The sequence below is a fragment of the Phoca vitulina genome, unplaced genomic scaffold (assembly GCF_004348235.1).
Source record: "Phoca vitulina isolate PV1807 unplaced genomic scaffold, GSC_HSeal_1.0 scaffold12, whole genome shotgun sequence".
Classification (NCBI taxonomy): Eukaryota; Metazoa; Chordata; class Mammalia; order Carnivora; family Phocidae; genus Phoca; species Phoca vitulina.
The window spans coordinates 27,737,908-27,797,783 of record NW_022589715.1 but is presented as its reverse complement, the minus strand read 5'-3'; the positions used below and the strand labels follow the sequence as shown (position 1 = coordinate 27,797,783).

At 37.1% G+C, this 59,876-nt stretch overlaps 1 protein-coding gene across 1 annotated transcript; it reads right to left on the bottom strand.

Moving 5' to 3' along the window:
- Positions 1–23,666: 23,666 nt before the first annotated feature.
- On the bottom strand, positions 23,667–47,733 carry C1D (C1D nuclear receptor corepressor). Its single transcript, XM_032410826.1, has 5 exons — positions 47,656–47,733; positions 33,951–34,097; positions 33,132–33,198; positions 32,761–32,816; positions 23,667–30,097 (listed from the first exon to the last, which is right to left on the bottom strand). The coding sequence occupies exons 2-5, from the start codon at positions 34,086–34,088 to the stop codon at positions 29,933–29,935; spliced, it is 426 nt and encodes a 141-aa protein (XP_032266717.1). The 5' UTR covers positions 34,089–34,097; positions 47,656–47,733; the 3' UTR covers positions 23,667–29,932.
- Positions 47,734–59,876: the final 12,143 nt, after the last annotated feature.

Below are 59,876 nucleotides of genomic sequence, written 5' to 3'. Positions count from 1 at the left end.
GAACGTGCCCTCCTCAATACCCATCACCAGGCTAACCCATCCTCCCACCCCCCTCCCCTCTAGAACCCTCAGTTTGTTTTTCAGAGTCCATCGTCTCTCATGGTTCTTCTCCCCCTCCGATTTCCCCCCCTTCATTCTTCCCCTCCTGCTACATTCTTCTTCTTCTTTTTTTCTTTCTTAACATATATTGCATTATTTGTTTCAGAGGTACAGATCTGAGATTCAACAGTCTTGCACAATTCACAGCGCTTACCAGAGCACATACCCTCCCCAGTGTCCATCACCCAGTCACCCCATCCCTCCCACCCACCCCCCACTCCAGCAACCCTCAGTTTGTTTCCTGAGATTAAGAATTCCTCATATCAGTGAGGTCATATGATACATGTCTTTCTCTGTTTGACTTATTTCGCTCAGCATAATACCCTCCAGTTCCATCCACGTCGTTGCAAATGGCAAGATCTCATTCCTTTTGATGGCTGCATAATATTCCATTGTATATATATACCACTAGTTCTTTATCCATTCATCTGTTGATGGACATCTTGGCTCTTTCCACAGTTTGGCTATTGTGGACATTGCTGCTATAAACATCGGGGTGCACGTACCCTTTCGGGTCCCTACTTTTGTATCTTTGGGGTAAATACCCAGTAGTGCAATTGCTGGATCCTACGGTAGCTCTATTTTCAACTTTTTGAGGAACCTCCATACTGTTTTCCAGAGTGGCTGCACCAGCTTGCATTCCTACCAACAGTGTAGGAGGGTTCCCCTTTCTCCGCATCCCCGCCAACATCTGTCATTTCCTGGCTTGTTAATTTTAGCCATTCTGACTGGTGTGAGGTGGTATCTCATTGAGGTTTTGATTTGGATTTCCCTGATGCCGAGCGATATTGAACACTTTTTCATGTGTCTGTTGGCCATTTGGATGTCTTCTTTGGAAAAATGTCTGTTCATGTCTCCTGCCCATTTCTTGATTGGATTCTTTGTTCTTTGGGTGTTGAGTTTGATGAGTTCTTTATAGATTTTGGATACTAGCCCTTTATCTGATATGTCATTTGCAAATATCTTCTCCCATTCTGTCAGTTGTCTTTTGGTTTTGTTGACTGTTTCCTTTGCTTTGCAAAAGCTTTTTATCTTGATGAAGTCCCAATAGTTCATTTTTGCCCTTGCTTCCCTTGCCTTTGGCGATGTTTCTAGGAAGAAGTTGCTGCGGCTGAGGTCGAAGAGGTTGCTGCCTGTGTTCTCCTTTAGGATTTTGATGGACTCCTGTCTCACATTGAGGTCTTTCAACCATTTAATACTCCTCCTTTTCTAACTACATACTTCTACAAGTTGGATTTTCTTCACCCACTTCAACTAAAGCAACATACCACAACAGATTAAATGCAGAGGCAGATGAGAATCCAGCAGCTCCTATTAAGCCAGACATCAAAGAAATTTGCAAAAGTATAGAACAATGCCATTCTCAGTCTCACTAAGAAAATATTTTTTGTTTTGTTTGTTTTGGAAAGTATAGACATTTTTTCAATTAAAAAATGTAATCTTTTTTCTTGTAATGGTTTTATTATTGATATTTTAAAATGAATTAATAAATAAATATTTTAGGGCACCAGGGGGGCTCAGTCATTGGGCGTCTGCCTTTGGCTCAGGTCATGATTCCGGGGTCCTGGGATCGGGCCACGTCAGGCTCCCTGCTTGGCGGGGAGCCTGCTTCTCCCTCCCCCACTCCCCCTGCTTGTGTTCCCTCTCTCGCTGTGTCTCTCTCTATCAAATAAATAAATAAAATCTTTAAAATAAATAAATAAATATTTTAAGCATTTCTCATTTTAATTTTTATATCAGGGATTGGCAAACTTTTCTGTAAAGGTACAGATAATAAACATGTTGGGCTTCATGGTTCATACAGTCTCTGCTACAGCTAATCAGCCCTGCCACTGGAGCACTGAAGCCACCATATATATATATATAAACAAATGGGATCGGCTGAGTTCCAATAACATTTCACTTGCAAAAAAAAAAAAAAAGTCATGGACTAGATGTGGCCCATGGGCCATAATTTGCCGACTCCCATCTTATATAATAAATATCAATAGATACAACCAACTTAAAAGCTCTTTGGAGTTCTCACTAATTTATAAGTGTAAAGGGACCCTGCAACCAAAAAGATTGAAAAATGCTGTTCCACCTGAAGTATGAATACTTCATCATTCCTGAAAGGAATTTTAGACATGGGGAAAGGCAGGGGAGATATGTTGGGATGAGAGCCCTTCACCCTGGGGGTATCAACCTGCTCTGGCTCCCTGGGGGGAAGGATCCATAAGCAATGAATGCCTTGGGAAGGTGAGATTCTGAATACAACCTCACTCCACACTAACATTTCCAGTCACCTCTGGATCCACTTCATCTAGAAAAAGACTCAGCCACTGCCCCTGCCATGAACTCATCCAAATGAATGAATAAACAAAGTCAATAAAATTCCCACCTTCACAAAGACAAAAGTCACACAGTGCCAAAGCAATCTGTAGGGTAACCTCCAACCAGCACCAGGAAACAAAAAGGGGTTCTCTTGCACTTAGCCCCTTGGCAAGAGGGGATTATGTGGGGGTGAGGGTACCAGGCCTGATCCTCACACAAACAAAACACATCAAACCTAGATAGCACACAGAAGATTCCAGACAGCTCAGAGCATGCCAGTTATAGAAGACTCAGTAGGCTTGGCAAAGGGCTGGCTCCTCAACCCTCGGTTTTTACTGTATATTTTAATACAGGAACTGAGTCACACCTGCAAATCCTATGACAAATGATGTTTTATTAACTTTGAAGAGTGCCAGCTCATTTCCTGGGTTCCAAGCCAACCTGACATAATACAGTCCTTTCAACAACCCACTAGAAAAAGTTGGTATAACGTCCAAAATATTTCAAGGAATGAATACTTCTTAATTTGTTAATAAGTTCTGTGTCAGTCAGCTCTAATACGATAAAAGCCTATCATTAGAGACCCAAGGCCAACTCAGAGCACCTGCCATCACCTTATTGCCTGCTGGATCTTTTTTCCTTGACTGTTTTTTGTTGTTGTTGTTGTTGTTGTTTCCTTCCAGCAATGCTTTGTGTGCCAAGAAGAGTTTTCTGGTGCCTTTCACACAGTCGGCCCTCCTGTCCACTGACCTTCTGGGTGTTTTTATTTCACTCCCTTGATGATTTTATTGGATCAACACATCAAGCTGCAAGGTTTTGCAACATGAAATGTCAACACAAACACAGATACATTCAGAATAGTAGTGTCGCCTCTCTGCCAATAGTGAGCATCCCCACCCCCACCAACATGCGCACACGCGCACACACACACATCTGCCTTTCCTCAGTCACAAGGCTATCCAGTTGGACCCCTCTCTTCACAATTCTGTTTTAGTCTCACTGAGTGGCAATACACAGGGGTTCCAGTGTTATCCTTGCTCTTAAAAGGGACAAGATCACCAGGGAAGCAAGGCAAACACAAACTACACACATGCAAAGAAATAGCACTCCACCTCTTAAGGGAGAGACCAAGTGAACTGTCTGCTTAAAGTGAATAAAAGCAGCCCTGAGATGGGAGAGCACAGTCTTGAAAGGTAGAGCAAAGTGCCTTCTTAGAGCAGAGAGTCTGCAGTGGGGCACCTCAGGTCATGAGGAGAGAGTGGGTTCCTGGGGCTGGGGCAAGAAAGAAGGAGGGAATTGAGACCTGTAAAGGGCCTCATAGTGCATTTGAACTTGAGCAAGGTAATGTAGCTCCTCCCAAAAAGCAAAAGGGAGCTTTGTGGAGTCAGGAGGTGGTGTACAGGAAACCTGAGGCCTGGATCATTGAGGAAGGTCCAAAGTCCAGCATGTCTGATGAGACAAGGAGGCCACATCACTAAGGTTCCAGCCAAAAGCAGGGATTTACACCCTCAGCTGACCAGGAAATCTAGGATATTCGGATTGACAAGGACAGAATCACACAGGCCATAACCTAATCTACTCTGCCGCTCACTGGTTGGGTTAACCAGGAGATTACTTAGCCTTTTTGAACCTGTTTTCTAAGATCTCCTCCTATGGATGGAGCTTTCCATCATTTTTTGAACATATGATGTATGCACTAACATGTTGACATGCTAGGCATGCACAACTGAACCCAAGTGCCTAAGCAAGCTCCCTGCCCCCACCCCTTAATGCACTGAATAAAAGCTGCCTGTACTATCCTCTCAGGGAAACAGTGCTTCGAGAGCTATCTCCCTATCTCTTCACTTATGACAAGTAATGAAAAGTTCTTTGCTTTCAACATTTCCTTGGGTTGTGTTCAATTTGATACACTCCAAGTGGCAAACCCCTTGCGTTTGGTTACAGATTCAACATACAAATTCAGAGGAGACACGAACATTCAGGGCATAGCAAGTGCCTACCACAGAGAGCTGTGAGGACTCCACGCAGTTTACACACACAGGACTAATTTACCACAGTACCAGGCATGTCACTGGAACTCATTAAAGATGACCATTTTTCTTATTATTATTTGTTTTAGGAAGTGAGCAGAGGAAGGATTTCCATAAGCCAGCACCACTGTTCACCCCGAGCTGTGTTTGGCAGGGGGTTGCAATGGCACTTCCAACAAGGGAATTTGTTGTCTTTTATTGGAAGATAACCAGGCCTTGCTCTCTGGTCCCAGGAACCCACATTCCCTTTATCCACATCATAGGTGTTACACAGAGGTCAGAATTACTGGGAGGGGCAGTCTTTCTCAGGGCCTGGTGTCAAGTGAAGACAAGGACCCTCCCTGGGTACAAGAATCTAGGGAGGAGTCCGTGACTAGAGGTTGAGGCATCCTCACTTTGTCTTTTCCCCCATAACATGGACCAGTGGTTCTCAAACTTGACTGTAAACCAGAATCCCCTGGAGAGCTTGTTAAAACCGAGATTACTGGGCCCCACCTCCAGAGTTTATGATTCAGCAGCTCTGGGATGGACCTAAGAATTTACATTTCTGACTAGTTTCCCGATGATGGTGATGCTGCTGGTTTTGGAACTACACTCTGAGAATCATTGATGTAGACCATGAAACAGAAGCTGTAGTAGCTTAACAGTCCAAAAATGTTATACAAGACTGACATTCCAGTAACACCTATACCTTCCCCCAAGATTCCAAGTTGAGGATAAAATCAGCCACTATAGTTTTCAACACAGGAAAAGGTGGAGTCACTTTGAAAAGTAGAAGTGATATCTCGTTATATTTTAGGTAAGTAAAAGTACAGCTCAGACAAGTTTAGAATATGTTCCCAGGGTGTATAAAAGGAATTGTCAAGCTTTTGAGAACTAGAATTAGAATGGTGGGAGGGGTTGGAATTCTAAACTATCAACTAGATGATAATCAATCCCCTTTTTCCCCCAGCATTCTCTCCGACTTTGGACAGTCTTATCTTATCTCTGACACCTGGTGTGAAAACAAAGTATGTCAAACACTTGTTCAATTCCCACCCTTATGTTGCTCTAGGAAATAATTTGATTGACTCTTGTTTGTGCAAAGAATTCTTGGTTTCCTGTCTGCGTCTGGATTGGAGTTTCCCACTGCACCAAACTGGAAGCATAGCAGGTAGAAACATCAAATGCTTTTTATCCACCTGCACAACACTGGAGGCAATCCCCAGGTAATTCCTGCTGCTTGCTGTATTCCCAGATCTTTGCCCCTCCACCTAGGCTTGCCCCGGGATGCAGGTTTATTGCGCCCCTCCTAGTCAATACTATTTCTCTGAAGGACGCCAAGCCATGCCCAGCTGTTTCTTAGACACCCCAAGCACTTAATCTTTACTTGTTCTTTATGGGAGACTAGGCTGTTGCCACAGCTATGCTTGACAGTAGTTTGTTCCCTTCCCTTCCCAGGGAGGTTTGAACGCACATGCTTGAACATAAAGGCATAACTATATAGCTTAAGACCCTTTACTCAATTTGCAACTTGTATTGTTCAATCCAGGACCCAGGTCTTCATGGGGTCCCTCTTTTTGAAGAAACTCAGTGGCAATTTCCCAGGTTACATCAGGACACTAGTCAGCTACCACTTTCTCTAAAGATACTAGCTTTTCTCGGGCTAAGTACCACCACCAGTGAACCCTCATTACCATACAAGAATTCTTCTAATATATTCCTTTTATTCTTACTTTATTGGGAGGAGGTAACTCCAACACAAAAGGGTAAATCTAAAGATTTTTTCAGATCATCTTCAATCTGTGTTTTCCTTCCCATTAGGTGATCAGAAAGCCTTCAAGTACACCAAACAAACTTGCCATATTTGACCCATATGCATTTGATATAACTCAATGGTTCTCAACTGGGGGCAACTTTGGCTCCCAGCAACATTTGGCAATGTCCAAAGATGTTTTTGGTTGACCCAACTGGGGTGAGGGATGCTCCTGACATCTAGTGGATAGAAAACAAGGATGCTGCTAAACATTCAACAAAGCTCAAGCCAGCCTCCACAACAAAGTACTATCCAGCTCCAAATGTCAATGGTGCCATGTTGGAGAAACCCTGATAAATGACAGCCCAGAGGGAATGGACAACCCCACTCCCAAAGACTCAGTTTCTATGAACAGGAGGGTTAACAAGTTCTCCTATGAACAGGAGAATCTCTGGCTAAATTTCCACCCTAACAGCACTCGAGAAAGCCTCTAGAACAGCATTGATTCTTCACATCCACATGAAAAGAATGAGAATTTGAAGTCATGGCATCATCCTTGGAAGATAAGTATCTTAAGTTAGGTCCTCCCAGAAAGGGCAAGTACAAGTGGTTTACTTAGGAGTAATCCCAGGAAAACTCAGTAGGGGAGTAGAGAAGATAAGAAGGGGAGGAAGCCATTAGAGGGTGATGTTATCAAGCCAGTTACCACTGTAGACAACAGAAGCTTAATCCCACCAAGGAATGCTAGAGAAACCTAGTACACTCTCTTCAGTTATCCCAACTGAGAGGCAAGGAAGCAGAGCTATTTATTCACATATCCTGTCAGTCACGGTTGAGGGCTCCCAAGGGCAACTGATTCCTCAGCACTTCCAGGTGGCCCAACCCAGGTACAGTGAGCCCTCAAGCAAAATCCTCATGAGAAGACTCAGGTGCTGACAGTTGAAAGACAGGCTGGTGTGCATGAAACTGATAGGCTTAAGTGTAAGTATGTATCTACTAGAGTGGGATTGCTGGGTGTGCTCCTTTCCTACATTGTATTTCTCTCACGTTTGAATATTTACAATGAGGATTTATTACATCTGTAGCGAGAATAAAACACTTATAACCTACAATACCAGAGGGGAATGCAAAAAGTGTAATTAAATGATAGGATTACATGTAGCTCTTGATTTCAGTTAAGCTGTTCCCAATGTAAGCAAGGCAATTCAAAATCATATTTCACCCAACATGAGATAGAGGTGATCTACCTTGCAGTGTTGGTAGCACCATCATTGCAGACCTGTCATCTCATGCGCCACAAAGCTCCAAATCGGAGGGTCTTCTTAGTCATATTCCTAGTGACTGCAGCAAGCTCCTGGACTCGACCAGATGAGGAAGCCAAAGCAGAGGTGCTGGTTTACTAACGTTCATGCCTGGCTTTGGATCACCTGTCTATAAAATTTGAAAATTCAAACTTATAAAAAGTATTACTCAAGTTTCAATTTTTAAAAAAATGTACTAGTTAAGTAACTCAAGCAGAGACAAGAATGTTACAGGGAACATTAACTGATTTCAGTCATCATTGGAGCATTAAAGCTACCCAGTCCATTTGAGGAGATCTCACTTTCCAAAGTCTGGTGTTTTGTGGATTCATATACAACATAACTAGGAACTCTAAGCCTTATCAACCATCAAATACTTTGTCATCTTTTTTCTCACATTATTTTTTAATGCCCAATAGTCTGAACCTCCACTAATACTCATAAAGGAAACTGAATTTGTTTCAATTGCATTAATTAACACAAGGTGAACTAATTTAAACTATAATACTATTCAGAAAAATTCAGTAATAGTCTAGGATTAATTATAGCATCTTTCCTACCAAAAGACAGTCATCAGTTATTCTAAACTTAATAAAAAATAGTTTAAAGAAATTTTTCAGATTTCAAAAGTACCTCAGAAAATAATAATTATTTATCGATGTATATATTCATTTATTTGCTACTTAGCTCTAATTTAAAAGGTCAATCATAAACATTTGGGAAGGAGAAAGTGCAGAGATTTTTGTGATGCCAGATAAGGGTGATATTAGTAAAACCCAAAACAATACTTTACACACACACACACACATCTTTTTAAATTAATAAACATATTTCAGACACTTTCATTCAGCATAAAATATGTATCATTCTAACTAGAAACACCCATGTTTTTGAAATATTAGCTATTCAATAATTAATGAAAACTAAATAAGGAGGTTCTTAAAAAGTAGAACATGAGTAGATTATTTCTACAGTATCAACTCAAGAACTTAAAATATCAGCTATGTCACTTCAGAGTAAAAAGCACATTCCAACAAAAATAAGCCTCAGAGGACAGTTCCTCTGCTTTTGCTTATTCCTAACACTAGACATATAGGTTACCTCATCCAAGAATCTATGGATAAATATTACCAGAAAGAGTCCTTTAAGCTAAAACTTAAAGAAGGCAAAATAGAACTTGTTGAGAGTGGCTAAAACTCACATTCTAGAATGAGAATGACAAACATTTTTCTATAGGTGACCTGGAGCAAAATGTACACAGCAAACATGGAATTCTGATATCTGGGTCCTCCTCCTTACACTGTGTTCAAGACGCCAAGTCTTCAGCCTGACCCTTTCTGGACCTTTTATCTCCTTATGTGTGTCTCATGATCATGAAACTTGTCCTATGTCATCAATGCACTGAAATTTTAGTGTATTTGTTTAAGGAATCTTATGAATGGATGATCATTTCAAAACTTCTTTTGGACTTTTTACTCAAGGTAGTACAGGGAGGTGATGCTTTGATTTACCACCCTGCTCCATAAAGAAAGTAATGATAAAGAAAAACATAAAAACAAAAGTAAAACTTGGGCTCAAAACCAAAAAAAAATCTCTGTGGACCGGAAAAGAATATAAATGCTAAGCAGTGACCTGGGCTGAAGCTGCAGACTTACTGGGGTCAATGTCAAAAGTATGCAACAGAAAACCTGAAAAGATTCCCACTGGCCAAAGATGGAACAACTGGAACATCAAAAAGAATAATACCTACAAAAAAACCTGAAACACAGTAGAAGTAAAAGATCCAGAGTTGATAATGATACTTTTTAATAAATTAGTTGCCTCTTAAAAATGCTAGAGAATCAACTCATTATTCTAAAGGTTGACAAACAAAGGAAAGGAATCAAGTACTTCTGCCTTTCTATACAAATTATACCTCAGGGTAACAATAGTTGATGAGAGAAAATCCTCTTTAGGAAAAGAGGAATTCCACCTAATAAATAAGAAATAATAAACTTAGAATATCACCATTTTGCAACCCCTAATGAAATAATGTATGTGGGCAGTTACCACCAATGGCTGCTAAAACCAGAAGGTGAACAACTGATCAATCTTAATGTCATGAAAATAGAAACAGATGTCATGTGTCTTCTGTTGGGTGCCACAGGACGGATACACGACCACCTATGAAGTGTTCCTGCAAAAATAAAGTCGAAGCCCAGCCCAATCTCATCAAGTTTCATCTAGATCAATTACTATTTTACAGAGGAACAGATTAAACCATATCATGGAGGAAAAGAGAAACTGTATATCAGTTTCTTGAAAAATTATGAGAAAACAAGAGATTTGAAAACGTTCTGTATATTTGATGATTTTGAGAAGTAGCATCAGTTTTTTTAGATATGATAACTACATGATAGTTATGCTTTAAAAGAATTTCTGCCAAATATTTACAGATGACATGATACACCCTCTAATTTTACTTCAAATAATCCACTGCAGGAGGGAGAGGGGATAATAGAGGAAATGAAGTAGACCAGATGCTGAGAACTGCAGAAGTTATTTCACTAGCTGATAGAATGGAGAAGGAAAGGGGAGCCTGCTTGGACATGAGTGGAATTTCAATGGATCTATACATCTTTGGTAGTCAGTGTGGTTCAGTGACCAGCAGCATCAGCATCACCTACCAGCTTGTTAGAAATGCTGAATCTCAGCCACATGCTAGACCCCCTCAATCAGAAACCTCATTAAACAAGGTCCCTTGATAATTTGTGTGCATAGTAAAGTTTGAGAAGTACTTTTGTAGATCACTTTGAAGAGAATTATTAACTTCCAAACCATGAACTGCTATACTACTCCATTTATTTAAGTCTACCCTAATGGCTCTCAATAATTTTTTATAGTTTTCTGAAGAGAGGCTGTATTATGCAGCAGGGGCTGCCATAATGAAATACCACAGACTGGGTACCTTCACAACAGAAATTTGTATTTTCACAGTTCTGAAGGTTAGAAGTCCAAGATCAAGGTGTAGCCAACTCGGTTCCTGGTGAGAATCTCTCCCTGGCTTCCAGACAACCACTTTGTCCTCACATAGCCTCTCCTCTGACAAAGAACAGAGAGAGCAAGTAGCAAGAGAGCTCCCTTGTGTCTTTTCTTATAAGGACACTAATCCTATTGAGTCAGGGCTCCACCCATATGACTTCATTTAACCTTAATTACTTCCTTAGAGGCCCTATCTCCAAATATAGCCACGGGGATGGGGAGTGCTAGGATTTCAACATGAGTTTGGCAGGGGAGGGGGTGAGTGGACACAAACCTTCAGTCCACAACAGGACTTGCAGCAAGTTCTCTGCATTTATTCCTAGATAAATGGTATTTTTAAGTGATTTATGAAATATAGTTAGCTGTAGATTCTTTAAAATTTACTATGTGCATAATCCTACTATCTTCAAATAAAGGTAGTTTTTCTTATTTTTCAGTCCTTATAACTTTTACTTTTTTCTTACATTTTTCCCAAACTCAAAAGGCAAGTATAATGTTTGCAGCAGACTTTTAATAATTACTCTTTTCAGACTGAGGATGTTCCCATCTATCCCTAGTTTACCCACAGATTTTATCATGAATGGATGCTGAATTTCATCAAATGCTTATTCTGCATCTACTGAGAGGACCTATGGTAATGTCCCCTTTTCCATTCCTGGCATTGGTTATCTGTACCTTACCTATGTTTTCCTTGGTCTTTATTGCTAAAGATTTTATGAACTTATTTCATTGATTTTCTCTATTATACATTTGTTTCCTATTTCATAGATTTCTACTCTTTATTATCTCTTTTTTTCTTCTTCTTCTCTGGGTATAATTTGCTCTTTTTTTCCAGCTTCTTGGGGTAACAGCTTAGATTACTGGCTCAGACTTTCTTCTTTTTTAATATAAACACATGAGATTATAAATTTCCTTCTATGTATTAAGTTAGCTGCATTCCATACATTATATCATATCTTCATTCAGTTCGGAATATATTCTGATTTTCACTATGATTTCTTCTTTGGCTCATGGATTATTTAGAAGCGTAATTCTTAATTTTCAAATATATGGGAAATTTCTACTAATCTTTCTCTAGTTAATTATCTAGTTACCTTTCATGTTTATGTTGTGATCAGAGAATGGATTCTGTTTAATTTCAAGTATGTGAAATATGCATTATGGTCTATAATCAATTTTAAAAAAAATGTTCCATGTGCATTTGAGAAGAAATCTACGGATATTCAGTGCAGTATTCTATATGTCAATTAGGTCAAGTTTATTAATTACGTTACTCAAAATTTCTACTTGTTTTTTGCTTATTCTGTCAATTACTGACAAAGGTATGTTAACATCAGTAACTAAGAGTGTCAGTTTCTCTATTACTTTTAATCTGTCAATTTTCGCTCTATATATTTGATACTATGTTATCACATACAAAATGAGAATTGTTACATCTTTCTGGTACATCAAACACTTTATCATTCTTTTACTTTTAACTCTTCTATATCCTTTTGTTTTAGATGTATCTCTTGATATTTTTATACAATTGATAATTTTAGTCCATTTATATTTGATGTAATGACCAATTCTTTTACATTAAGTCTACTATCTTACTAAGTACTCTTTCCTTGTCCTGCCTGTTCTGTGGTTCTTTTTTTCTTCTTCCCTACCTTTCAGATTTGATTTTTTAAAATATTTCTTATTATTCCAACTCCTTGCCCATCAGTTCAGAAGTTATACACTCTTTTAGTGTGACTCTAGATAGCAACCTGCATCCTTTGACTTACCAAAATCTAATACTAATTGCTGCTTTTACCCTCTGTTGGACAAAATACCTTAGAATACTTTAATTCCATATATCTTCCCTTAACAACTTATATGCCATTTTGTCATGTATTTTATATGGTTTGTTTTATTTATTTATTTATAACCCCACAAGACATTTTTATTATTGTTTTATACAGTTAATATTCTAAAATATATTATAATATAACTAATATAATAATCTAAAAATATTAATATTCTAAAATATAATAAATAATTAATATTTATTTTACCAATATACTTTCTTTTGGGAGGAACAGTCTTCATTCTTCCCAAACTTCCATCTGAATTAATTTTTTTCTGCCTAAAGGAAACCCTTTAGAATTTCTTTTTGCATGAATCAGCTGACAAATTCTCTAAATTTAGTTCTTGCCTAAAATCTCTTTATTTTTATTCTTGGGTGATCTTTTCAAAAGGCTTAGAATTCTAGGTCAGTAATTGTCTTTTTTCCAGCACTTTAAAATATATTCTATTGTCTTCTAGTTTCCATTATTTCTGTCAGCTATCAGTTTAATTGTTGCTTCTTTGAAGGCAATGTATCTTTTTAAAATCTGGCTTTCTTTTTTTTTTTTTTTTAAGATTTTATTTATTTATTTGACAGAGAGAGACACAGTGAGAGAGGGAACACAGCAGGGGGAGTGGGAGAGGGAGAAGCAGGCTTCCCGCCAAGCAGGGAGCCCGATGCGGGGCTCGATCCCAGGACCCTGGGATCATGACCTGAGCCAAAGGCAGACACTTAACGACTGAGCCACCCAGGCACCCCTGGCTTTCTTTTTTTTTTTTTTTAATGTTTGGTTTCAGTGATATGACCATAATGTGCCTTTCTTTATATTATCTTGTTTCAGATTTGTAGGCAATCTTTGTGGGTTGATGCATTCCATCAGCTATGGAAAATTCTTACATTTAGTTTATTCAGATTTGCTTCTATTCCATTCTCTTTCTTCTCTCCTTATGGAACTGTAATTACTCGTAAGTTAGAGCTTTTCACTTCATCTTCCATGTCTTCTATCCTCTATTCTGATTTTCCATTCTTTTTGTTTCTATGAATTTCACTCTAGAGATTGTCTTTAACCCATCAGGCAGCTCACTAATTTTCTCATCAGCTGTGTCAATCTGCTGTCACACTCAACTACTGAGATCTTCCAAATTCATCATTAATTTTCTGTTCCAGATTTTCTATTTGGTCTTTTTTTGTATAGTTTCCACACTTGCCAAATTTCTCCATCTTGTCCTTTACCACCTTCACCAAAGTACGTATGTTTATTTTGAATTCTATATCTGAAAATTCTAACATCTGGCGCCCTTGTGAGTCTATTTCCATAGTGTTGTTTCTGTTGGCTTTCATTCATGTCTCCTGTCTGTATATTTTTTATTATGCCCTAAATATTGTTTTTGCAAAATTCCTTTTAGAAGTAATTTGAGGCATTGGATAATGATATTGCTTCTCCAGGAGGGATTTATATTTTCTTCACTGGATGCCTAGGAATACTAGCACCTTGGATCAACTTCCCATTCACCTTTTTCTGTTCCTAGAGTGCAACCCTTTATAGTCCCAAATCAATGGAGGACAAGGAGGCACTAGAACTCTTTCTCAACCCTGATGGGCCTTGGACACCAATCACTGCTGCATTAGCTTCACAGGGCATCAAAATTACTGCCTGACCACATGACCTCTCAGCCTCCTATCTCCAGGAAATGGGAGAAAAGTAGACTCAGCTCCAAGACCACCCTCTGAGTCTTGCCTTATCTCTAGATTCTGGCACTGGAATTCTTTGCTATTTTGTTCACTTTCTGGGATCTTAACCCAGTTTTTGTCTGTTTGTTTGCTGGTTTGGGTCCAGCTTTTCAAGTTGGACTCAGCAGGAAGGTCAGTCCAAATGACTCTGTCCACCATTACTAAAACAGAAGACACTTAAACATAATTTCCTCTTCTTTTTAATCTTAAATAAGAGGAGCTAGGAAAACAAAAAGCTTTCTAATTTCTCCTACTCCCAAGTGGTTCCTCAATTTATAATTATTTAATCTAAAACAACTACCTACTCACTTGACCAAAATAATGTCGTTTAAAAGTACTAATTTAAACAAATGGTTGTATCAGAATATTAACGTGACTTCCACTTTCTTCAAAATCTTAATAAAACCATGCTTCATAGCCACAAAGTTTATCATAGTTGATATAACCATAGGAATAACTAGATATACACCCCATAGGAAAAACAAACTTGGAGTTGTCCATTGAGATTATAGTTTTAATAAAATGGGTTAAAGATATTCCAAAGCTTGCTGTAACTTTTGTAAACTTTTCAAAATGATTACATAAGTTATTAGCCCAAGCACTAATTAAAAATTGCCATTTCTGCCCCATGATGTTTGCCCATTTCACTGTACTCAAATTTTAACCATTTAAGAAAATCCAAATCAAAAACATATTTTATAACCAAAAAACACTAATTTTTTAAAACCTCTTCAAATTAGCATTTGAGACTGAGAAACTGCTTTTCAACCTTCCAAATTCACCCACATTTAACAAATATTTGTTGAGTACCAACTATATATCAAATATATAAGTATATTGCTACATTCTTTTTTAAAGTATGTCAGACTCTTGCTCATGTACTTTACTGATTTATGTGTCATATTAAACATTAGTGTCTATAATATAATCAGTGAAAAGAATATTTCCCAGTTCTCTGTGTAATGTGTCTAAGACAGCCTTGAAATTTAATCCAATGTCTGCATTATCTTCCTCATAAAAAGGGACAAACGCAATTGGTAGTAAATGACATCAACATTCTTTTCTACTTACCCAGCAAAAATTATCACCTGTGGTTGGAATTTTTCTAAAGCAAGTCTATAGCTAATTGGAACTTCAAATCTCTACAGCAGGGTTGATTTCAGAAGTAGATAAGGATTGTAAAAGTAGCAAATAAGATCTCTGGCTTGCCAGAATCATAGATGCAACCCCCTTTTATAAATAAGGAAACTGAAGTTAAGCAAGAATAAAAGAAATGTTTAAGATCCCAGCTAGCCAGGGCCAACTCAAGTCCAGAATCTCTATCTCCCAGGTCCACATAATGAAATAGAGAGACTAGATTCTACAACAGTTATCTTGTGAATGTGTCTTTGTTTGTGTGTATGTACAAATGATTTAATATCATTATTTGAATGTTTTGAGTAAGGTTTATTTTCCTCTTTTTTTTTTTTTTTTGATCGTTTCAGAATAGAAAAACCATCAATTTGTTAAAACCTGTGGCAATTACTAAGTGCGTTCAGGTTCAAGTTGGGTAAAATATTTCTTTCATTTTGTGTCAATATCTAAGAACTTTAGCAATATCTGAGATGGCTCAGATGAATCTTTTTTTTTTTTTGAAGGAAAGTAACTTTTTTTTTTTTATGTTTAAGTTAGCCACTGTATAGTACATCATAGTTTTTGATGTAGAGTTCAATGATTCATTAGCTGCATATAACACCTGATGCTCATCACCACACATGCCCTCCTTAGTACCCATCACCCTGTTATCCCATCCCCCCACCCTCCTCCCCTCTGAAACCCTCAGATATTTTCCCGGGCTCAGATGACTCTTATCTTCATTTTTAAGCTCCTTTTAATGGCATAGTGAATGGATAGGCTGGAAGGAATCACTCCATCCCTCACAGTGGCACAGCCAAATCAGAATTGTCCCAGGAAGGACCATGGTTAACTGACAAGATGTGCTGACTTTGAGCACATCTTATTTTTGTCTGTCTTCAAATTATAGGTTTGCCTAGAAAAGTGAGATAATAAAAGCAGGAACAAAGTAATGGATGTTGAAGACTGTCCTCTTGTTTAAGACTTTTGCAAAATTGTTGCTTTTCACTACAGTCTCTAGATCAGTGTTTCTCAACCTTGCATGGTCATGATACATCCTAAGGAGCTTCAAACAATACTAAAGCCTGGACCCCATGCCCAGAAAGCCTGATTTGTTCTATGATGGGGCCTGAGTCTAGGGTGGGGAATTTTTTTTTTTTAAAGCTGCAAGAATGATCCCCATGAGGAGCCAGAGCTGAGGGTCACTGCTCCAGACATTGCTCTGAAGTCAAGAGGAACAATTTTCATTTGTAACAAATACAGAGAGAATCTATTCCTTGTGGTGTGGCCTTCTTTCTCCAAATGAATTAGAGAAGGACTGACACTCTCTCATATAATATAATGCCCTTTCCTTTGTTAGAAATTTTTCATTGCCTGACTCTAAGGATTGGCCCATATTCTCAAACAACCTAGCAAAACCTTAGGTCTCCAGAGTACATAAGACTCCAGGGTCAGGTTTCAAGCAAAGAACCTGGCAAGCACAAAGTCTGAGAGCCCTAACTTCCCCAAATGACCTCTTCAACTATTAATTTAGAAACCCTATTTGGTACAAAGAAAATAAAGAACAGACTAGAAGAGAAACTTTCTATCAAATCTGTCCAGTTTTGTTGTAAAACATCATCATTTTAGTACTACCCATGTAACATTTTAAATAGCATTTTCTTCCAAAAATTTAAATTTGTATAGTTGATGAGAAAAAAATGGGCATGCTTGTGCCCACTTTATACATGGAGACTTATATGCATAATTTTAGTGATTTATTCAAAGTCAATTGTCACTGACAGAATCAAACAATTGAAGCTGTGTTACAATAGTCTTTTTGATGTTCTATAATTCATACCAAAAAATATTCTATTGAGATATTTACCTCAAGGTATATTTTAAGAATCACTGATTTAATACTGCATTACCAAATTCCACAAAATGTAAAATAGCCATACAAATAATAAGTCTGAAATAAAACAAATCCTGAAACCTGAAAGATAGGTCTCTATAGTCTGTAAACAAAACTACAAATTATATTTAGCTTTAGCCTTTACATTTATCATCTTACTTTCAAAAGAAACTGTTTCATTATATTCATAATTGCCCTTAATATAGTGACAGCCAATACAAATAAATGAAAATCATTTGACTAAATGATAACCACAAGAAGAAACTTATGGGTGATTATTACTAAGGAAGTGTATAGAACTTTCTTTTCCAGAAATTTCCCAAGAGGATTTACAACCCTCCGGCCCTCCAACACTGTAGACTACTAGAAATAGCAAATGACTCTCTCATCATAGTGACTCTACATAGTTTCTAAAGAAGAAACTAATACATTTCACACAAATCTATCTTGCATTGGGACAATACAAATGCTTTCCCTCCCCCACTCCTACTCCCCACTCCCACCCCAAAAAAAACTGCTCCAAGGGGAGGAAATAGTGAAAATACTTATTTCTCTGTCCTTGTTCTGGGTTCACGGCAGACACCGATGGCCAGAGTCCAAGCCCAGGAGAGTGATCACCTATAGTTTCAGATTTGGGTTTCAGCACCTATAAATACTGCTGGAACATCTCATTTGAGAAGTGTTAAAGAAAAGTGAACATTGAGACTCTGGTGGCCATATACTCATTACAGGGAACAAAATTTCCTATTTTTCCTAAACTTCATTTCCACTAAGGGTCAAATAACATAAGGTTCACTGATCTATATCATAAATACATCAAAAGGCAATGGTAATGTTGCCAACAAGAAATAAAATCAAGAAGGGTTCAGGCTCCAAGCACAACTGGAAGGTCCGAAGCTCAAAGGGAAGAAACATAAACACTGTTCTTCCATAACCCTCTGGGAATCAGCCCCGGAATGATCCCCTGTCTTGCTCAATACTCAGCTCTCTGGACAAAAGCAAACTTTTCATTCTGCACTTAATATTTTGTATAACTCATTCAGAAGCTTTCAGATAAACTAAATATATTTTTGTCTAAAATTTAAAAGACAAGAATCTTTTAAAGCATTATGTTTTAAAACGTTTGGGAGAAAGGAGAAGCTGTATTTTCACCTAAACAGATTTCAAATAAACAGATTTCAAATATTTGTATAAAAAATAAAAATAAAACAAGTGTTTGTTACCTTGTTACTGCCTCATGACCATTTCACATTTTTAGCTGGAGCTGTCTATCATATGTAAGGTACTCAGCTTGGAACTAAGCCATTTGTAACTTTATAGGAATGGACAAAATCTTCAAAGAGACTCCCATTACTTAAAAATCTGCTTGCTAAGCGATTTTTAAAAAGAAAAGGTAAAACAAACTCCTGTCTATGAACAAGAACTCCAAATTCAGTTAGTTTTTTTCCAAGAATGTTCTTTAAAACAGACTGTCAAGAAAATGACTCCCTTCCATTGTTGTTTGACATTTGAAATCTCTGTTCACAAGTTTCTTACTAAACAAGTTTTTCTTAGTATCTGGCTTGGGTTTTTCTCTTCACCTTTATGAACAGAAAAGTAATGGCATAGGAATCTTGAAAGATATGTTCATGACTAAAAGAAACTGAAAGGAGAATTTTACAATATGGCTTTGGTAACAATAAAGCACACATTTAATTTTTTACCCATAGTAACATACATTTAGTGATGAGATGTGTTGGTGTCTAGTCTGTTTTAGTTACATGTCAAGCTTTAATCACTATATATTTCTGCCCATCACCCATGAAATTCAAATAGCTTTCACTTCATCTTTGTGTACACAAAAAGCACAATAGAAAATCTTTTGTGTTCTTTTGCTGCCACCCAGTGGCTCTGATCAGTAAACGCAATGATGACTACTAATGCGGAGGAGACATAAAGCACATCTTTAAGAAAATCCAAAACATGAAAATCCAAATTATTAAAAGCGATAAATTTTGAAGAGGGTAGTTACATAATAAAGCATTCCATTATGCTGCATAAATACTGAGGGGAAACCTCACCTAGTTTGTAAATTCAAGCAAGAGTGGGGGTACTTAGTGTCGGGCTGGTTGGGCATCAGCCTATAGTAGGCACTCAATAAACACCTGTTTATCTCAACCAACTGCATCTTTATTTTTTTTAAACCAATTACACTAAACTGTTTCATTAAAATTCTTATAATCAAGTGATAAAAAACGATGCAAAAAATATTTGCAGCTGAATGTAAATTGGTAATAGGCTGAAAGAAAATACTTTAAATGTTAGTCAATTATTTCTTGGTCAGGGAGGGGGGAGATTTCTCTTTAATATCTATAAAGAGCATGTTTTACATGGCCAGGAGGGGGGATCAATAAATTAATTTAAGGAAAGAATTATTTTTGAAGACTATGCCAGGTATATCAGTAGTGGGCTTCTTGAATAGTTTACAATGGTCTGAGCTATAGGACAAATGATCAGACCTGGTTGAAAATTCAAGGTGATTGGGGCACCTGGCTGGCTCAGTCAGAAGGACACGCAACTTGATCTCCAAATCTCAAGTATAGCGCTTACATTAAAAAAAAAAAAAATTCAGAATGATTTTCCCATCACTGCCACTATCCACACAGCACACGTCAAAAATGTGTTAGCTCCAAATCATGCTTAAAAGTTGGTTTCCAAATTTAACGAAAATTCAGAGCAGGGGCGCCTGGGTGGCTCAGTCGTTAAGTGTCTGCCTTTGGCTCAGGTCATGATCCCAGGGTCCTGGGATCGAGCCCTGCATCGGGCTCCCTGCTCCGCGGGAAGCCTGCTTCTCCTTCTCCCACTCCCCCTGCTTGTGTTCCCTCTCTTGCTGTGTCTCTCTCTGTCAAATAAATAAATAAAATCTGAAGGAAGGAAGGAAGGAAGGAAGGAAGGAAGGAAGGAAGGAAGGAAGGAAGGAAGGAAGGAAGGAAGGAAGGAAGGAAGGAAGGAAGGAAGGAAGGAAAGAAAGAAAGAAAGAAAGAAAGAAAGAAAGAAAGAAAGAAAGAAAGAAAGAAAGAAAGAAAAAAGAAAATTCAGAGCAAATCTGGCCAATCAGCAAACAGCATCCATGACTGAGCCAGGTTGTCTCCCCCAAGCCTCCTCTGCATGAGGTTCCTCAGCCGGTGATAAAGCTGAGGGCGAACACAGCAGTGAAGGTGCAGTCCCCCAGTGGACTCATATCCTAGCCTCACTACTACAAGAGCGGCCCCTTATCACTAGGGGGATACATGCCAGACCGCCAATGGATGCCCAATCCTCGGATAGTAAGGCCGGCTACGCATAAACTCTGATAAAGTTCTGTGTGCAAATTAGGGTAAGAGATTAACAACACTAATAATAAAACAGAACACTTATTAACAATGTACTGTAATAAAAGTTGCACGAATGTGGTCTCTCTCTCACAAAATATATTGTACTTACCCTCTCCGAACGTCAGAGAATGAAATGCCTACGTGAGATGAAGGGACGTGCAGGGCGGCGCATTCACACGCAGCGCAGCGGGGGCTGCTACTGACCTTCTGACGATTGGTCGGGAGATTCATCTGCTTCCCCGCCGCCTTGCCCACCGAAACTGAATCTGCAGAAGCGAGACTGCAGATAAGTGAGGGCTACCGTAACTGTGTAACCTTGGACAAGACCTAACCTCTCTGAGCCTCAGTAACCTTGTAAACAAAAAAATAATAAATACCCACCCCAATTGCTTGTATGGATCCCAAATGCAGTAACACGAGGCCTGGATCATCCGTGGCAAGGACTTGGGTGTTAACTGCCTAAATGCATGGACTTTCACACGTGGACAGTGCATGACAATATACATGCACACACAGAAAAATTACTAATCAGAAAGGAATAATTAGAGAACCCTTTTTTCATTTGTAGTCATTTTCTTAAATTGAATAATCTATGCTTTAATTACAGATACTAGTACAAAAGATAGTAAACACAGCCTGAGTTCCAGCCGTGAAAATGACAATCCAGTATTCATTTTATCTTGATAAAAGCAATAAAATTTAAAACAACTGGTAAAGATAGCATTAAAAACAAAGACCTAATAAATTCAATTGCACTTCCCAACTCACATATTAACAAGCATTTGTTATTTACCTCTGATTAAAAATATATATATTTAAAGAGGATTCCAATACTTTGTCTTGTAAAAAATTGAATATATTGAAAATGTTCTCCAATGAGTCAGGAAATTTAAGGAATTTTAAGATGCATTTTAAATTAAAGCTCAGGTCTCATCCTGAATGAAATATTCTACTTGCTAGCTTTTCGGGATGCAGATCCTAGCTCTATTCCAATTTTATCATTAAGAAATTTAAGATTTTCGGGGCAGCTGGGTGACTCAGTCGGTTAAGCAGCCACCTTCAGCTCAGGTCATGAGCCCCGCATCGGGCTCCCTGCTTGGCGGGAAGCCTGCTTCTCCCTCTCCCACTCCCCCACTTGTGTTCTTTTTCTAGCTGTCTCTCTCTCTGTCAGTTAAATAAATAAATAAAATCTTTAAAAAAAAAAAAAAAAAAGAAAGAAAGAAATTTAAGATTTTCTGTATCTCCTTTGATCACTTAAATTTTTTTCTTTGAACCACTACAAAAATGTATGGCAGAATCTGCAAATAGAAGCTTTAAAAATAAATTACAACACCCTCAATTGCTGGCAAGGATATGGAACGTGGAACAACAGGAATTCTTTATTTTTTTTAAGATTCTATTTATTTATTTATTTATCTATCTATCTACCTATCAGAGAGAGACAGAGCGTGTGCACAAGGAAGGGGAGCAGCAGGCAGAGGAAAAAGCAGGCTCCCCACTGAGCAAGGAGCCCAGGATGCAGGATTCGATCCCAGGATCCTGGGATCATGATCTGAGCTGAAGGCAGACGCTTAACCAACTGAGCCACCCAGGAGTCCCAGAACAACAGGAATTCTTATTCATTACTGGTGGGAATACAAAATGGAACAGCTACTTTGGAAAACAGTTGGCAGTTTCTCACAAAACTAAGCATACTCTTACCATATGACCCAGCAATCGCACATATTAGTCTTTACTAAACCAAAGGAGTTGAAAACATATCCACACGAAAATCTGCACATGGATGTTTATAATTGCTAAACTTGGAAGCATCCATGATATCCTTCAGGAGGTGAATGGATAAACAACCAGACAATGGAATATTATTGGCACTAAAAACAAATGAGCTATCAAGCCACGAAGACATGGAGGAAACAACGCATATTACTAAGTGAAAGAAGACAATCTGAAAAGGCTACATACTCATGATTCCAGCTGTAGGGCATTCTGGAAACACAAAACTATGAAGAGAGGAAAAAGATCAGTTGTCGCCAGGGGTTCTGGGGAGGGAGGAATGAATAGGTGGAGCAGAGAGGATTTTTAGTGAAGTGAAACTATTCTGTATGATGCTATGATAGATACACATCATTACCCATTTGTCCAAACCCACAGAATGTGTAACACCCAGCATGAACCCTAATGTAAACTATGGACTCTGGGTTATACTGATCTATGTAGGTTCATCAGTTGTAACAAACGTACCATTCTAGTGGGGGATGTCATTAGTGTTGGAGGTTATGCATGTTGGGGGACAGGGGGTATGTGGGATGTGGGAACTCTCTGTACTGTCCACTGTGAACCTAAAACTGCTGTAGAAAATAAAGTTTATTAAGTAATTTCTTTAAGATCACATATAAGGGGGAAGAGGAGTACAGGCAATGAATGGATCATATACAATTATAGCTTAAGATGATTATTTCAATGTTTCTATAAACTTCAAGGCAGTACATAAGAATTAAGCTTAACAAGATATGTATTAAGCTATACATAGTACTTCCCTTAAGAGGATTAGAATATACATTAACCCTATTTCCAAAAGCTGCTTTTAACATTTCTTTTCAATGTTATATATTTAAATTATTTTAAGTTACCTTAAATGCCTAGATAAGTGAGAGAATGAAATTTAATTACAGGTTCTTTCCAATGTTATGTATTTAGGCAATATAATGTAGCTAACTTTGAATATCAACTTGTGCTAATAAGGTTTTAAATAGCATCAATAATTAAGAAAACCACTAATAGGTTAGTCTTTATTAGTGTTTTCTACAAATTTTAGAAGTGGTAGATAAAATCTAGCAATTCCAATTCCTTAAACCCTAATTTTAATTGTTGTTAGGACAAATCCTAAGAAGATTTTACATTTTGCTACACTTTCTGACATGTATAACTTCGGTTACTGAACAATCAATTTCCGTCTATCTAGTTAGACTACAGTGTGAAAAAAGGTCTTGAAAAAAATTATAAGGGCATTTCTCCTGACCTTTCATTTTTTAATGAAATTAGGTACGAGAAAACCCCTCTTCCAATTCAGCATCATTAAAACATTCAAGCAAAGATCACCCTATCACTTACATATATAACCCTATCATTGTGGTGTCTAACTATCTTGAATAACATTTAGAAGTTTCGAAAGAACATGGAAGGCACACTAGAGAGCCACTTCAAAATAAAAATTCTTATTTTCTAGCTATAACTGGAATTTAACTTGTCTAAAATGAAAATTAAAAATAAACTGCGTTCAAATTTAGGAAAATTATTAAATGCCTAAAGACATTTTTATATACGGGTGTTTGAGGGGTTTTTTAAGACAATGAAATATACGTATGCACACTTAAGCATTCTTATATTATTTCACTGATGTATTTATTGCCTAACATTTCAAAAACTAAACAACTAGCATTCACCTGGTTATCCAATTGTCATGCTGCTTCTTTGAACAAATGTTTTGCTCATTAGTACAACTTCCTCACATCTTTTTACCAAACCATGTTTAAAAAAAAGCTGTGCTCCCACTTCATCTCCATTCCAAGTGAGGAATTACCACTTTCAAATCATTTGTCTTTAATTCTGGTGGTTACCTTCATAATGTGTATCTACACTGCAAATTTTCACTGGACCTCATCTGACTCCCCATCCTAAAAATAAGGATTTAATTTATACTAGTCCCCCCAATGCCTTCCAGTTTTTCATGAAAGAATTAAAAAAGGATAATAGAGCTATTACCTTTACTACTGAAATAAACATTAAAACCATATTCATCCATCAGTGTTGTGCAGCATCTGGATTTCTCCCCATGATGATGTCCTCTTTCCCCCATTTCAAACTCACTTCTATTCTACATGCTTTTACTTTTACATAGTCACGGTGGATTTTGTTTACATTCTTGTCTTCCATGTTTAAATCTACTGACTGATTCTAAAAACTGAACATCAATACGCAGCATTTAAAATATTTTTAAAAAATCTTAAACTGGGCCCAAACCAGTAAGAGTAAAACCCACTTCTGAGTTCTCCAATACCTAACTTTAAAGAAAGAAAACTGAATAGCACATTATACAGTTTAGAATTTGGGGGGGAAAAAATGACTTAAAAAAAAAACTATCAAGCTGAATTCAATATGAGATTTCTTAAGTGGTTTGTGCTCTTGGATAAGCACAGCTTGGGTAAGATGTGTTAAGTATTTATATTCATTACTTGAACCTGACTGCGGCATTATATTAGGAAAAGACCACACAGCACACAATAGGCTTGGTGAAAACATTCTCTCCATGGAAACCTGACAGGGTTTTCTTTCCTTCAGGGAAATGAGGTTCTTCAAACCAAGTTTAAAAGATGGCACATTCAATCATAACTGACAATGTCTGCTAGAAAAGTCTGAACATTTTGGCTTCAGAGTGAGTATAACAGACCCTTGACATTTCAAAGTCTAAGTCCTGAGATCTTTGCTCAAATTCAAAAATATTCCTGAATAAATGTATACAGGTTCCTGGTTTTCTTCAGAATTACACTTTCAACCTTGTGTCATAAAGTTTCTTACACATACTTTCACATGCAAATTATTAATCTTTTTAATTCCTCTCATAGAATAGCCATTATATTCATTTGCTAGGGCTGCCATAACAAAGTACCAGTGGCTCTGGAGGCTACAAATACAACATCACAGTGTTGGCACGGTTTGTTCCTTCCGAGGGCTGTGAGAATCTGTTCTGCGCCTCTCACTTAGCTTCTGGTGGTTTGCAAGCAATCTTTGGTGTTCCTAGGCTTATAAAATCATCATCCTGATCTCAGCCTTCATCTTCATCTGATGCTCTCCCTGTGCAGGTCTATGTTCAAATTTCCCCTTATTATGAGGACACCCATCATATTGGATTAGGGCCCACCCTAATGACTTCATCTTCACTACCTACATCCACATTGACCCTATTTCTGAGTTACATGACAAGGTACTGAGAGTTAGGACTTCAACATATGCATTTTGGAGGAGAACAATTCAACCCATAGCAGCCATTTTCACATGATAAAGTTTGACATCTTCCAACCACTACATATTGTCTGGATAACAGCTGAATTTCCCATGCCTATAATAGAACCTGGCACACAGGAGAGACTCAATAAATATTTGTGGAATGAATGAGTGAATAAATGCATGAGACTGTGAAGGAAGAAACTGGCTGCTGAGAGGCTTGCTAGGCCACATCATTAGCTGAGTAATGCCATTCTGCATGGCATTTAGCGGGAATTAGGATTATGCCTTGGCAAAATAGCAAACTACCATATACCCCATGGACTTCTAAGGTCACTCGTAAATAGTCAAAATCACAAATGTTAAAAATCAAAAATGTCAAAACCCATAAAACCCAGCCACTATTATACATATTTTTAATGATTTCTTTCTTAAGGGAATGATAGTAGAAAAGAAAGTATCAGAAATAGGGTAGTAAATGATTTCAATTTAAATAAGTCATGGAATGCGTTATTAGAGAGAGAGAGCAAAGGTCACTAAATGAAACAGTATCAACCAGATACATTACAGTACCGTTTATGGGTAATCCATTCCTGTAGCACTAAATCAGGTAATTCCGTGTTACAATAATTCTTCTGCTATTTAATAACTAAACCTCTTTGGACAAGATCCAAGATGAATTGTACACACTACAGTAAATTGTACATAACAAGCCTCTATTCTTTTTACACTAACATTTTCAACATAGACTCTCAATACCCACATAACAAGGGATTGAAAGTATTCTTTTCTATTTCTTCTAATCATCTCATTCAAATCATAGCATTTCCTGGGTACTTGGCTTTAAAAAACCATATTACTATAAACTTTAAATAAACCTGGATAGGTCTACATTCATTTCAGCAGAAGCATCTTGAAATGTTGAATTATCATCTTCAATTTCCTTCAGTCATTTATTGTAGCTGCCAAACTGAAATGGTGCACCTAAAAGGCAACACTAAACTGAAAGCAAATAAAAAAAAAAGTCTCTTAAATGTTTCATTTATAAAAGCTTGTTTTTCCCCACCATCAAATTCTGTACACAGTCTGAAATAAATCACTTTACAAAATTGACATCTTGCATGCAGTTATTCTGCCACAATACATTTGCTAAACTTCAAGCTTTATGGGGGGGAGGGGAGGGAGCTAGCATTTTTTTCTCAACCTTTTATGAACAGAAGAATAATACAGAGCTAGATTGGTTTTGGGTTTTGGCCTTTTGAGGGGGGGGACAGAATTAAAATTAAACCTCAATTGCCAATAGAGATCACTATAGCTATCCCCTTTTCTAGATAACTTTACTAATCCTTCCTGGCTATATTAAAAATTATGCCATAAAATAAACACTTTTAAAAGGCACATCAAGTCAGAGGGTGGCTGCTCCAAAGAGTACTCTATGACAGCTCACTCAGATTGGAAAACATATCTGCTAGCCAAAAACATTCAAAGCATTTTCTTGAAATCCTGCTCACAAGCAATATAATAGCAAATTAACAAAGTAGAACAAATCTACAGAATTCTACTATGAAGTCCTGTATACTTTTCCCCCTAACATAATTGTTAATGACAACTATAAAATGCTAATATACAAAATAAACAAAATGTAGTTTATATTTCCAAAACCGAATGAGTTTTAGACCAGGATACAGAGAAAAGGAAATGTTTTTATTAGTAAAGTACATTCAGATCACATTTATATAAAATAGGTTGCTACCAAGGTCATTTGGTAAAGGAGCCATTGAATATATTTGGGCAAGGGCAAGTTTATGAACTATGCTATGAGGGAAGAAAATGAGATGCCAAGGGCTTCTTTTTCTTCCCTTTATATACCAAACTTAGCTATTACATGACAGTCAGAATCACTGTTCAAATCTTTCTCAGTTAATGTCACTTTGTAAAGCCAGAGTTTCTAATAATTTACTGCATAAAATTATAGTTTAACTATATCATAAACCGAATGATTCCTAGAGCATCTTTTTTTCCAATCACCTACTTAAGAAATTAGTATCTATATTCAATACATTGTCCATTTTTGAAGCATTTCCTACATTTCTAGTCAATTTTAAAAGCCTTATTTAGAAATAATACCAATCCACTTCTAATAGCTAAGTAGAACAATTTTTTAATCTGTAGGGTATCTTAAAAACCAATCAACTTGACATAACCTCCTAATTCCAGGAATGTAAACCATAATTCAACCTTCAATTTTCCTCTTAACATATTCTACTTTACTAAAATGAATTCCCATCCTGCAATTTTGAACAAGAAAATTGTACTTAAAATAGTATTAAAAGACAAAATCTCATTATTTAGTATTAGATTAATAGTCTATAATTCTAATCTTAAAAATATCTATAGCTATAACCTCTCCAACTTGTTAATTCCCAAAGAGATTAATAAAAGATGTGATTAACATCTAAACTTAGAGCAGACTGTCATTTGGAAAAAACTATGTTAACAATAACTATACCACAGTCAAATAGATCAACCCATCACCCTTTATGGTTCTGACTAAGGTTAATGAGCACAATTTGTCATAAATTTTCTAGTAACTCTGAAAAACTGAAGTGAACAAAAAGACTACTTTTTTCATAACGCTTTATAAAAATAGAATAAAGGCTAGAGTTGTCTTCCTTGGAACCTGAGTAGTAGTTGGCAATGTAAATGTCATTAAATATTTGTGGAATGAATAAACAACAACAAAAATGAGCACCCACTGCACTACTACCATTCAGTTCCTTATTATGTGCCAGGTAATATGTATTTCAAATTCTACATTATAAAAGGGAATACACTCAACTGTTTTTTATTTCTATTAATAAAACACTGAAAGAATTATTCACTAAGAAACTCCAATTTAACAGAATTTAGAGTTGGACTTTCACAAACCCGTAACTTGGCTAATGATTTTCTGCAACTGTATGACATTTTTCATTTTTTTCTTTATGAAATTAGAAAATATACAGAAATGCAAGTTGTAAGTTTCTTTGTAATAAATAACACATGTACACTACACTTGTTCATAATAACATTTATTTCTCTCATGAAGAAGTTACTTTTTAAAAAAGCTAGAAATTTGAGAGGATGAGGGTAAAAAAAGTAATGAAGTAACTATAAATGTTCTTCCACTTCAAAAATTGTCTGACATCTGAGCCAGAAGACTCAGCATCTGTCAGTGACTTCCTCTTCATGTGTCATAGAAAGAGTTCAACATGCTTTACAAAATCCATTACATTTTAAGACCATTTCCAATATCTTCTACCATAAATCAGGAAATCCATTTATTCAAGGTTACTTATGGAGAATTAATCACATAGAAAATTTTAACAACTTCTTTTTCAAAAATTAAAGTACTTTACTGTACTTGGCATTCCTATACATAATGATGTGGATATGTGGATTCAAAGACTGAAAGCATTAAGAGCATATAATTAAAATTCAAGGACTTAGACATTAAAAAAAATTTTTAATATGTAGAATTCTCTGTAACAAATATTCTGAAAAAATAAATCAGAATTTAAACACAATATAATCTCCTTTGGACTTGTCCTCTCCTTAACTGTGGCATTACATAAACAAAGAAAGTTGTTCCAAAATACTTGTATGTACTTGATGCCACCTCAAAACCATGTAATCAAAAAATGTGAAAAAATGAGGCCAGAAGATCTATAGGCATGATGCATAAGCAACAAAAACTCGAGTTCCTCTATTCCTAATAATCTCTAAAACCTATCTTCCTAATTTCAAGGGCAAATTTACACAAAAGAGAAAAATAAACAGTCATCTATACAACCTTTACAGCCTTTATTGATAGGGTATAGCCATTATGCCAAAATTCAGCCATCAATATACAGCCTCATTTCCCATCTAAAGCTAATGAGAATATATTTTACCTTAAATGGGACATAGAGGCAAATTGCCAAGAATTAAAATATAACCTTAAAGTCTTAATTTCATACTTCAAATATCAAAAAAGCAGTAATTCCCAAAATCATGAAAACATGATGAAGTAGCTACATAGGAAAGAAATGGGCATTTAAGTCATTTCATTCTTTCTTAATATTATATAGTGAAAACAGATGTATTTATAACTTTAGCCTTCAGATAGCATACTTCATAAAGTCATTCATTTAAAATAGACAAATGTTTACAAAGAACATTTAACTTAAATTTCATAGTTGCTTATAAAATGGTACTTGAAAGATTGACCTGTATAAGGAAATAAGAGTCTTGTCAAGAGAGATGATAAACTATAAATATAAAATATATCACAATGTTAAAAACCTCATTGTGTCCTATAGGAAAATCAATAAAGATAACTTAATCTTTCTAGGGGAAAGAATATTTAGCATTACAAATTTAAAATGTAAATTTTATATATGGATTCAATAACAAATACATTTAAACCTTGCAATGCCACATAATCATCTATTTTGTGGAAAACAGTAAAAGTGATGTACTTTTACAATATGTGTACATCAAAACCAAAGGGTTAATTTTTACTTTTTCCTTTATTGGCAACTTTGGATGCATTTTTAGGTTTTGGTTCCCAAAGGGCATTTTTCACAAATCTTGAAGCTGCACCTCTGTCCAGCTTGCCAGCCTTTTTCTTGTCTGTTATTTCCTTGACTCTGTTCATGTATATTCTGATTCTTTCCTTAAAGATAAAAAAAAAAAAAAGGCAATAGATTTACTAAGCTGTTCACCACCACTAAGCTTTATTATACTATACCTCAGTTAAATTCAACAGATATGTATTTATTGCCTATTGAGTGGTGCTAGTAAGTGCAAGTGAATAGGATAAACATGTTCCATGCTCTTCTGGAGTTCACAGTCTGGGGGGCATAGACATTAAAAAGTCATTTCAGAAGTATTTGGAGTGTTTCAAAAGGGGAAGAACTAGACTAAGACATCACTACAGAGATAAACACTGAATTGTTCATATGTAGTTATATATTTTTTAATTTAACATTAACCTAAATCCACATAAGAACTCTTTTGTATCTGAAGTCTATAATCTAAAATAGAGCTGTATGCAACATACAAATTAAACTCTCTTGAAACTTTTCTAAACAGGAAATGGAAAAAGTAGTATTTAACTATTTTTTTATTTTACCTTCTAGTATCACAATTAAAATAAGCAAAATGAAAATACAAGATTTTTTGTTCAATTTCATAGTTTTGATTGATAAGCACATGATACTTTCTAATGAAATATAGTTTCTATATTTCTAATCAATTCTAATCAGACTTTACAAGGTGAGGAACATAATAAGGTTGCCATACCACTTCGAATCCTCTGAGACCATTAATCAGAATAAAGGGCTATTTTATACTTTCACTGGAGAAATAAAGGGGATGAGAGCCGTAAAATAGCATAGTAAATGATTGATCACTGATAAAAAGCAAGTTTCATTAAAATAATCAAAATAGTTATAGAAATATACTCAGAAAAATGCAGACCCCTAGAACTTTTTAATTGTGAAAGGCTGACAACTCTGCTCAAAATCCTCTCATGGCTCTCTACTTCCCTTGGAGTAAAAGCCCAAGTCCTCCCAACACACACCCACCCAGCCTTGCCTGGAATGATCTTCCTCAAATATCCACATAGCCACTCCCTCTCTCCCTTCCAGCTGGCTCAAATGTTAACCTTGTTAATAGGCCCTGCCTTTACCATTTAAAATGGCAATCCTACTCAAGCACTCCAATCCCCCTCAACCTATGCTATTCTTTTTTCCCATAACATATAACTTTCTAACATACTATATATCTATATGTATTTATTATTTGTTTATGTTAATTGCTTGTCTCCCTCCACTAGATAGTCTGGCATCTGCCACAAGGGTAGTGGTATTTATCAGCTTTATTCACAGAGGAATCATCTCACTTGGATATAATGCCTGGCTTCCAGTAGGCACGCAATTATTTGTTGAATAAATAAATTGACTATTTTCAATGCCTTTCCCCATTCATGATATATATGACAAATAGGTTTCCTCTCACACACTAACTCTGTGATCAATTAGTGATGTCTGTCACAAGGTCAGAAAAGGGGAATGGGTTTATGTACGCTTTTTATGTGCCAACCATCGTCCAGAATATGAATGTACTCCTCCATAAAGTGGGTTCTGACAGAGAAAAAAGACACATGATGATTTTATCCATTTCCAATGACAGAATCAAGTATTAAGACACTACAAATAAGTTTGTATTAAAGGAAAAATGAGAAACCTTATAAATGTAAAGTCCGTATTAGAAAGTTGAAAACAGATGATACAGGGCACATTTCTTAAGATTTTAAAGTCAGTATCACCGGTCAAATCAAGATCTGTGCCTCATATTGTTTTACATTTTTGCTTTAAGTATTTTTCACAATTTCTGTATTTAAAAATAAATTTGTTTTTCCCCCAAGAACTTTAAAAGAAGACAATGCCTTAGTCCATATATTTATAAAATGAAGACAAGATACCTGGTTTACTCGTTTTTTTATAAATAAATGACCAAGTATTCTACTAAGTTGAAAATAACATACATATCAACCACCATAAGACTTGAGAATAATAATACAGTGTCAAGTGTATTTCACATATTTACCTTATAACTTATAAACACAAAGAATAAATTTATTAACATTCTTATTCATAAAGCCAAGTCAAGAAGGTAACTGTAAGTTAGATTTCTAATTTTTTCTTTCATATTGAATGATTTAATTTTTGAAGTCAGCAAAAACTCCAAGATACCCGACCTTATATACTGTATTTATACATCTAAATGGAATACAAAGACAAACCTAGAAGATTTATTACAGGTTGTAAATATGTCACTAATGCAGAATTACTGGACAGTACACATACAACTGGTGCCAAAAAAGCTTTTAGCTTTGTTGCTGAACTGGATTCTTTACTGCTGAGAAAATGAATTAATGGAAGAATTGAAAAGTGGGGGAGAAACTTTCCCGTCTTTGCTAGTAAATCAACTAGAATATACTTTTAAGAATTGTGTAAGAGTTTAAAAAAAAAAAAAAAAAAGGCAGCTGTAGAGATGAACAGGATTTCAAGAATTTATAGAAAAAATAATATGGAAGTTATAAATAATTACTTGAATTGTAACATTTTCCCATCCAGAGACTTATATAATATATGGAACACCATTTCTTTGACAAAGGTAAGGAAAAGACATAAGGAAATCTGGCTCACTTTCATAAGCTGGACTCTAAGTAATTTTGTTCTCCATAATTAGTATGATAAAGGTACTGTGACTTTGACTTCAGGAATACCACAACAAACAAAGAGTCAAATAAAAAATCCACTGCAGTCTTACCAATTCCTGCTTTACTGGATGTTCCTTAGGATTAACTCCCTGAGTTGCCAAATAAACTACAAGACAAAGATTTCATGGAATAAAATGGCATATATATTAATTAAGAGCATTAATTAAAGAAACTCTAGTTACTCACAAAAAAGAAATGTCACAAAAAATGATTAATTAAATCTTAAATTATTCAACCTCTATGTATTATTAAATTTTTCTGTGCCTCATGGATATCTGGTATTCTGACTTAAAAGAAATAAATATCTGACTATTAAAATTACCATAAAATATAACTGTATATAAAGTGCTAGCATTTAAAAAATAAATCACCTTTGACACAATAAATAAGTTGCTAATTAACTCCAAATTAATATACATACCCCAAAACATTGAATTTAATGTGTAAGCAGAAACTAAATCCACTTTGGCTTGCTCAAGGGGGTCCAACTATAAAAAAAAAGAGAGAGAGAGAGAAAGAAAAAAGACATACAAATTCTGAGCACCATCACATTATTTTAAACTTTCACCAAATACAATGTATCAAAGAGATGTTTCTTTCCCTTCCTATAATCCAATAACCAAATGATCCTGAAATAATCTGCAAAAAGAAAGTTTTGTTAACCAGTGATTTTTGCCCACAAATTTTCACTTCAGGGTATCAACTTTACTTAGACAAGGAATGTATAATCCAAGCAAAATTCTTTTCAATTATTTTAATTTCAGGAGTTACGATCTGGGTTTTGTATGTCAAAAGTAATTTATCAATATAAACACTGTACATGATGCATTTATGTATAAGAGGCAGGCTAAAATGCTTAGGCAATACCAAAGACAGAAGAAACATAATGAGATTTGTTTTAGACTGTCAAAGTCAATTTACTCTTTTTGTCCTATAGGGTTTCCAGAAACCCTGATAACATCATTGTAATATTTAAAAGGTCAAAGATAGAGTCTGTCAAAAAGAATGTTGTTGAGAGCTCCTTTTTTCTCAAAACCAAGTCAAAATAAAAATATAGTTAGGAAGTATTTCCAAGGTTGGAGTTCTGTTTTGTTTTTTCCCCCTAAAAATACCCAAACACTTATAAAATTGAAATTAAGGGGAAAAGGAGCATATGTCATTAATCTGTATCTTCTATATTTTCATAACATAGCACTCTGTTTTATGAATTACATTTTTAGAAATTACATTTTTAAAATACCTTCTGCAACAACTCATTTCTAGAAACAGACATCATGGTCTTCAGCATCTCATCCACAGCACCAATGGAATTCTCAAATGTTGACAAATACTCATGAATTTCTACTGGATAGTCTTCATTAATTTCTTCACCTGCCATTACGACCAACTGGAAAAAAAAATTTTTTAGAATTCATGGAAGACAGAGATTGCTCTTTAGTTTACAAAAACAAAATCAATAGGTTATATTATGCATTTAAAAAGTACTAAAAGAGTTAAAACCTAAAGATAACTATACAAATCTTAAAATATAATTCTAGAGCAACTACATTCACTTTCCATCCTCAAATTGTTCAAGGTGGCAGGGGGAGAAGAGAACCCACCCAAGTCCACTAATGCTACACGTATCAGAGCCTCAATGCCTTTCAAGAACAAAGACCAAACATGGATTATCAATAATCAAAATCCCACATTTTAAAAACTTTCAAATAAAAACAAAAAAACCTGTTGAAATTAAAGACCAACCAAAGCTATGAAAGTACAATGAGTATATCCTATCCCTTATGCTTGTTGAAAAAATAATAAGCTCTTTCTTTGAAAAACTTTGAAAAATTTTAGCCCTTCTAAATTTAGGTGTTGAGGGGCGCCTGGGTGGCTCAGTCGTTAAGTGTCTGCCTTCAGCTCCGGTCATGATCCCAGGGTCCTGCTCCTTGGGAAGGCTACTTCTCCCTCTCCCACTCCCCCTGCTTGTGTTCCTACTCTAGATATCTCTCTCTGTCAAATAAATAAATAAAATCTATAAATTAATTAACTAATTTAGGTGTTGATCTAGCAGCATGGTATATTAAACTAAAAAATTAGAAAACCTAGGTCTGAAATAGCTTATGACTATCACTAAAATCATTTTTAAGCCTGTATTTACATTTATATATATTCTTTAAGCCTCTTTAAAATAGTAATAACAAATTCAGAGAGTCCATAAATCACATAAAGTCTACCAGCAGGAAAGAGGAAACTTGGGAGAAATAAACGATATGATTTTCATTTAGGCTAGAGTGTATCTTGACAGCCCATTCTTTTAAAATTCACATTTATGGGGCGCCTGGGTGGCTCAGCCGTTAAGCATCTGCCTTCAGCTCAGGTCATGATCCCAGGGTCCTGGGATCGAGCCCTGCATTGGGCTCCCTGCTCGGCGGGAGTCCTGCTTCTCCCTCTCCCACTCCCCCTACTGTGTTCCCTCTCTCACTGTCTCTCTCTCTCTCTCTCTGTAAAATAAATAAATAAAATCTTTTAAAAATAAATAAATTAATTAAAATAAAATTCACATTTATATCATAATACATATTATCTGTGTGAGAAAAACCAAAATCCACACCAACATATTTAGTATGATATCTAAGACCAAATTTTCAGAAGCAATTCCAAGCCATACGTACCATCTGTAGGTTTAAAAAATATATATTAGCTTAAAATACCTCTTTCATTACAAAGCTAAGTAGAACAACCAAGAATGTGTAAACTAGCAAAGCATAGTAGAACTGAAGTAAAGAAACTTGGGCTTTCTGTCTTGCTTGATCACTGACTTTGTCACCTTAGATAAATCACTGAAAGTCTCTGGGCCTCAAATATTTCATGCATAAAATAAGGCAGTTGGTCTAATGATCTGTAAAGTCCCTTATAATTCTAAATGTTACGACTATGTCACTTAACTTTAAAAAGTACTATTGGAATATTTATTGACAATGTGTCAACATTTCTATTCAACAAGTACATTCTGCTGAGTCATCTGGTTTCATTAAAAAGAAAGAAAAGTGAAGTCTATCTGGCTATCACTACTTGGGCTGTAAAGTTACTATCTAACTACTGTGCAACCAGCAATTGAACAAAGGACCTGATAAAAGAAAACCACACAGGAAGGAATTGTGACTTCCTATTTCAAAAGGCTAACTAAAAATATGTATTTGCCTCTCATCCCTCCCAAAATCTCTCCAAATGACAAAAGAAATCCAAAAATAAGTCCATAGTAATGTTGGAAACCAAAAAGGGCATGTATCCATCAGCAGACCTCAACAGCACAAATTTTTGTAAGCTAAAGAGCAAATGGGATCAGCGTGATAGGAAAGAGAGCCAAGGAGCCTGCAATCCCCCACAAACAAAAGAGGTCAATGTATGACTAACTCCAAGATGAAGGGCACTAAGAACTGGGGCATGAGGGCTGGAAACAGCTAAACCAAAATCTCTAGATCTTGGAAGGCTCCAGCAGCTGCTGCCCAGATAAAGGTGTAAGTACAAGGGATATACTGCAAATATGGGGAAGACTTAAGTGTTTCTTCTCCTTATGTAGAATTTTAAGCCAATAAATTTGAAAATCTGGATGAAAAGAACGAGGTGCTCAGGGGGAAAAAATTACCAAAATTAACCTAAAAGAAGTATGTAAAACAAATAGATTAACCACAGAAAAAAATTTTAAGGTCAAAGATCTACCCTCCAAAAAGGCTCCAAGTCTAGAAGATACAGGTAATTTCTTTCAAATCTTTAAGAAACAATTAATTCTTATAGTATTTAACTGTTTAAGAACACAGAAAAAGATGAAAAACTGAGATACCTATGTCGTAACATACACAAAAATAAACTGCAGATGAATTAAAAAGGTAAATGTATAAACACATTAAAAGATTATTAAAATATTTATATAATCCATATGAAACCCAAATGCTATAAAAGGCAATGAGTGACAGACTTAACTACATAAAAACTGAAAGAAAAAAAAAAATCTACATGGTAAAAGTATGCCATAAGCAAAGTTAAAAGGCAAGAAACAGCCTGGGAAAAATATTTACCAAAATATAATAAAGAATTAGATTATATAAAGAATTCCTACAAATTAAAATAATATAGATATCTCCCATCAGAATGGCAATAATTTTAAAGATTAGCAAAGTTCAATGTTGGCAAGGGTATACAATGAAGGTGGAATATAAATTGGTATAGATTTTTTAAATGTACATACCCTTTGACTCAGGAAGTCTTAAGAATCTAGCTTACAGAAATCCTTGTATACATACATACATACAAATTTATTAAAATGGACACCTTGAACTCTTCTCTCAATCTCTCCCACTTTCTCTTGCATCAGTTTTTCCTTCTGCTCTATCATTAACCATAAGCTTACCACATTTTATTTCTCCATCTTTGACAACAAAAGAAACATCTTGACTTCATATCCCCTCCAGAAAAAAAAACCATTTTCCAACCCTTGAAAGACGTGCTTATACGAACAGTCCCAATTCCTCTCCTTCCATTCTTTCTTGAATCTGCTACAACCAGGTCCCCTCCTTCTCACTCAAAATTGCTCTTGTCAAGGTCACCCACACAGTCACACTGTTAAATTCTACGGTCAATTCTCAGTTCTCATCACTTGACATTGTTCACTCCCTTCCTTTAGTTTCCAGGGCATCACATTTTCTTGGTTTCCCTCCTACCTCATGGCTGCTTTCTTGGTCTCCTTTGCTGCATCCTTTTCATATCCTCAGCCTCTTACCCTTGATATGCCCACAGGCTGTCCTTGATTCTTTTTTCCCCTCCAATTTACTCCCTAAGTGAACTCAGGACTTTAAATTACATTAATATACTGATGACTCCCAGGTCTTTATCTCCAACTCTGACCTCCCCATGAACTCCAAATCACATTTCCAACTGCTTACTCAATACCTCTCTGGTTGGATGTTAATAGATTCTCAAATGTAATGTGCCCAAACCAAAATCTTGCCTGCTATAGTCTTTCCAACTCTACCTTTCCAACTGTTCAGACCTAAAATTACAGAATGGTCCTTGACTCTCCAGCCATAATGGCCTCATTGCTCTTCCCCTTCACATTGGGCATGCCCCTACCTCAGGACCTTTGTTCTTCCCTTCCTAGAATGCTTCTCCTGCACCAAGAGCTTCAGAGTTCATTACTTCACCTTCACCAGATCTCTACTCAAACGTCACCTATAGGTAATCCTTTCCTGACCACCCTTTGTTAAAATGCACCCACCACCCCCACTGACTTCCAGCACTCCTATCTCCTTCTCTACCTCACAGTGCTCAGTAGCATGACATATTTATTTTATTCATTTACTGTCTGGCCACCTCCAAAAGAATGTAGCCACATTAGAGCAGAAATTTTTGTGTTTTGTTCACTAGCACTGCCTGACAGTCAACAAACATCTGTTGAATGAAAAAACTCTAACAAAATATTGGAAAGACTAATCTAAATATTCATCAATAGGGAAACAGTTAAATAAATTATAGCACATCCATCCAAAAGAGTATTAAAAACGAATAAGTAAATCTTTATGTAGTAACACACAATGAGAAGTGGTGAAAAAATTCATAGAACATTGTATATAAAACAATATGTATCTAACATATGCCATTTGTTTTTAAAGACCTGTATATATGAAGATATGTAGAAAAAGTTCTGGAAAGAGATACACAAAAAAGAGACATTCTTTCTGAGAAGAGGCAGGGATTAGGGAATAGGATCAAAGCAGACTCATTTTTTAATTCTTCATTCTTCATGAATTTTTTTTTTAAGAGAGTCAACATGCGTGTGCTAGCCGGGGCGGGGGGAGTGAGAGAATCTTAAGCAGGCTCCATGCCCAGCACTGAGCCAAACTGGGGCTAGATCTCACAACCCTGAGATCATGACATGAGCCGAAATCAAGAGTCAAAGGCTTAACTGACTGAGCCACCCAGGCATCCCTAAATTTTGTTATTTCAAAAAGCATGTACTAAAATTGTAATAAAAAACAAATCATTAAATTCAAATAAAGGCATATTTTAACAATGCATTTTGGCTTTTAACAAATACTGCAAATATAAAAAACACAGTAAGGCCTTTATTTAAATGTGCATTTTTTATCATCCAATTTTTCTATTTAAGAATATTTTTCCTCTCCAGAATCATGATGGGGATTTTTCCTACAACTATTCCTGGTTCCTAAGCCCCAATAAACAAGCAGTGTTTTATTGTTAAAATGGGTTAGGGTGAATACTGAAAGCAAAGCAGTAAGAATAATTACCCTCATTAAATATGAACTGAACCACTTGCCTTTTTCCTAACTAAAAAAAATAAAGGCAAGGCAGACTACAAAATAATGGTTCTTCTATTATCAGAAATTCCCTCCAATTCATATGATTTCTTCTAACATTTTATATAGACAGTTCCTAAATATTCGTTCCTTGCACAGGAAAATCTACAAGGAGAGAACTGCAGAAACTTCCCTCTGTTCCCTTTGCTACTCAGGTCCCAGAATAAAGCCATGAAATGTATGGTATTAGCAGCAACAGCAAACATTTGAAAATCACTGCCTATGAGCCAGGCACTATTCTAAGTACTCTATACACATTAACTCCTTTACTTGAGGGTCAATAACTTGCCCAAAGTTGTACATGGTAAAATGTCCAAAGGGAAAGAAGAAAAGAACTCAACCTCCTCTGCTCCTTACCCTCTCCCAAAGTCTATAGGTATTTCTCGCCCTTCGACCTGCTCCTTCTGAAGTACCAGCAGCAGAGGTGGAGGTAGGAGAGGGCAGGAGAAAATGTGCCTCTTTCCATCCCTAAGGTCTGGCTAAGATTTAAGCGCAGATGGAGGGAACCCTCCCTAGTAATCTCTACAGGATGTTACTGCCACTCCCTCCCTCCTCTCACTGGTAAGGAAAATCATAATACAGGCAGAAAAGGAGGGGTGCACAGCATCACACAAGAACAGAAGCCGTCCCCCTACCTCCTGCCAATGATTCTCTTACTTCAGGAAGGTCAATCAGTCAGGAACCTGGGAGTCACCCAGCACCCCTTCCTCAGACCCCAGATCCAATCAGTCCCATCAATTTGGCTTCAATGTCCTTACACCACAAGCTTTCCTCCACTCTCACTGACTAGATCATTTCAAGAGCCTCTGAGTAGTCTCCCTACTGTCAATTTTTTCCACTTTCAATTTTGAAAAGTTACAAGATATGATTTTTCTATAAAGATACTCTAGTCATGGTACACCTCTGCTTAAAATCCTGCAATAGCTCCCCAATCCCTCAGTATGGATACCAGGCCCATTATGACATGACCCTTGCTTGTCTAACCTCATCTTCCATTGCCCCCCTCTTCCAATCCTATAGCTGCAGCCATGATGGCAGTTTTCCAGATGTGCCACGCTCATTCACACCTTTCACCTACATGGCTTTCTGTACATTAACCATTCTTCCCACTTAACTTTGTTCAAACTTTGGATTTCTCTGAGTGCCACCCTCCTATTCTCTCTGAAAAATGCAACTACAAGCTGTCATATCACTAAAACACTATCTGGTATTGTCTGTTGATATAATTAATTTCCCTTTGACTACAAGCTCCTTGAAGGGGCTGTGTCATACTGATGTTCCATCACCAGTGGCTGACACATAGAATGACTATGTCTCAATCTGCCCAAGACAATCCTAGTTTGTGCCTATTGTTTCTACTGGCCATCCACTCAGCTCCCCATTTCTCTTGCAGAAGTCCCAGTTTGAGCAATAAATCATATGATCACCCTAAATAGTGTAGGTTCTCTGACCCTTACCACAACTCCCCACCCCATTTTGTTAGAGAATGGCATCAGGGGAGTTGCTCCTGGTACCAGCCAGGGCTCACCCAGAGCAGAGAACCAATAGGAGATTTGAAGACATTTATTGCAAGAAACCAATAGGAGATATATGAAGAGATTTACTGAAAGAAACTGGCTTAAGCAACTGTGGGGGCTGGCTAAGTAATTCCAAAATCTGCAGGGCAGGCCATCAAGGAAGAGCATACTGGAAGTCTTGGCTACAGGCTGAAGTTGCTGTCCACAGGTGGAATTTCTTTTTTGTCAGGGAAGCCTCAGCTCTGCTTCTAAAGCCTTTCAACTGATTGAATCAAACCCACCCATATTATCTAGAATATTCCTCCTAACTTAAAGTCAGCTAATTTGTAGATTTTAATCACACCTACAAATACCTTTATAGCAACACCTAGATTGGTTTTGGACTGAATATCTGGGGCTGCAGCCTAGTCAAGCTGTCACATCAAAAAGACCATCACACTCCTTTAAGCCTCCGGAACTACAGCAAGAAAAGGTACATTCCTGGCATTACAAGTTGTTGTTCTGACAGAATTTCTCCCACAATAGCCTTGTTATTCCTGATTGTCAGGTTCCCAAGTAATAAAACTAGAGTTCAAATTCCAACTAACAAATGTGAAGGAATGACAAATTAAAAAAAAAAAAAATCACCATTTTGCAACCCCTAATGAAATTATAGATTCAGGCAACAATCACTGACAGATAAAGGGGTGATGGGGAAGTTTACAACACAGGAGTGAGACTGTCACTACTTAAGCCCAGGGATCAATCTTCACATCACTGAAAGTAGGACACAAACATATTATGAATCTCCTGATGTGAAGCAATGTGATGTACACAGCACCATCTGTGTAGCATTTCCAACTTCCCAAAAAAGTTGACTCTGAATCTAATTGAGCCTTTAAAGCTAACTTCCATTTTACAGGAAATACAGAGGATAGAGAAACAAGTTAACACCACAAGAAAGCAAACAGACAAATCTGAAATGAGAAATACTCTACTGGACAATTGACCTGGTTTCTGTAACAAAAAATGTGATGAAGAAAAACTAAGAAAAGGGAGGAGAAGTAGGAGGAAGAAGAAATTAAGGAGATCTGGGAGAGCTAACAACCAAATGGAATATGTAGACTTTGTTTGGATCTTGATTCAAATCAAGTGTAAAAAAATATTTTTGAGACAAAGAAATCTGAATATGGATCAGGTGTTAGATGACACTAAGAGATTATTGATAATTTTGCTATGAAATTAGAATTCAGCTGAAAATGGCATTATAGTTATATAATGATATCATTTAAGGATGCATACTGAAGTACATAGGGGCACAATTACAGGACATCTTGAATTCGCAATTTATAAAAAACTAGCCTTCATGAATTACTTATACTTTGAGAATAGAGATAAGAACCTATGTAGGGGGGCGGGGTGGGGGACACCTGGGTGACTCAGTCGGTTAAGCATCTGCCTTCAGTTCAGGTCACAATCCCATGGTCCTGGGATTGAACCCCACATTGTGCTCCCTGCTCAGCGGGGAGTCTGCTTCTCCCTCTCCCTTTACCCCTCCCCCTGCTTGTGTGCACTCTCTCTCTCTAGTAAATAAAGAAAATCTTTAAAAAAAAAAAAAAAAAAGAAAAACTATGTATGGGGCACCTGGTTGGCTCAGTCAGTTGAGTGTCTGACTCTTGATTTCAGCTTAGATCATGATGTCATGGGTTGCGGGATCGAGCCCCTTGTCGGGCTTCTCACTCAGCGGGAAGTCTGCTTGAAAGATTCTCTCCCTTTGCTCCTCCCTCCCATTTGTGCACTCACATGCGCACGCTCTCTCTCTCAAAATAAATAAATAAATCTTTAAAAAAAGAACCTATGCACATTATTTCTATAGTGAAATTAGATACCTAACTCACAAACCTAACATTTAGAATATAACTCCGTTCATAAATTGAGGTACACCTAAACAGAAATTACAGTCTAGAACACTAAAGCAGCTATATTATCTGCCATTTCAATTCCAAATATAACTGGGGGTAGAGGGAAGCTAGGTTACTGGGTGCGCTCAACAGATCTGTGATAGTTGTTGAACAAAGCTTATAAAAACAAAACAGACCCTGTGGCCTCAAATGAGGTTTATATTACTAACATTTCCAACAAAGGCTGACATTCCAGAATGTCAAATTATTTCAATAATGTCAAAATTTCCTTCTAAAAAAATCCTGATGTCCTATACATTATCTGGCCCTCCTAAAAATGTATGCATGCAGGAATGAATAAATAAACTAACACAAGTCAAAAGTCATATGTAAAACTAGGGAAAATGTTTGCAACACAAAGACATAAAAAGGAACCCCTACAAATCAACTTAACAACAAAAAGAATACCTACAACCCAAAAGAAAAATGAACAAAGAAAATCAGAAGCTCACATATAAAGGAAATCCAGATGACCAATAAAGATAAAGCTACTCAATCTTATAATCAAAGAAACATAAATCGCTAAAACAAGATGTCACTTTTCATCTGCCAAACAAGCAAAAATTAAAAGGACTGATAGTATCTAATATGGGCAAAGGTGAGAAAAAACAATCTCTCATTCACTCTTAGAGTGTAAACTGAGTATGGGGGGTGGTGGGAATTTGGCACCTTGCTTCAAAATTATATATGTTCAAATTCTTTGACCAAGCAATTTTACTTCCCAAAGAGTACATTTTCATACAAGATAACGTTCAAGGACATCTACTGTAACCCTCTTTAAAATACTGAAACTTTAAAGCAGAGAACCATTTACATGTCCATTAACAAGAACTGGTTAAATAAATTATGACATAGTCATTCAATAAAATACTCTGAGGCAGGGCGCCTGGGTGGCTCAGTTGGTTAAGCGACTGCCTTCGGCTCAGGTCATGATCCTGGAGTCCCTGGATCGAGTCCCACATCGGGCTCCCTGCTCGGTGGGGAGCCTGCTTCTCCCTCTGACCCTCCCCCCTCTCTTGTGCTCTCTCTCTCTCTCTCATTCTGTCTCAAATAAATAAATAAAATCTTTAAAAAAAAAAAAAAAAATACTCTGAGGCAGTGAAAAAGTATAAAGTAGAGCTCAGATTCTTAAGATATATTAAGTGAACAAAAACTGAGCAGGATATATAATACAACCCATTTGTTTTTAAGAAAAAAGATGTATGAGTGTGGAAGCCTACTTGTATATACATGTAAATTTCTTAAAGGATACAAAAGAAGCTGCTAACTATGGCTACTTCTGGGAAACCAATAAGCAGGAAGGTAAAGGAGCACATTTTACATTATACTCTCAGAATTACGAGTTTTAAACAATAATAAATATAACATATTATAATAATTATATATTTTTACATATCATACGTAAATTTTTTAATTATCTGAAATTTTGAAATTTATTCCCAAATATGCCCAATGTCATTTCTCCCAACTTAGCAGCTAAAATCAAACCTATATTCTTTAGCTCTATTATATTCAAAGAACCATATGAATAGATTCCCTTCTCTACACATAAATTTTCTAGCCACCATGAGGCCATTTTCTCCCTATTCTCACGTACAAAAGCCTCTCTGGCCTTGTTCTCTGCCTAGAACTCCTAGAATTGTGAGGACTCCCAGTCACCACCATTTTTTGCCTGCTTAACCCAGCTCCCTCATCACTCAGATCAAGTCACATCCACTAGTTATAGAGTCTCACAGCGTCCTGGTTTCTCCGTCATTGTTGTAATTTTATACTTCTGTGATTATTTGATGAACACCCATCATCCACACTAGACTATAATCCTGGTATAGGGCAAGTCTTTGCTCATGATTACATTCCAAGTATCGTGGCGGCATGTCATAGTTGCTAAATAAATATCTAATAAATAAATGACTCCTTAGTGCCTGGCATGTAGTAAATGCTCAGTAAATGTTATTCATTTACATGGCATTGTAGAATATGTGCTAGGAGGAGTAGGGATAAATAAAAGAATTGTCAGGGAACTGAGCGAGTACCTGGTTGAGGATAACTAGCATTAATTTGTGTCTTTTGTGAATTGCTTCAGACCTAGAGCAAGAATAATTATCCAGAACAAGGAAATGGCTAGGAAAGAACTTGGAAAAGCATCCTTAAAACAACTGACTGGGAGGTATGGCCTTGAAGGGAAAAAAGTAAGGCCCTTCCCTCTGCTTGGATTACCCCATCTTCACACCCCATCCCCTATGTTCTGGGCGTAGTCTACATTAATTATTTAAACCAGCATCAAATGCCCCTCCTCTATAAAGGCTCCCACAGCTTCCAAACAAAAGTATCTCTTCTTCTTTGTTCCCAAGGTTCTCCAGACTTAGTTATTATATATCCATCAATCATACTCCTTCTCATGTCTCTTGGTAAATCCAAAGGTGTCAAACCTCATTTTACTTGACCCATTCATTCATTGCATTTGACAAACACGAACACACTACTCAGCCCTGAATTCCACAACACTAGACTCTCAAAACTGTCATTGTCCCACACTAGCTATTTATTCTGTCTCCTTTGCTGGTTTTTCATCTCCCCAAACCTATAAAGGCTAAAATGCCTAAGGACTCAGTCTTATACTACTTTTCTTTTCTGTTTACATTCATTCCTTTGGTGATTATCTCCAGTCTCACAATTTTAAGTACCATCTGTTCACTGACAACTCCCAAATGTTCTTTTCCAACAATGAACTCCCCCCACTGAACTCCAAACTTGGTAAACTCAACATCTCCACCTGGATGACTAACAGACATCTCAAACCTAACATGTCATAACTGAACTCCTAATCTTCCCCCACACAACTGCTCCTTTCTTAGTTTTTCACTTCTTAGTTAATGGCAATTCCACCCTTCAAGTTGCTCAAGCCCCAAACCCTGAAAATTATCTCACTCTTACAATCCACATTCAATCCATAAACAAATCTGTTAGCTTTACCTACAAAATGCATCCAAAATTGAACTGCCTCTCACCATACTTCTTTTCACCCTATGAAGCCACTATAATCTCATGTGAATTATTACAACACCTTCCTAATTAGTCTCCTGGCTTTTGCCTACCACACTCTCCAGCAATCTGTTCTTAACATAGCTGCCAGAGTGATCCTGTTAAAAACCTAAATCAGATCATGACATTCCTCTGCCCAGAACATTCCACTGGTTATTCATCCTCTACGTTATTCCTTCAAAGCAGGATTTATGTTGCATGACATTTGCATCTGCACATGACTAACATAACATCTTGCCACATATTAGGTACTTAGTAACTGTTTGTTACCCCTTCAAAACCAATTAAAGTAAACTGGGGACAAATTTTGAGAATCCTAATATCAGATTTGAGTTTGTACTTAAAGATATTAGGAAGTCACCACATGGATCCAAAAGAAAAATATACCATAAGGTACATTCTAGGGCTATTTCCATTCCTATGCTAAGTAGAGTTACAGACAATTATGAACTAAACCAGAAAAAAATCCAATTTATAATTTTGAGACATCTGCAGATGTTGCACCAGAATTCTATTACCATAATGACCTTTTCGCACTGCATTATCTTAGAAAATAATGGTGAAACACACATACAACAATCTATCAATAATATTGCTCCTTTGGCAGACAGTCCCATGTTGATGCCACCTATAATTCTCCTTCAAACTAACAGTAAAATCCCTGAGAAAAGATACTTTTTCCTTTTAAAGGTGTTAACCTCTAAAAAATAAATTTATCCCAAAGTCTGGTAATAGAAAAAGATACAAATTACAAAAGGTTGCTCAAAACTGAGATGAATAATTACATCAGATTATAATGAATTTACTTCTATTATTTAATGCTAATGTTTAATTCAAAGTATTTTCAAAATTACAGATATGAAGCAGCCAAATTACCTTCCAAAACCATGGAATTCACTTATTACAAAATTCTCATCTCTAAAATAATAACCGTATATAGGACGATTGTGAAAGTTAAATGAATGATATTGGTAAAGCTATTAGAACAGTGCTTGGCTCAGTTACCACTCAACACATTAGCTAGTGGTAATAGTTATTAATTTACTAAAGTGAAAATGACCAAATGTGACCAATGTGGACTATTCAAAGCCATACTCGAAGGGTCGACTGTTTGGAATCAGTAGCTAAGATAACACATATAAAGAACCATTTGAAAATTAAAAGCAGTTTTATGAAAAACTGTATCACCTCTGACCTGTGATACCTATAACATTAACTATTTGAAGGCAGCTAGCACCCTGTAACATTTTGGAAAACCACTGTTCACACGGGCATTATTTTATCTTTCAACAAAACAGAGTTCTAGCATGTCCACAAATCACAAACGGTTCTCTGAATTTCAACAGGAATTGTCTGAATTTTCGGATCCAACATTTTCAGATCCAATTAATACAACTGTATTAATTAACTGTATACAGTTAATTCTCGGTTCAGTATATTATCAGACAGTCCAAAGAGATTAATAAGCGGGACATATACACCTTTATCAAGCCAAAATTGAATTGAGGTCAACAAACAGAAAGACATTAAAGATAATTTAAACAGAAGTTTGAATCGCACCTAGCCTTCCTGAGGCAAAAAGAAAAACTTTGTCGAGATTATCGACTACAGATTTCACCTTTAAATCGAAATTAGCCTACCATCTCAGGTGGGCTAATATTGCAGCGGCAGGCCGTATGTGAATGATAAACGGTGATAACATAGTAAAGTTATTCCCCTCCACCCTACACTTTGGCCTTCGTCCCTAAACAAGATTTGACGGCAGCTGAAAATTGTGAAGTCATTTAATTTCTCCTCCACCTCCCAATATTTAAGAGGAGGAGCTGTGGAGGAAAAAACTAAAGGACAGACCAGGAGAGAGAGGTGAGGGGCCAAGGTTAGCCAAAACCGGCTAGCAGCCGCAGGACAAGCCGAAGTGTGGGTCCTGCAACAATTCCAACCCCAATGCTCAGGTGAGAGGTAACGCATTCGCGAAGGCTACGCAGCCCGACCCGCTCCCCTCAGTCAGCCCGGGGATGAAAAGGGGGACTCCGAGAAGAAGCGAACTTTTGCAGAAACACGAGAAAAACTCAAACCCCAGCTTTGATTAATACCTCGCGGGCCTTCTACTCCTGTCTCCAGGAACAGCAGGCGGTGGTGACGTCAAAGAGGCGCCGGCTCTGTCCGCTGGGCGGCGGCGCTCTGTGATAACCTCACGCGACTCGCCCCGCCCCCTGTCTCCTTTTCCCTGGGCCTCTACTCTCGAATACCTCAGGCCAGACCTGTGGAAGCGTTTGGGGCAAGAAGCGGGTCCCTTTTACTAGATTTGTATTCTGCGGACACCCAGATACAAGTTGGGCGTACTTAACCAGAAAAAAAAAAATGTTAGTTACTAAAGCTTTGTTAGGTTTTTATTTTTGCTTAAACTGGTTCCGGGACCCTGGGGGGTTTTTTTGGGTTTTTTTTTTAATTTATTTATTTGACAGAGACATGGCGAGAGCGGGGGGAGTGGGAGAGAGAGAGGCGGGCCTCCCACCGAGCAGGGAGCACGGGTGGGGGGCTCGATCCCGGGATGCCGGGATCATGACCTGAGTGGAAGGCAGACGCTTAACCACTGAGCCACCCAGGCGCCCCTCAGGGGCCCTGCTTCTTACTACACTCCCGATGTCCGCCTCAAAATTAACCGTCTAGAGCGGACTCCCAAATTATCTGTGGTTAAAGCACAAGTTCTTTAGTTTTATAATTCATCACTGAAAGATACTTTTGTAAGATAGAGCAAAAATGAATTTCTTTGAAGGGGGGGAATCGGAGGGGGAGACGAACCATGAGAGACGATGGACTCTGAAAAACAAACTGAGGGTTCTAGAGGGGAGGGGGTTGGGAGGATGGGTTAGCCTGGTGATGGGTATTGAGGAGGGCACGTTCTGCATGGAGCACTGGGTGTTATGCACAAACAATGAATCATGGAACACTATATCTAAAACTAATGATGTAATGTATGGTGACTAACATAACAATAAAATTTTTTTAAAAAAATGAATTTCTTGAAAAATGGAAAAAATAGGCAAAATACAAGTACAGATTTTTCATTATTAGTTTCAGTAAACATAAAATTATATTTTAATAAATACAATCAGATATGAGAGGAAAAACTGTTAATTGGAAATGTAGTATAGTAGTTCCCTCTTACCATGGTTTCACTTTCCTTGGGTTCAGTTACCTGAGGTCAACGGCAATCTGGAAGCACATGATCCTTCCTCTGATGAATGATTAGAATTATTAGAAGGTCAATAGTCTGCTTCTCCCTCTGACCCTCCCCCCCCCATGCTCTCTCTCTCTCATTCTCTCTCAAATAAATAAATAAAAATATTAAAAAAAAAAAAGAAGGTCAATAGTCACTTAACACGATGCCTGCACCATTCATGTCACTTTATCTCATCATATAAGCATTTTGCCGTCTCATGTTATCACAAAAAGAAGGATAAGTACAGTACAATAATGTATTTTGAGAGAGCATATTCACATAGCTTTTATTACAATATAGTGTTATAATTGTGCTATTTTATTATCAGTGTTGCTAATCTCTTAGTGTGCCTAATTTACAAATTAAACTTTATCATAGGTATGTACGTATAGGAAAAAACAGTATATACAGGGTTCAGTACTACATGCAGTTTCAGGCATGGGGGCAGGTGTTAGGTCTTGGACCATATTCTCTAAGGACAAGGTGGGGACTACCGTAAGTGATTAAGAGCATCTTTTTTACATTTGTAACTTTTTATATGTGATTTATATACATATATCAAATCATTGTATTGTATGCCTTAAATTAATACAGTGTTGTAAGTCAATTATATCTCAATAAAACTGGCGGCGGTGGGGGAATGGAGAGGAGAAGGAAAAAAGAAAAGTTATCCAAAACCTCTGGGGGAGGGGGGAATACCTCCTGATAGCATTTGAAAACCACTGCCTTATGCTACATCACAGTTTCTATTACTCTATTTCACATCAGGAGGCTGAATTCGCCTCAGTGCTAGTGAATACTCCAGCTCTTAGCTGCAATGAAAGAGACTCAATATTTAACAATATAGCTGGCCTTCAAACTGGAAGATAAAGGCACTGACCACATTCCCAGAGTAGATCAATTCCTTCCCATTTGATTACTTCACAGTACAAATGATGGTGGATGATGCAAAAGTAGCTGTTCAGGACAAACTAGCTATGTGACCCTAGGCAAGTTATTTAATCTCTCTGATCCTTAGTATTCTCATTGGGAAAATAGAGCTAATAATAACTGTGAGGCAAATGAGGCACCGTAAGTGCTTTCCATAGTGCCCAGCACAGAGTAAGCATGTAATAAACATTAATCAATAGTAAGAGGAATTATCACTATACAATATTATCACTAAGAAAAAGGAAATTAGAAAATTCTAATGTTGATAGAAAATTCTGATGTTGAATTTAAGAAGTTTCTTAGATCTTAGTATTCAAATTATGTATTACAAATCAGGCTCCCAATTAATACCAGAGTAAAATATTAGAATTTTTTCCTATCTTCTGGATGATAACAAAAGAAAATCACCGTTTTACAGCCATCATAATAATAATCAACTCAGGTGAGATTCATCAGTAGATGCTGAAACTGTTAGGTGCAAGTTTGATGGAGAGCAGGACATTTACACCACCTTAAAACACTTCATCATAGGTTATTTTTGAATTATGAAAGTAAAAATGGTAATTTTACAATAGCTAAATCTGGTAGATATAAAACCAAGTGTTCTATTTTAGCATCACTAATGGGACAAACTGACATCACATGCCTCCTTTTGTGATGCGCTAAGACCATACCATCATTTAATGTGTTATTCCTGCCAAAAGGATATTATCTGAGTCTGATCCTCAGGAAATATCAAACACACCCAAAATGAGGAACATTCTTTAAAAAAAAAAATAGCTCTGTTTCAGAATTGTTAATGTCATAAAAGATTTTTTAAAAAAAGAAAGAAAGAAAGAAAAGAACTGTCCTAGATTGAGAAACTACAGAGACCAACAGCAAAAGGCAATGTGTGATCCTGGATTGGATCCCGAATCAATGAAGAAAAAAAAAACCCTACAAAGAATATTACCAGGGCAGTTGAAATTGAATATAGATTTTATATTGAATAATAGTATTAAATCTATGTTAAGTTTTTTGTATTTGATAATTGCACTGTGATTATGTTAGAGAATGTTCTTGCTCCCAGGAGATGCATGCTAAAATATTTAGATTAGGAGTAAAGGGCCATGTTGTCTGCAATTTACTCTCAAATAGTTCTGAAAAAATATTAATAGTAATAATAATAGTAATTATATGTGAAAAGAGATATCAGATGTGGCAAAGTGTTTCGTTTATTTTTTTTTTTTAAGCTTTATCCATTTATTTGAGAGAGAGAGAGAGTGGGGGGGGAAGTATTAGAGGGAGAGAATCTTCAAGCAGTCTCCCCACTGAGCACGGAGCCCAATGTGGGGCTTGATCTCAAGATCCATGAGGTCATGACCTGAGCCGAAACCAAGAGTCAGACGCTTAACTAACTGAGTCACTCAGGCACCCCAAGTGTTTGGTTTATAATCAGTGAATCTAGGTGAATGATATGAGAGAGTTTATTGTATTATTCTTGCAGCTTGTCTATAAATTTAAAGTACAAAAGAAAAAGAAGAAGGAAGGAAGGGGAGAGAGGAAGGGAAGGGAGGACGAGGGAAGGGAAGGGAAGGAAAGGGAAGGAAAGGAGGGGAAAAAAGCATGATGGATGGGAGACCAGAGAGGAAGAGCCTTCTCTGAAATTCAGCCCTTTAGCTTTATGGGTGGTTTGTTTACAAGACTCCTGTCTTGTTTGTGACCTTTAAGGACCTGGGATGAAATAATCACCACAGGTTATGGTCTATGTGTACGAAATATTACTGTGCAGAATATTGCCCATCGCTACCCCCATCCCCTCCCTCAATTTTGAAAAGTAAAGTGCAGGTCATAGTAATGTTAACAATTCCAATAGCAAGCTTTGTTTCCATCTTTGTTTCTTTGTTTCATATATCATGAATTAAAAAACAACTGTGAACTGGTCCACATCAGCATTTGGAAGTTTGTTCTCATTCATTAATCTCATTGTTTAATCGTTGAACCAAAAGTGGCTAAATCACTCTCTCCCTACTTCTCAGACTGGATATTGAGAATAAATAAGCAAGTGAGGCTGCTTTACCACTCAGCTCCACTCCACTCCTGCACTCCACTCCAACTTCCAGCCTTGCAGGATGGAAAGTAAGCTTTGCTCAGACAGATAGGTACTGAGGGATGGAAATCCCTGCATGTATGCCCAGCCCCATTTGGGACCCTGACTTGCTAGTTCAGAAGACAATCTGCAGTCTAACTCCACCTCATTTGACTCCTTCTGTAAGAAACAGAAAAATTACAATGAGAATTTAGTAGCAAATTAGGCTTAGTTCAGGGGAGGTCATTAGTGTTTCATGACACCCTGAGGAAGAATGCCCAGGTGGTGAGAATATTCTTTCTTTAAACCAAGTAGGAGATTCTAGGTCATGAGCAATTGATGCCACCACTATCTGTACTGTTTGTCTAATTAATCTAAATAAATAAGCCACTTCCTCTTCTATTTTTTGTGCTTTTTTCTTCCTTCCTTCCTATTGTTTTGGTTTGGTTTGGGGTTTTTTTGTTGTTGTTGTTGTTGTTGTTGTTGTTGCTGTTGTTTTGTTTTCCGGGTGTTGAGTACTTGATTCATTTGAAACATCTGGTGGGATGGGAAAATTTAAGCTAGGTTGTCAGCTCATAAGTCGTTCTAAATACACGAAAAGTTATATTTCTTCCCTTATTGTCTTAGTCCTTTCACACTGCTGTAACAAAATGCCACAGACTGGGTGCCTTATAAACAATAGACAGCTACTTCCCACAATTATGGAATCTGAAAGTCTGAGATCAGGGTGCCAGTAAGATTGGGTGAAGCCTCTCTTCCAGCTGTAGACTGTCAACTTCTTGTATCCTCGCTTGGGGAAGGCAGAGGGAGTTATCTCAGACCTTGTTTAAAAGGGCACTAATCCCATCATAAGGACTCCTCCTTCATGACCTAATCACCTCTCGAAGGCCCCAGCTACTAGAACCATCACATTGGGCATTAGGATTTCAGCATATGAATTTGGGGGAGACACATTCAGACCATAACACTCATCTTCACCTCACTGTGCTTTATTGTCCTAAATTATTTACATCAAAAAATGGAAGAAAGACAGGATTTTAAAACCTCCCTAGAATTAGCCCATTTGAAAAAATAACTGATAACTCAGTGCTTCTTTAAGAAATTGATTCCTGTCATACTCCTTAAAAATACCCTGAAACCGGGGTGCCTGGGTGGCTTAGTCGTTAAGTGTCTGCCTTCGGCTCAGGTCATGATCCCGGGGTCCTGGGATCGAGCCCCGCATCGGGCTCCCTGCTCTGTGGGGAGCCTGCTTCTCCCTCTCCTACTCCCCCTGCTTGTGTTCCCTCTCTCACTGTGTCTTTCTCTGTCAAATAAATAAAATCTTTAATAAATTAATAAATAAATAAATAAGTAAATAAGTAAGTAAATAAATAAATAAAAATACCCTGAAACCTTGCCATATAATAACATCCTTCAAAAAAAAAATCAATGTTTATAGGCATAATGAAAATAAATATATTTATTACTCAAAATGAATCCATTCTATGAATTGCATGTAGCTCTGTGCCTCCTGCCATTCCCACATGAAGAATAACCTGAGTTTTCTGGAATGACGATCAAGGATATAAAGGGAAAGGGCATTCTTAGATGGTCCAAGACTCAGAAATCAGTCCATCAATGGTGTGGGCATGTGTGATTCAGTTAAGTGCTCTGAACCTAGTCTGTAAAACCTGTAAAATCATGATTTCCAACCTACTTATTGCTTTTCCTAAACTTTATGACAGAAGTTAGGTGCTATATTTTGCAATTTAAGGCTTTGAAAATGTTTCTATATGTATTCCTTACGAAGCCAGGCTGTACTGAGTTTTCAACATTGTAACATAGGCCCCTGTTATGAGAAGGCTAAATCATTGAAAGAAACAGGTAGTAGAGGGCGCCTGGGTGGCTCAGTTGGTTAAGCGACTGCCTTCGGCTCAGGTCATGATCCTGGAGTCCCTGGATGGAGTCCCTGGATCGAGTCCCACATCGGGCTCCCTGCTCGGCAGGGAGTCTGCTTCTCCCTCTGACCCTCCCCCCTCTCATGTGCTCGCTCTCTCTCATTCTCTCTCTCTCAAATAAATAAATAAAATCTTTAAAAAAAAAAAGAAAGAAAGAAACAGGTAGTAGATCAGTGCATTTTCAGCTCTCTCTGTGTCTGTGCCTTTTTCCAGGTGACTTTGCTATTCCTCCCATCAGGATGTCAAGTATATTTTCCCACCCCTTGATGATGAGTTTGGCCATTTGCTTTGTTTTGGCCAATGGAATAATAGTGTGGATATGATGCAAGAGGAAGCATGAAAACCTGGGCTTGCTTTGTTGTGCTTCTGCCATCACAATGAGAAGGATAGACCCAGCTAGCCCATTATCCCAGGAGGAAGGTGAAGGTCACGTGGAGCAGAACCCAGTCATCCCACTAAGCACAGCCAAACCAGCTGCCTCATAGCCCATGCCAAGATACATAAGTGAGCCCAGGTCAAGATGAGAGGTAGGCCATTCTTCAGACACCAAAGAAATAAATGTATAGAATTATATGCCACACAGCACACAATTTTGTGGCACTAGCTAACTGCCACAGGTCAGTAAAAATACATAAAGGGGAAGAGGAGAGAGTTTGGCTTCTTGTGAAGTGTTAATTCTCCTAGATATTATGAGTTATTTTTTGAACCAAAAAATGTAAAAGTAAAAAAAAAAAAAAAAACCATAAAGGTGTCTTACCCCCAATATATAAGCTACATATTCAGTGGGGTTTATTTCATAATATTATAAAGGTGATAGTGGTGAAATATAATACTGCTGAAATAAATGAAAACTTTATTTTTTTATCATAAAGCTACATATCTGCTTGAAGGTATACTTTTATGTATCAAGAGGCAGGCAGAGAGTAATTACCATCTGACAATACATTACTGTCCAGGTATTCATCTGAAGGTTCTATAATGCATCAAAACTATTTTCGTTTTGGGGCACCTGGGTGGTTCAGTCGTTAAGCGTCTGCCTTAGGCTCAGGTCATGATCCCAGGGTCCTGGGATTGAGCCCCACATTGAGCTCCCTGCTCCGCCGGAAGCCTGCTTCTCCTTCTCCCACTCCCCCTGCTTGTGTTCCCTCACTCGCTATGTCTCTCTCTGTCAAATAAATAAATAAAATCTTTAAAAGAAATTAATAAATTGATAAAACAAAAATAGGTTTTTTTTAAAGATTTTATTTATTTATTTGACAGAGACACAGCGAGAGAGGGAACAAAAGCAGGGGGAGTGGGAGAGGGAGAAGCAGGCTTCCCGCTGAGCAGGGAGCTCGACACGGGGCTCGATCCCAGGACCCTGGGATCATGAGCTAAGCGGAAGGCAGACGCTTAACGACTGAGCCACTCAGGTGCCCCTTATTAATTAATTTTTAACTCAAAGAACTGATATGCACATTGTACATAGTTCTAATTATACAGACATCAAACTTATTCTTTTTATCCACAGATCCTAAAAACCTGTTTTACATATATTAAAGAAGCCCCTCTAGCCAACTAGTTATCTAAACATAGTAAGATGAAAAGACTGGTTAAAGTTAAATTTCCATAGTTAAAGTAAAATTTGATAGTAAATTGTGTAAGAAATATTTTGATTTGTACTCCAATTTGAAAATTAGAAGAAAAAATATTATTAAAAATTTATTTCATTATATATTAACAAAATTCTGGTTATAACTATAACGCACTAATTGTTAGAATGAAGAAAGACAGAATCAAGTATTGGTTGAGATTTTTGTTTAAAATACTTCTCACGGGGTGCCAGAGTGGCTCAGTCAGTTGAGCATCCGACTCTTGGTTTCAGCTCAAGTCATGAACTCAGAGTTGTGAGATCAAGCCCTGCATCAGGCTCCACACTCGGTGGGGAGTCTGCTTCTCCTCTCCCTCTGACCCTCCCTACTGCTCTCTCTCTCTCTCGGTCTCTCTCAAATAAATAAATCTTAAAAATGAATAAATTAATTTAATTTAATATTTCTGACAAAATTATTAGGTACTAAATGCAGTGTGGTATCCTGAATTGGATCCTAGAACAGAAAAAATTGAGAAAAACTGGTGAAATCTGAATAAAATCTAGAGTTTAGTTAAAAGTAATATGTGTTAATTTCTTAGTTTGACAAGTGTGCAAATAAATGTAAGTTAAGAATTGACATTAGGGGAGGGACACCTGGGTGGCTCAGTTGGTTAAGTGTATGCCTTTGGCTCAGGTCATGATCTTAGGGTCCTGGGATCGAGCCCTGCACCGGCCTGTCTGTTCAGCGGTGAGTCTGCTTCTCCCTCTCCCTCTGCCTATGTGATCTCTCTCTCTCTCTCTCAAATAAGCAAATAAAATCTTAAAAAAAAAAAAAAAGAATTGACATTGGGGGAAACCAGTAAGAAGTAAACAAGAACTCTTATAGTTGCAACTGTTCTATAAATCTAACATTACAAATGAAAAGTGTATTTCAAAATTATTAGGTGGCATGACATGACATTCTTCTCTCACTTTAACAACATAACCACAGAGATTCATTTGTGCAGAAGTGTGTGAAGGATGTACCAATTTTCCCAAGGACCTCGCTTAGTCCCTTGAGACAAATCTTTCTCTTTTATTTTTTTTTAAAGATTTTATTTATTTATTTATTTGACAGAGAGAGAGATAGCGAGAGCAGGAACACAAACAGGGGGAGTGGGAGAGGGAGAGGCAGGCTTCCCACCAGGCAGGGAGCCCAATGAGGGACTCGATCCCAGGACTCTGGGATCATGACCTGAGCCAAAGTCAGACGCTTAACAACTGAGCCACCCAGGCGCCCCCAAATCTTCCTATTTTAAAGCACCTATCCTACAGTAATCCTTGTAATCTATTCAACCTCATAACTGTAGGAATACAGATAATTTATATTGGGAAGGCAGGGAACCCTGTGTCTCCACTTTTCCTACACTGTAAATACATAAAAAATTGAGGAAACAAAAGAGCCAATGAGAATTGGCAGCCAATGAAAAAAGAAAAAGGTCCCAACAGAGATGTAAACATGGGATACAAACTGTATTTAGAGATCTTCTTCCTTCCATGGAGCGTGATGTCATAAGACTGTCAGAAGCATTTGACCTTAATGACTAAATCCTTCTCTCTCCAAGTCTGTGGCTTCACAGGAGGCAGGAATTTACATAGGCAAAAAGAAGTTACAGCACAGGCCCATACCCAATTATAATGTGATTCCCTGAACATGCTTATGTTAATTTTTTTCAGATTCTCACAAAAGGCAAGATCATAAGAAATGCTAATTCTCACAGAATTCCAGAGTCCCTGAAAATTTGTCTTTGGACCCCAACTTGAGAAACATTTCTTTAAGAGTTTAGCAGAGGGATACCTGGATGGCTCAGTCCACAGGGCATGCAAACTCTTGATCTTGGGGTCACGAGTTCAAGCCCCACATTGGACATAAAGCTTACTTAAAAAAAAAAAAAAGAGTTTAGCAGGAAAAAGAAAAAGGCAGTGTGGTAATAGTGGTACAAAGCACAACTACAAAGTCAGAATTCCAGGTTGTAACCCCAGCACAGAACTTAATGACTTTGTGAACTTCTACAAGTTACTCTTCCTCTCTGTGCTTCATTTCCCTCACCAGTAAAAGGCGATGGTCGTTATATATCTTCCTGATGGTTGGTTGGCAGGATTAAATGAGATAATCTGTGAAAAGAAGATAAAATTGCACCTGGCACTTGATTCTTCCTACTCTGCCTTAGTGCTATATACACAGCCAGTCTTATGCTAGGGAAGAGGAAGCTGATTAAGCTGATTAAGGAATCAGAGCTAAGATCCCCCTTACTTTGTTATTTTCTTCTTTAAAGGTTTTAAGGAGCTCCTTAAAATAACACTATTTTTGCTTTGTCTTCACATAGTGGGCAGCTCCTTTCTTATCTACACTATTCCTTTAGTTCCCGTGAGGAAACTATCTTATGTGCAGATAAAAGTGGCAATTCATTTCTGGCTCAATTCAATCATAATCATATTGTCAACTTTACAAGATGTTAATTACGAAATAAGAGACAATTGATTGTGTTTTATGAGGCTGTTATGACATGCCTAGTATGCCCAGTGAGTGAGCCAGGAGGTTGAAATGCAAGTGCTTTGGGCTGTTCCTCACTATGTGTTAATGGCTCAATTAAACATACCTTAAAGGAGAGTTTCATCTTACTCCATAGTGGGTGTTTAATAATTTGTTTTGTTAGGAGATTTTTGCCCTGAGCAAGTCCTCTGAGGCTGAAGGAATTCTAAAGCTCTATTTCCAGACATGTTCCATGGTTCCTCTCACTCACCCCCTCACAGGGAGGAGTATCTGGAAAAGCTTTCACTGCAGTCTGTGGCCTTGATTCTCAAGACCACCAACAAGCAGGGCCAATTTAAAGGAACTCCATAATTGCCCTCAGAACTGATTTGGACAGAACAGACACACTTAAATAAATGCTAGAGTGTCTTATTTCTCCACAAAGAACCCCATCTCTACTATTTAAGCCAACATTTATGTGAAGATTTTTCCGTTTTTCTTTGCTCTCTAGAGCATATTGGTTCAGATCTCATGGCTGAAGTTCACACAGGAGATTCACTGTATTATTCTTTTTTTTTTAATATAAAGCAACAGAGAATCTAGTTCCAAGTTAATGTTTCCAATATCAGCTTCTTTTTAAAATTAATAGCTACATAATCAAATTAAAATGTCATTTTTAAGGGACGCCTGGGTGGCTCAGTCGGTTGAGCATCCAACTAATGATTTCGACTGGGGTCATGATCTTGGGGTCATGGGATGGAGCCTGGTGTCAGGCTCCGTGCTTGATATTTCCTCCGCCCTTCCTCCATCACATGCTCTCTCTCTCTCAAATAAATAGAATCTTTTTTTAAAATGTCATTTTTAAGGAGAAAAAAAAAAAGAATAGTGTAAAGTTCTTGTGACCTTAAATAATTGTGTTCACTACTTAATAAGTATTTGGATTTGAAACTTTTCCTCACCTGTCATGTATGATAGTTGCTCTGTCTTACCCTGGCATCATACTCTCTACTCAGTTTCCTCACCCTTCTTCAAGGGGCAAGGGCAGATTCTCAGTAGAAAAGACTCCTTGACTTTGCCCTATATTCTCCACCCCTCTAGAAGGGGGCCATGTTGAAAGTAACAGTACTGAAAGCACTAATTTAAAACAACAAGAATAAACAGATGTTTAAGAAGCATAATTTAGAAGCTATGACTCCTCACACTACTTCTGGTTCCCTGTCTCAAAGTCATCAGTCCTGAAAGCTTGATAAAATACACAAAGAACCCACCAGCTACAGCAAAGAACCAGAATCTCACATATTGGCTCACATCAAGCCCTCAGATAACCTTTAAGGGCCTTATTCTTGGCATCTCATTTATTGAGCACTGTGAGCAGAATCTTCTGTTAAAATCCTCTATGTGGTAAGAAGCATGGAAATGCTTTGCAAACTTTCTCTCTCCTTCTCTGAGGTTCACAAAACAAAATGATGTATCCATCTTGGTACCACCCTTTATCTTGTCTTCAAGGAACCTACAGGAATATGTCCTATTTTCCTCTGTGGTTCTGCAGAGTTCCCATCTCTTAAAGTTTTAGTGTCCAAGTCCTGCAAGTGGTTGCTTGAAAGACCTAATCATTTCATTTCTACCTAAGAACTAAAAATGGCTTAGCCAGTTATAAACACAAACCTGTTGAAACAATGGCTGGATTAAATAACTCCTTTAGGGGCACCTGGGTGGCTCAGATGGTTAAGCGTCTGCCTTCGGCTCAGGTCGTGATCTCTGCATCCTGGGATGGAGTCCCATGTTGGGCTCCCAGCTCAGTGGGGAGTCTGCTTCTCCCTCTCCCTCTGCCTTTCCCCGCTGCTTGTGCTCTCTCTCTCAAATGATAAGTAAAATCTTTTTAAATAAATAAATAAATAAATAACCTCTTTAATTGAATATCATGCTACATTTCAATATACTTTTTTAAAAAGCTGTTTTCTTTTATTTGGACTTGGAAGTGTGTTGTAAAAAATATATATAATCTTGAGAAGAAAATTAACTGCACAATTGACCAGGATATGATCATAAAATAGGTGGAGTAACATTTGTTTAG

Coding starts and splice junctions, on each gene's coding strand:
- C1D (XM_032410826.1), bottom strand. CDS start 34,088: ATGGCAGGTGAAGAAATTAATGAAGACTATCCAGTAGAAATTCATGAG. Junction 33,199..33,950: donor GAAATGAGTTGTTGCAGAAG/GTATTTTAAAAA, acceptor TTTTTTTTATAG/TTGGACCCCCTTGAGCAAGC. Junction 30,098..32,760: donor ATCCAGTAAAGCAGGAATTG/GTAAGACTGCAG, acceptor TTTATCTTTAAG/GAAAGAATCAGAATATACAT.